General features: G+C 44.0%; 1 protein-coding gene across 1 annotated transcript; it reads left to right on the top strand.

Moving 5' to 3' along the window:
* Window positions 1-43763: 43763 nt before the first annotated feature.
* fam171a2b (family with sequence similarity 171 member A2b) lies at window positions 43764-64744 on the top strand. The gene is made up of 8 exons (XM_084322825.1): window positions 43764-43942; window positions 47951-48178; window positions 51136-51228; window positions 54391-54549; window positions 58608-58787; window positions 59523-59636; window positions 60241-60367; window positions 60588-64744. The coding sequence occupies exons 1-8, from the start codon at window positions 43843-43845 to the stop codon at window positions 62089-62091; spliced, it is 2505 nt and encodes an 834-aa protein (XP_084178951.1). The 5' UTR covers window positions 43764-43842; the 3' UTR covers window positions 62092-64744.
* Window positions 64745-72089: the final 7345 nt, after the last annotated feature.

Genomic DNA, 72089 nt, shown 5'->3' with positions numbered 1-72089 from the left:
GGAAGGACAGCAAGCCCACCAGCACGAACCTACTTTGGACCAGGAGGTCCAGTACAGCCCCGACCCCAGCCCCGAGTCACTGCGTTACAAACCCCCGACCCAACACATGGGTGAGTTTGATGCACAGTCAGCACCGAGGAGCAGCACCTGGGGGCCCGGCCTCTGGTACCCACCCAGCACTAACCCACGACCACCCGTACGGGGAGACTCGCCCAGGAGGCCTCTCCCCCTACGCTCATCGGTGTCCCAGCCATCCATGGCATCTTACCTTGGAACACCGACATTCCCAGACTTTACGCGCGAGGACAGAGCACAGTACACAGAATTACGCATGTGTTTAGAGACTATAATGTCCGATGTTCACGACGAGTCTTATAAATATGCCATCCTCCTCAAGCATCTCAAAGTGCCCAGAGCGCATAACATAGCGCTGGCATATTCGAACTCAAGAACCCCCTACTCAGATGCTCTGGTGGCCCTCGACGCGCGCTATGGACGCATATGGGATTACGTGATCCAAGAAATACGAGATATCGACCGCCTCCCCCCAGCCAAAGACAATAGAGCACTAGATGACCTCTCTATCAAGGTACAATCCCTCGTGGGGATGCTGGGGTCACAAAAGGAGAAGGGGAGATATGAACTATATGCAAATTCCAACGTGGAGCGGATACTGGAGAAGCTCCCTCCAGCCCGTCAAGAGCGTTTTCGGCGGCAGAAAGACCACCGTGACCCACACGGCCCAGAACCATCCCTCCTAGACCTGGCTGATTTCCTCGCCAGGGAGGTCAGCAGTCTACGATTAGACACGTTCGTGTGGGGTGGCTCTGACCCTAAAGATGGACCGAGAAGGTTCAACGACAACCGCCGGTCTGTGACCGTGATGCACCAAGCCGAGGCTGTGTCACGGCAGACGAGCCACAACCCCCACAAGGAGAAGTGGAAGGCTGTCTGTCAGTACTGTGACAGTGAACACCAGCTGTCACAGTGCGACGCCTTCAAAGACCTAACCACAGCCGAAATAGGTCAGTGGCTTAAGGACAAGCGCTGCTGCTTCCGCTGCGCGCGCGGCCACATGGCAGCCGAGTGCCGCCTGAAGAAAAGATGCGACAAGTGTGACGGCGCCCATCTAGAAGTCCTGCATGAGAGCAACAAGCGTCCGTCAGGAAACCAAAGTAGGCCCGTCATGGTGATGTACCAGGCCGAGGCGGTGTCACCACAAACCAGTCCTGAAACCACCCCCTGGTGCCCGGACTGTTGCAGCAGACACTGGGAGTCACGGTGCCACCCGTACTACCACTAGTCGGCGCCACCACCGACGAGTTACAACTCCCCCGCCAAAGAGGAATGGGAGATCACATGTACTTACTGCAACGGCGGACACTGGCTGGCACAGTGCGACGAATCAGTGGCGTAAGGCGTACACGGCGGGCGCCGCTCACCGCGCATCACTGTGCGGGGCTCAAAAGCGAAGATTAGCCCGACAAGGCAACCGACCAACAGGAGTGCTCCACATAGACCCCAAGTATAGCGGGAGCCCCCGAGTGCTCATGAAAGTGGTCAGAGTGCTCCTGAGCTACGAGGACAAGGTCCTGGACACTTACGCCGTCCTCGACGATGGGTCTGAAAAGACTCTCCTCCTCGCTTCCGCCGCAGTCCAGTTGGGCCTGCGGGGTACCAAAGAAACAATGACAATCCGTACTATTCAGCGAGACCTAAAGACCATAAAGGGCGAAAACGTCTCATTCACAATAGCAGCGGTCGAGCAGCCCGAGAAGCGGTACAGCATCACTAAGGCATTTACAAGCCATGACATAGGTCTGTCAAGCTACAACTACCCCATCCCACAGCTGATGGCGAAGTACGCGCACCTACGCAGACTACCTATACCGCTCATCGACGGCGCCACACCGACCCTGCTCCTAGGCTCCGACCATGCGGACCTCATTGTCCCAATCGAGGCGGCCCACGTCGGACCCAAAGGATGCCCAGTCGCGGTCAAGACCCGCCTGGGCTGGACGCTCCAAGGCCCGCTCTCCGGGCCTTCCAGCCAACCAACGTCCACACGCTGCCTGTACACAAAGGTGAGCGACACAGGCCACTCTCTCGTACAGCCCGTTGAGAGGCTATTGACATTAGACGAGAAGCCTGTGAGAGAACCGTGAGCTCAAGAAGAGGGAGTTCTGAACTCCACCCCCCCTCAGCTGCGCTCCAAGCGATGTAGCTGACCTCGAACCCAGCACCCCAAACTACCTCTTGATGGGGCGGCCGGAACCGGCCCCTCCTCAGACGGTGTACAGACCCAACAAGAGGAACGGACGGAGGAGGTGGAGACACAACCAAGCACAGATCAAGCAGTCTTGGGCCCGCTTCCTCCTAAGCTACCTACCATCCCGTCAAGCCCGTCAGAAGTGGGTAAAGGACAGGGACAACCTGAAGGTGGACGCAGTCGTTATGATCATAGACCAGTCACTACCCCGAGCTACGTGGCCGGCCGGCCGCGTAAGCAAAGTGATTACTGGTGCCGATGGGAAGGTCAGAGCGGCAGAAGTCATAGTCCAAGGGCGGACCTACACCCGACCCGTGGCGAAGCTGATAGAGTTGCCAGAGCTCCCTGACTCCCCTGATGACGACCATGACCCACTGACTTTGTAGATTGCCCTACTCCTCACAACAAATATTGAGCAGTTGACTGGACTATTAATCTGTCTCCCTTAACTAATTAGGTGCAGACTAATTAGGAGGCGGCTGTTGTGAAGGGCCAGATTAAAGCTGAGAATCTACATTTATTGTTTTATATACCTTGTATATTATTTATATATACACGTTATATCCCTTTAAGCCTGCGTTTGAATCCTAGTAATATTCGCTTTCCTTATGGATAATGCCCCCTGACAGCAGCGCCAGGCAGTCTCGCACTCAGACAGGTTCAAGGGCGAGTCTGGGCATGTCAGGACATGCCCTTGGCAGCGCATTGATTCCGGGCAAGTGGTTAGGTTTGGCACTAGATAGCCACTTAAGTATATATATGGCGGCAGGTGCGAACAGTAGCTGTTCGTTCATCCAGTCATGTAGTGAGAAGCAGTTCGTCTAACAGAGCGTTGAGAACCACGTGCGAAGTGAATAGTAAAAGTGTCAGATTTAATGCAGTAACGTCAAGTTCGACTTAGCTTAATGTGAAGTAAAGAGTCGTTAATTATTGTGTATCGTGCCAACAGCAGTTCGTTCGTGTGCAGCATTACCCAGCAGTTCGTTCGTTTAGCTAGTGGACCTTAGCCAGGGTGCGTGGACTAAATACATTGGTGCCAGCACACGAGGAGGCCTAGTCGGAGAACCTACTGGACATGTGCACATTGGAACCGACGGCGGCGATTGCAGAACCAGTATTGGTTGGATTATATTGATTGCGGAACGTACCCTTGAAGAAGAGCATCGTTAATCTCCACTGTCGTTTGGATTTAACCACCTTGAGGATCTACATTCGGGCTGGCCTCATGGACCGAGGCTAGCTGGCTATCATCATTGCTATCGTGCAATTGGATTACAGTTATTGCTTTGATGCTGAGCTTTGGATTACAAGGACTGGATTTTGTACGTGAACCCCCTTCTTCTTCAATTGATCAGACTGAGTATCCGAACATTCCTCTCTCCTCCAGAGCTTACAACTCTGGGAGGAACCCATTGTCTCCAGCGGTACCAGCGTTTCTCCTTCTAATTGCCATCCTACGCCAGGCGGCGTTAGCCTAGTACCCCATCGTAGGAATTATTCTATTCCCATTGACTTCTGCTACTGACTGACTTATGCATATTCTTCGCCATACAAGCGCGACCCTAATTCTCATATCTGTACATTTACTGCATAATAATAAATACCCTCAATGATATTTCTTTGTCCCGTGCCGTGTTATTATGAGTGTCTGCCATATTTAGATGTACTGCCTGGCCAGTAATACTAAGTACATAACTAGCAGTGGTTTAATCTATCACAATCTTTAATACAGTCAGGGTTTTGTAACCCCTCAGTTACACATACAATTGTTAAGGGGATGCAGACCAGAGAAAGACTTTCGTCTTGTTTACATCAGGGTCCCCCATTTTCAATTCATCATAAGGACCCTGATGTAAACAAGACGAAAGTCTTTTTCTGGTCTGCATCCTCTTAGCAGTTGTTTGTATTGAGGCGGACTGTATTGTACCCATTCTGCAATCTGTTAATAAAGTTGTCCATCAATCAATCAATCAATCAATCAATCAATCAATCAATCAATCAAGGTTTCATAAAAATAAACACTCAGCAACCAAGAAATGCGATCATTCTTCTGCCAAGCAATCAAGGATGTTTACAAACAATGTACTGTAGTTCTTCAAACATTTACTGTAGCAGAATGGTTTCCAAGCAACACACAGATGCAGTGGAAAGCATTGGAAGCAGTGGAAAGGCTAATGTTGTGCTAGCAGGTCACTCCTGAATGGAAGCGGATACGGACCAGCTAGCGTAGCTGTTGAGCAAAAACACCTCTCCCGCAGTTTTAAGCTATCTGATCCGTATCCACTTCCATTTATTTGTGCTAAACTAAGCTAGCTTGCAGCCGGATTGCTTTCTACTGAATGCACAGAGGAATTGGTATCTATCTCCTTGCCTGACTCTGCAGAAGATGGTAAGCACATTTCCCATAATTATTGCATGTTCCTTTATTAATTCTTCGCCAGGCTTATGTACATCATTATACCATCCTCTGCCAGCTCTATTTGTCTATGGAGAAGTTCCCCTTCTTTGCAGGGCTATAACTTTTTAAATTGTATTGCTAAATTGACATTACTATGGCCCATTCAACGTCAATTATCTATCGTTCAGGACGTAGGAACGTTATACTTTTTCATTCACATATTCATACAAAAATACTGTCTAAAGTATAAATATGTTTTTATCGTTTTCTGCAGCATTCTCCAGAACGTGATTTATAGCCCTATGCATTATATTGATGATCAAATACAGTTTGATAGCAATCTGCGCGAGATAAAACATTTCAAATGGACGTGCTTCTAGAAGTTACTACTTATCATCTGATGTTGACCGGATGGGGGGGGGGGTCGTTTATAATTCCGTGGCCGACGTTAGATGATTCATCTAGTGTGGGTGATATGATCATTAGAGCAGTTTGTATCGAACACGGTAAAAAAAAACGCTGAAACTCACCGCAGCTTCCTCGTAGCGTTGGGCGATGAGCGTGGAGCAAAAATATTCCTATTATGGGATGTAGAAATATGCGATCCATCTCCAGGTTGTATAATAGTATATACGTCCAAATCATGTTGTTTATCGAGTTATTGGTAACGGATCACTATCCATTGTGTCGCGCTCGAGTCCCGGCACCTATAGCGAGTGATCGGACCGAATTTGGATGAGCACCAGTTTCCGTTTCCGGTTTGGGCGATCCGCCGATCGGCCACCAGATGGCGCTCTTGAACCGTTGGAGAGTTGAGAGGGGATCAACAGTAGATCTCAAGTCTCCGGGGGAGAAATATGATTGCGATCACAGATTTTTGAAATATTGGTCTCAATGACGTGTTACAGCATCATTGGCAGAATTAGCATGGTGGGGAATGACGAGTTTAGGCGTCCTTGGCAGAGAAAGTGTTAACACACACAATTGTGTAGCTTCATGTCATCATATATAGGCCTACATGTAATTGAATGTTGAATGGGACGATAAAGATATGCTGAAATGATCTGAATGAATGATGAATGATCTTAATTATTGTCAATGTCACAAGAATGGTACAACAAAATAAAAAATGCAGCCCTAGGTGCTAACAGTCACACAGTCCTAGATAATAACAACACAGTCCTAAAATAATAAAGACAAGAGTGAGACATAATAGACATTAACAGGGGGGGTATAAAAGAGAATTGCACTATCCCCTTGGTGTTGTGTGTGTGTGTGCGTGTGTGTGTGTGGGGGGGGGGGGGGGGGTGCAGGGGAGATTGTTGCTTTAAATGTTTGCTGAGTTTAGTGCACTTATGGCCCATGGGATAAAAACTGAACTTGCGGTAAAACAGCGGTAAAAGGACACAAGCAGGTCTTGTCTGAGGTGGTATTTTCTGAGTATTGTGCCTTCTTCACGATCGCCTTGGTGTTGGTTCTCCAGGTCAGGTCATCCTCCAGGTGGACGCCCAGGAATTTGATGACTGATACTCTCTCCATGCATCCCCCGTCGATGTACAGGGGCTGTATGTCGGTCTTCTTCCTCCTGTAGTCCGTGATCATCTCCTGGGTTTTTAGCTTATTCAGCTGCAGGTTGTTATTTTTGCACAGGGCTGACAGCTGCTCTACCTCATTGCGGTACAGCGGTCTCGTCACCTTTTGAGATACAGCCCACCACGGTGGTGTCGTCAGCGAACTTGATGATGGCGTTGCTGCGGTGAAGTCGTGGGTGTAAATGGAGTAAGATAAGGGACTCAGCACGCAGCCCTGGGGGGATCCGGTGCTGAGGCTGATGGCTGTGGAGGTGTGGGGGCCTATCCTGACCCTCTGGGGGCGGTCAGACAGGAAGTCCTTGGACCACCGGCAGAGGGGGTGGTTTAGTCCAAGATCTAAGAGTTTGGGCACTAGTCTATCAGGCAGGATGGTATTGAATGCCGAGCTGAAGTCCACGAAGAGAAGCCGTGCGTAGCCCCCCTCTCTCCAGATGGGACAGGGTAGAGTGGAGGGTTGTGGCGATGGCATCCTCTGTGGACCTGTTGGCTCTGTAGGCGAACTGGTGGGGGTCTAGTCCGGGTGGGAGGCTAGAGATGATGTGGGGCTTGAGTGTCTTTTCAAAGACCTTCATGGGTAGGGAGGTGAGTGCGACTGGACGGTAGTCGTTCAGGCAGCTGATGGAGTTCTTCTTCAGGACCGGGATGATTATGGAGGTTTTCAGGCAGGGTGGGACGATGGCCTGGGACAGGGACTGGTTGAAGATCTTAGTGAAGACCCCCGTCAGCTGGTCGGTGCAGTCTTTCAGCACCCATCCCACGACACCGTCCGGCCCCGCTGCTTTCCTCGGGTTCACTCCCTTCAGTGTGCGTCTCACCTCATGCTCCGTGAGGATGATGCTGCTGAGGGCTGGTGAGTGTGGTGAGGCTGCTTCTGTCGGCACCACCTCAGGGGTGGCGTTGATGTGCAGTGTGGCAGTGTGGCTGTTTCCGTCGGCCTCGCCTCGAATCGTGCAAAGGAGTTCAGCTCCTCCGCCAGCTGAGGGTCACCCTCGTTGGCTGAGGAGTGGCTGGGTTTGTAGTTGGTCATCTGTTGGACCCCCTGCAATACCTGTCTGGTGTCGTTGCTCTGGAAGCAGTCCTCAATCTTCCCCTTGTAGTCGGCCTTGGACCTCTTGATACCTCGCTTCAGGATGGCTCTGGCAGTGCTGTATAGCTCCTTATCACCAGACCTGAAGCTTCAATGTGCGTTTCTATTCTTCCAAAGCCTGACTCAACTTAAAAGTAGAATGTCACGTAGCGAGGTAAATAGAAGGGGAGCGGGGGGTGTGATCTCACCTAGGTTCATGTTGTTAGGGGCCCCAAGAAGAGCCACTCCATATAGTGCAGTAGCTACAGAATAAAACGGCTGCACGAATCCGCTTCAAGGCCCTCGACCTAGCATACCGTGCGGCAAAGGGAACCGCTCCCGCCTACCTCCGGTCAATGGTCTCTAACTACACACCCTCAAGACCCCTACGCTCTGCATCTTCTGGCCGCCTCAGACCTACTCCTATCCGAGCTCCGGGAGGGTCATCAAAGAGAAGTCGCCTATTCTCAGTCCTTGCCCCACAATGGTGGAATGAACTACCCACCCCAGTTAGGACAGCCGAAACACGTCCAATCTTTTGCCGTCGACTAAAGACGCACTTCAACCATTATCTGAATAAAAAAAAAGAAAAAAAAATATCTAACCCTAACTAACCGTACTGTCATGCACTTATCCTAATAAACTAACCTACACTGTAGCACTCAACACTTTGATGAACATTGTTGCTCAGCTGATAGAGTTGTGCCCTTCCTGATGGCTTGTCGTACAGAACTTGTAAGTCGCTTTGGATAAAAGCGTCAGCTAAATGACTAAATGTAAATGTAAATGTATTAACAGTATCGACCCATGAAAACAACTGCGCCAGGTTGAGCCTGACCTGATTAGAGAGACACGTCCCCTGGACTTTGCTAAATGTCAGACTCTGTTATAATATAATCTAGGCCGCTGTCTACTGAGGCCGGAATGAAAGTAAAATTAATCAAATGGGGCTCCGGTGTAGGCCTAATGCTGTTTTACTCAGCACCGACATTCTCCATAATGAGGACACAGGAGACACGGGAACCAGGTTACTGTAGCTCCTGATATCCTACCTGACTACCTCACGGTGCACTGGACAACCATATGTGGGTCTACTGTATGCCACACCACACAAATGGAACACTTACATTTCAAACCTTTATCTATTATTTATTTTATTTTTTATCCACTTTTTCTCCTCCATTTTTTTTTTCTCCCATCCCAATTTAGCCATGCCAATTCTCCCCTCCCCTGTCTTGATCGCTGCTCGCATGTTCCCCCCACTGGCCGGTCGTAGGGAGGATAGAAGCCCGTCACATGTCCCCTCCGATACATGTGGAGGCAGCCAGTCACATCTTTTCACCTGCCAGCGCGGACTCTCATTGGCGAGGAGTAACGTGTAGGAGGCTCACACTGCCCCCGCCATCTTCCTGTCTTTGCTGTGCAGGCGCCCTGACCGACCTGTAGGAGTCGCTGTTTACAACGTCCAGATTACCACCCATCGACTCCCCTCCCGCTAACTCTGCCAATTGAGTCAGTATGACGGCCGGCCCAAGCCGAAGGCAACGCTGACAGCCGGATTCGATACCGGTGTCTCTTGCGTTGGTGACGAGCGCAATGTCCGCTGGAGACACTGGTATCGAATCCGGCTGTCAGCGTTGCCTCCGGCTTGGCCGGCCGTCATACTGGCTCAATTGGCAGAGTCAGCGGGAGGGAAGCCGGTGGGTGGGTCCGGGTCGTTGTAAACAGCGACTCCTACAATTCAGTCGGGGCGCCTGCACAGCGAGGGAAGGATCTTGGAGAGGTAGTGTGACCTTCCACACGTTACACTCTCCCAGTGAGAGTCCGCACTTCCAGGTGAAAAGAAGTGGTGGGCTGGGTACACATGTGTCGGAGGAAGCATGTGATAGTCTCCGCCCTCCCAGACCGACGGTAGGGGGTAGAGTGCGCAACGACCAGGAAGGGGATTGGGAATTGGCATAACGACTAACATTGGGAGGGGAGAAAAACGGAAAAAGAAGGGGGGAAAAGATAATAAAAAAATAAATAAAAAAACCTGAAACATCTCAGAAGACAAACAGAAACAGTGTAAATAATCTAGAAAAATTATAAATTCAAACGTAATCGATTAAAATAATCAGTTAAAGCATTTACATTCTGGCAATGGGAAGGCTTGAGACCACATTTCTAAAATGGCCTACGGCATATCAGAAACAACTCAAAGCAGTCCTTCCATGTTCAGAATTAACACGAGGAACCTGCAGCATATGCCAGTCATTAGAACGGGTTTGATTGGATCCAAAAGTCCATTCCAACATTGATATAGGTGGTAATTTTCCTGGACATTGCACATTGCAGATGAACAAATACTACTTACATTACATGTACTGTAGTGCTAGATGTATGGAGAGTAATAGTCTACTGTCCATTGCTTATTATGTTGCCCTGTGTGCTGTGAGGCCCTTGTTGTATCTGTATCAGTCATTGCTATGTCAGTACCGTTGCCACCAAGACAGAAGCCAGTAACTTACATTAATTCCCCCAAGCTGGATGAATGCCCAAATGCACAGACGAGGCACAACGACTTAAATAATGTTCCTAAAAAGTAGTTTAAGGTTACAAAGGTATGTTCAATGTTTGGGCTCTGAGTCCTTGAAAAGGTTGGTCGCTATCAGGAGATATAGATTCTACAGTATGATTGAACCCCCCTGGGAGGCCTTGGCAGACCTTGTGACATGTCAGAGAGGAGAGGGAGATAGGAGGAAGAAAAAGTAGTTCCCACAACAACAAAAAAGACAATTTGCCTCCATGTGGAAGCAGCTCGGAAGTGCATCCAACCAACTAACACATCCAACTGTGTGTTATTGGAATGATTGAGAGAAGTTGCCTCATGTGGAAGCACCTCGGAAGTGCATCCAACCAACTAACACATCCAACTGTGTGTTATTGGAATGATTGAGAGAAGTTGCCTCATGTGGAAGCAGCTCGGAAGTGCATCCAACGGATCCAACAAACTAACACATCCAACTGTGTGTTATTGGAATGATTGATTGAACATTTTATTACCAGATGCAGAATGGGTACAATACAGTATGGCTCAATACACACAATTGTAAACCTAAGTAATAAAATTAGCAATCAACCAATCAATCAATTCAATAGACCATGCTCACTTAAAACAGCGCAGCACTCAGCTGCTTCTACAGTCTGCCGTTGCAGACAGGAGTGTGTGTGTGTGTGTGTGTGTGTGTGTGTGTGTGTGTGTGTGTGTGTGTGTGTGTGTGTGTGTGTGTGTGTGTGTGTGTGTGTGTGTGTGTGTTTGTGTGGGGGTGGGTGGGTACGCCAGCGTCGGACAGTGTGAGAGTGAGCGCTGCAGTCGCGCTGCAGTCAGGGGGAAGGAAGAAATTTAAAATAAAATTGCAAATAATCAATCAATCAATCCGCGATTTTTCTTTTGTTCTAAAATGACTCATGACCCATCAATTACATCATCCAACATTGTTTAAAGGACTAAGACATTCGCCGTGACAGAATCGCTTTATATTTAGTCGTTATGACGCTATCAACATATCCATTTGTTAAAGATTATTGTCCGCCATCTTGCTTTCTCCGAAGAATCCGCACGGCGGAGACGCGGAGTGATGTGATTCGGTTGTGGGCGGGTCTTGGGACCAGGAGCGTGGAATGGTCCCTATACATACGTGTAAATGGACTGTTTCAGCCAATCAGAATAGAGAAATTTGCATGCCGTTGTATAATTTTCACTAAATCTGGTTATTTTGAACTGAACATTTAGGAAATGTAGAATTTCTTACCGAGAAATTAGACCAATAACAGTCACTTAAAGCCCTGGCAAGAATATTACAGACAGAAGTCATTGTTTTCCCATGGATGACACAGTGTTCACCATCATGAAGATAATTATGTGTGTGGGAAGATGAACAGGAAGCTCCACTCTAGTTGATTTTTTCTAGGTTTGTGGAGCAGGGTCCGGGAGCTGTGGAATCGTAAGCAAATCCTCCTCAGATTGTATAGAACCCAGTACATATAACAGTGCTGTAGTTGTAATGAATAATGACACTGTCTCACAGTGATCAATAAGGTGGTAACAGTGCTAATGGAGGAGGACAAGTGTGTTGAAGAAGCCTCACAGTAAGGGTGGCTAGGTGGTGCAGTGGGCAAGGCGCTCTCCTCCAATGCTGGAGACTCTGGGTTCGAGCCCAGCTCTCCACATTGCTTTCAGTTTGGCTGGTCGTTCGTACTAATACATTTGGCAGTATTAGGGGGTGGGAAACTGATGGGTGGGGATCGGACGTTGTGGACAGCGACTCCTCAAGTTTCAAGTTTCTTTAATAGTTGTCATACTGTTACACTCCAGAGACTGTGCAAGACAAGATAAGTATGAAATAAAATAACATAGTATAGCATGTAAATTAGAAGTAAAAAATGAGGTCACAGTGTTCAGTATAGACATATGTACAATGTTCGATGCAGAATAAACGTAACTGAGTTACCATATAATATACAATATACTATGCAGTGTACTAATATACAATACTATATAGTGCAAGGCAGAAATGGGATGAGGTGCAATTTAGGTACAATTTACAGTAGGTGTACGAGTTGTAGTGCAAATCCTTTATCAATAAATATAAAGTGTGTTTGTGTGATCTAAAGTGTGGAGAGTGGGTGCTGCAGTGTGTTGTTTGTTTAAGTGAGTGTGTGCGTGTGGGTGTGTGTGCTGTGTGCATTTGATGGTTGTTGCATAGTGTTTATTGTTCGTTTAGCAGCCTGATGGCCTGGGGATAGAAGCTTCTTCTGAGTCTTTCTCTGCTCGCCTTAAGACTCCGGTATCGCTTGCCTGACCGCAGCAGTTCAAAGAGGCAGTTGTTCGGGTGGCTGGAGTCCTTGATGATTCTCTTAGCCTTCCCCCTGCACCGCTTGTTGTAAATGTTCTGGAGGGTGGGAAGCCCCCCTCCAATTGTGCGTTCGGCTGAACATGTCACTCTTTGTAGTCTGCTACGGTCTTGTGCAGTGCTATTCCCAAACCAGGAGGTGATGTTGCCAGTCAGGATGCTCTCTATTGTACATGAGTAGAAGTTCCTAAGGATCTTCTGACTGACTTGGAACTTCCTTAGGCGCCTGAGGAAGTAGAGGCGTTGTCGTGCCTTCTTCACAACACTGTCAATGTGTGTGGTCCATGTCAAGTCCTCGGATATGTGGGCTCCGAGGTACTTGAAACTGTTCACTCTCTCAACCGGTGCCCCGTCGATGCTGAGGGGGCTGTAGTCCTTGACCCCCGACCTCCTGAAGTCCACAATCATCTCTTTTGTTTTGCTGACGTTCAGGGAGAGGCAGTTCTCCTGACACCACTGTGACAGATTCTCTACCTCTTCCAGGTAGGCCCTCTTGTCGTTGGCAGAGATCAGGCCCACCACTACTGTGTCATCAGCAAATTTGATGATTGTGTTGTTGTTCCGCTGTGCCACGCAGTCATGTGTGTACAGGGAGTAGAGGAGGGGGCTCAGAACACAGCCCTGGGGGGCCCCTATGTTGAGCGTGATGGATGAGGAGGTGCAGTTGCCTGCTCTTACCACCTGGGGTCTGCCCGTCAGGAAGTCCAAGACCCACTGGCAGAGGTCATAGTTCAAGCCCAGGTCCCTGAGCTTGGCTATGAGTTTGGAGGGGACTATGGTATTGAATGCTGAGCTGTAGTCGATGAACAGCATTCTCACATAGTTCCCCTGCCTCTTGTCCAGGTGTGATGCTGCTGTGTGCAGCACATGGGCTATGGCGTCCTCCGTGGACCTGTTGGGGCGATATGCAAATTGCAGGGGGTCCAGGTTGATGGGGAGGGAGGAACAGATGTAGCCCTTCACTAGCACTTCATGGCTATGGAGGTGAGGGCTACAGGGCGGTAGTCGTTGAGGCAAGCGGGCGTAGATTTTTTGGGTACAGGGATGATGGTGGACTTCTTCAGACAGGTGGGGATGACAGCCTGTTCCAAGGACAGGTTAAAGATGTCAGTGAATACCGGGGCCAGTTGGTCGGCACAGACTTTTAGGACGCGGCCGGGGATGCCGTCTGGTCCTGCTGCCTTCCTGATATTCACTTTTTTAAAGGTCCGCCTCACCTCATGCTCTGTTACCCTGAACACTGAGTCTCCATCAGCAGACCCCCCCCCCCCCCCCCCCCATTGCCGTGGTTTGTAGGCTGGTGTTGTTATTCACAGCCTCAAACCTCGCATAGAAGGAATTGAGATCATTTGCTAAGGAGATGTCACTGTTCAGTTTGAGGGAGGTGCCTTTGTAGTCTGTCATTGTTCTGAGGCCTTGCCACATACCTCTAGAGTCAGCCTGTTCAAACTGAAGTTCAACTTTATCCCTGTAACGCCGCTTTTCCTCTATTACTGCTCTCCTGACGTTGTATCTTGCCGTGTTCTTCCATGTTGCCTGTCACCAGCCCGGTGTTGTAGGCTGATGTGCGCACTTTCAGAGCCTCACGGACAGATTTATCTACCCAGGGCTTTTGATTTGGGTATATTCTAATTGTGGTAGAGGGGATTGTTTCTTCTACCAGAGTACAGACAAAGTCAAGCACCGTTTCAGTGTATTCGTTAATATTGGCTGTGTTATCACGGAATACACTCCAGTCTGTGCATTCAAGCGCAGCTTGGAGTGTCTCCTCTGACGTCACGGTCCAACGCTTAACCTCTCGCGATACTACCGGCGTTCGCTTGAGACTTTGTCTATACTTTGGCAAAAGAAAGATGGCGGCGTGATCGGACTTACCGAATGGACTAAGAGCCTGTGACTTGTACCCATTCTTAAATTGCGAGTATTAGGGATGGGTACCGAATTCGGTACTTTTGAGGTACCGAACCGAAACACGTCGGTACTACCGAGTATCGAATCAAGTGAGAAACAAACAAAAAATAAAAAATAAACTTCTTTTATAAATTTTTTTTTTTTACTTTTTTTCTTTTTTTACTTTTTTCTTTTCATGTCAACGTTCACACGCACAATATATGCTTACCTAGGATTTGACTTGATTCAACAACAAAGCAGTCAAAGCAATGACAAGCCGAAAACTGGCGAAATTGTAGTTATTTGAAGTTTGGATTTTTTTTTTACGACTGAGGTAGGTAAATTAAATTTCTTGAGACTAAAGTACCGAAAAAAGGTACCGTTGGGTACCGGTATCGATTCACAGGTACCGGTACCGGTACCGGTATCGGTTCAAATGTGAAAGGTACCCATCCCTAGCGAGTATACATGGTCTAATATGTTCTCGCCTCTGGTGGGACAGGTCACATGCTGATAGAAATTCGGCAACACCTTTTTAAGACGCGCGCTGTTGAAATCGCCCAGAACCAAAATGGCAGCGTCAACGCTAGCTATCTGTAGTTTGTTTACCTCGTCGTGTAACTTTGAAAGTGCGGCCCCAGTGTTCGCGTGTGGTGGGATGTATACTCCGATGAGGATGATGGACGTTAACTCCCTCGGGAGAAAGAAGGGTCGACATTTGATCGTGATAAACTCCAGGTCTGGGGAGCAGTGGTTAGACAATTCCTTTGCGTTGCCTAAATCGCACCACTCCTTGTTTATCATGAAGGCAATGCCGCCTCCTTTCGTCTTTTGTGACTCTTCTGCCGTCCGGTCCTTGCGGAGAACGAAGAAGTGGTCTGCCGGTTCTATTGCATGATTCGGGACTTCTGGAGACAGCCAAGTTTCTGTGAAACAGAGGACGTTGCAGTCCCGAATGTCCCTCTGGAATTGGATCCGTGCTCTGATGTCGTTCAGTTTATTTCCTATCGATTGCACATTGGTCAACAATATGCTGGGCAATGTGGTTCTGTGTCGTTTGGACCTCAATCTGTTTCGGACCCCGGCTCTTCTTCCACGTCGTCGCGCCTTCTCCTTGCCTCGGCCACAACAAAGGATTTCGGCGGGCCACTGCTGCTGTTCAGCAATCCGATCCAGAGAGCAATCCAATCGGTAAGTTTTCCTTAATCCAATGTCAATGATTGACTGACGGTCATACACATATAATGCACCAACAGTTGGTGCAAATAAAACTTAAAGCTATAAAAATTTACAAAAGTAAGCACAGTCTCGACGGAGCGATCAGAAAGGCAGCCGGTCGGGGCAGCGCCATCATTGGTCCTACAGGTCGGTTGGTGCGCCTGCGCAGTAGAATCAGGAAGCGACGGGGGCGGCGTCCCTCCAAAGCGCAGACCCCTGACGCTGAAAGATCGCGCTGTGCAGGTGAAAATATGCGACAGCTGCTACCTCGAGTACCGGAGCGGACTGGTGCAATGTATGGCTTACACGTCCACATTACAGCCGGCTTGTGGGAGGCATGAAACAACGTTCGAGATAGGGGAGGGTTGAATTGGACGATACGAAATTGGGATGGGAGAAAAAGTGGATAAAAAAAAGAAGCCTCACAGTAATTGGATCACCCAGAATATTATCACAAACACAAATCCATTTGAACAACACACAGCAGACATTAAGAGACATTTTGTCCACAGCAAAGGAGGCAGGGTGGATTACTAAACAGGAGCATGGCTTCTTGTGGTGTCCCCATAGGATACCCACTTTCTACATGCTTCCCAAGGTCCATAAACATCTTGAATCTAATTAGGGGCGGCCTACATATATCATCATGTAGACATTTACCATCATACATCCAGGACACTAATGTTTTGAAGGTCCTACATAAAATAAGAGTTCCTGTTGACTGTCTCTTAGTAACTTTGGATGTGAAGTCCTAATATTGATCGCGATGATGGATTGAAATCTTTGCAACATTTCGGACATACCAGGCCTACAGATTAGCTAGCTTAGAATAGTCAAGGACTCTAGCCACCCAAACAACTGCCTCTTTGCACTGCTGCGGTCAGGCAAGCACTACCGGAGTCTCATGGCCAGTACCGATATGCCCTACTTTGTTTACTTGTTTTATTGCACAATGTCGTTCTATTGGATTCTATTATATATTACTATTGTATTATGCACATCGTTGCGGGCAAAACCCCCCGCATTTCATTGTATACTTGTATGCCGTGACAAATAAAACTCTTGACTTGACTTGACTAGATACCAAGAATATGCAAATCGCCTTGTAGAAGTGGAGCAATATTCCATTTACCTAGGTATATATTTTAGGCAAAGATATTCCACGGGTGGAACAGGTTAACACTCACTTAGACACTTTAAACACTTTAACACTACACCATATTTGATGTATTTATTAAAAAAGAGATGTGCACTACATCCATACCTCGTTTTTGCATCTTGCATTTATTTTATTTGTTTAAAGTTTGCATTTTTTTACCCAATTGTCTGCATTTTTACTTCATTGTACTTTCATTGTACTTAGGTTGTACTTTAGTTTGTATATTGTATATTTGTACAGTGTTGGGACTTTATTCCTCTTTTACTTTTTTTACTGTATGAAGCTCTCTCTCTCTCTCTCTCTCTCTCTCTCTCTCTCTCTCTCTCTCTCTCTCTCTCTCTCTCTCTCTCTTTCTCTTGTTAAGTCAGGTGGAGAGTGCAGATATGCCGCTGCAAGCGGAGCAGCTGATTGACGGCAGAGAGAATAGGGATGCACATTCTGTCAGACCATATATGGGAAGTTTGATTGATTGTAGCCACGCCCCTTTTGAGATGATTTATGACCCCCCCCCCTACGTCCCGCCCCCTTCTCTGATTGGTCGATGATTCAAGGAGGCGGGGCTTACGGAGGGGAGGCACACCCGGTTTCGGAAGAGGATGAGTTATAGGGGGAGGGACTTTCGGGTTCAGATATTTTTTTTCAAAATAAACGTTTTTTTTTTTTTTAATAAACGTTTTTTTTTTTTGTAGTTTTAGATTGTATGTGTGTAGGGGAATTAAGAAAAATACAATGTGTATGTGTGTGTGTGTGTGCGTGTGTGTGTGTGTGTGTGTATGTGTGTAGAGGATTTAAGGAAAATACAATGTGTCTATCTTCAGAATAAAGTTTCAGAATAAGTGTGTGTGTGTGTGTGTGTGATTTAAAGGGGAACTATTTTACTATTTCTTTCACTATTTGGGCACTTTTACACAATTCCTGTGAGTCTATGGAACACCTCTGTAATATATATATTTTTTTTATTCATTGTTTTGTATTTCTAATCAAGTCCTCAAAAACAGCATTTTTCTACCTCAAGATCTCGAGCTGTTTTGAGCCTGGCTCCTAAACCACGGCACCGTGCCGGCCCCCCTGAACATTAACATGCAGCAGTGACTATATGACATCACATATAGGCACATTTTCAAACGACTCAGTTCAGTGAGGGTGAATATTGTGAGAGGAGAATTGGAAGAATGCGCCAATATGAGAATTTTGAGACATAGATCATATTAATATAAGTTCACATAGCTAGGAAACAATGCTAAACACTCAAAAAGGCCATTTATAAGATAGTTCCCCTTTAAGAATATTTCAGAAAATGGATTCTTGGAGAATGGTTTCTTCCATGTGGCATGCATGGATGTGTTTGTTTAAGCAGAAAATGCCCAAGTGCCATGCATCTCCCCCGCTGTTTCTGTCTCCCTCTCTGTCACATTCAGAAACACTAGACTGTTTCTCAGTAGACTGGTTCTGAAATGATAATTCTCCAACGCTATGACACCCCCCTTCGCTGTCATAGAAGAGGGTGTATGTGGATAACGAATTATGCAGCTCCTGTCAGACCCCCTGGTGAGTATTTATGACTTTAGAAGACACCCCCTTTTTTTCAGGGGTATGCAGCTCCTGTCAGATTCTTGGTGAGTATTTATGACTAAGTAAGACTTCCTCTTTTTCAGGGGTATGCAGTTTCTATCACAGGGCAATAGATTTATGACCATCTACATCTCCCCCTTTCTGCATGAAAAGCTTACGGCCCCCTAGGTGTGTGCGTGCGTGTGTGTGTGTGATTCTAGGGTTTCCCCTTAGTTATCAGAGGTGTCAAAGCGTGCCATGCTTGGTGATCCATAATGTTTTTACAGAAGGGTTATAGGCCTGACTGTAGCGTTGATACGACATTCTGTTAAAGTGATAAAGACATTCAGAGGTGTGAGCACCCCCGGATAATCATCCTTGCGAATATCTCTCATGACACATCCTTAAAGTGGAGATGAAGCAGTGCGATAAATACATATTCATAGCATCACATTAGTATTTAGATAAGCCACAGAAGAAATCACGTTATAAAAATAAGCAGTTTCTAAGAAAAAACGATTTGTTGTGTGCATTTCTGAAGCATTTAGCATTATGGGCGCGGCCATTTTGTTGCTGACGTCATGCCACTGGTTGGGTGTATGCACTGCTGGTACACTGCCTATAGTGAATGGGTCAGTCAGTAAATAAAATGTTGCCTACAAAACAACGGGACCGCGGTGGTTCTGTTTGTATTGCTCCTGGCTGTTCAAACTAATTTTACCATGTGAGAGAGAGGAAAGTTGGTTAATTTCCACAAACTACCAGTGAAAAAAACAGTGTTGTTGGCATGTTGGCTCGGGCTGGCTGCACTCAGGCGGCGCGACCAGCCTGTTGGACAGGGAAGGAGGATCTGCAGAGAACACTTCATTGCCTCGGATTATGTTGTTGGGGTGGGATGTTTGTCCAGAAGACCACTAATCAGCTGAAGCCGGACGCGGTTCCCTCGGTCTTTGACAGACAGACCGGCGTTAGCTCTCGGGAGCGATCGCTAGCTAGTTGGCACCAGCCGGGGACCGGCGTTAGCTCTCGGGAGCGATGGCTAGCTAGTTAGCACCAGCCGGCGACCGGCGTTAGCAACCGGAGCGTCGCGGAGCATTCAGCCTGCTGGCTACCTAGACCCACTTCAACCAGCGTCGCGGAGCATTCAGCCTGCTGGCTACACAGCTTGTCGGTGTGCTGGAGCCTCTGCAAGCTAACGGTAGCTGGCTACACAGCTTGTCGGTGTGCTGGAGCCTCTGCAAGCTAACGGTAGCTGGCTACACAGCTTGTCGGTGTGCTGGAGCCTCTGCAAGCTAACGGTAGCTGGCTACACAGCTTGTCGGTGTGCTGGAGCCTCTGCAAGCTAACGGTAGCTGGCTCCAGGCTCCAGCACACCGACAAGCTGAGTAGCCAGCAGGCTGAATGCTCCGCGACGCTGGTTGAAGTGGGTCTAGGTAGCCAGCAGGCTGAATGCTCCGCGACGCTCCGGTTGCTAACGCCGGTCGCCGGCTGGTGCTAACTAGCTAGCCATCGCTCCCGAGAGCTAACGCCGGTCCCCGGCTGGTGCCAACTAGCTAGCGATCGCTCCCGAGAGCTAACGCCGGTCTGTCTGTCGAAGACCGAGGGAACCGCGTCCGGCTTCAGCTGATTAGTGGTCTTCTGGACAAACATCCCACCCCAACAACATAATCTGAGGCAATGAAGTGTTCTCTGCAGATCCTCCTTCCCTGTCCAACAGGCTGGTCGCGCCGCCTGAGTGCAGCCAGCCCGAGCCAACATGCCAACAACACTGTTTTTTTCACTGGTAGTTTGTGGAAATTAACCAACTTTCCTCTCTCTCACATGGTAAAATTAGTTTGAACAGCCAGGAGCAATACAAACAGAACCACCGCGGTCCCGTTGTTTTGTAGGCAACATTTTATTTACTGATTGACCCATTCACTATAGGCAGTGTATACACCCAACCAGTGGCATGACGTCAGCCATGACGTCAGCAACAAAATGGCGGCGCCCATGTTGAAAACAGGGATATTATATTTGATTTTTCAGACAAATAAGATAGATTTCACATTTGATTATAGAACCCTGTCTTACACAAGGTACACAACAAACAAACTAGGATCACATTGCTCACTGCTTCATTTCCACTATCTTAGTTATAAAAAGAGGAAGTATATGAACACTAGGTGAATGGTTACAACTTGTAACACATAAAGTAGGAGTAGCCCTTATTTGTTTAGATCATTCTCCCTGTTATAAATACACCCCCATATGTATAACGGTGTTTTATCTGTAACGTTGCAGTTCAGACATCAAGAATGGCTTACGAGAATGGTATACATGGCGCAATGTGTTTTTAAAGCAATACATTTACAAAACTCTAGAATGTATTTACAACCAATTTAATCTCCCTATGTTATAGATTCCTATCCTCAGCACTGGGATGACACATTGCTGCCCTATGGTAAGTACGAATTAACGAATACAAGTCTATTTTAAAAGAGTTAAATCCTATTCAATGTATGTTGATGTTTATAACACAGTGTCTTTTTTTTCATTCTTTCTAAAAGCAGGAACGGCCTTTCAGACGGGGCTTGAAACGGTTCACTGGTTAGATGGTATTGCATACGGTACGTTTTTAATACATAGAAAATATGATTTCTGAGTTAATATAATGTCTGAAGATTTTTACAATGTATTTTTTTCTTAAAAAATATTCCCCTAAACATGCATTTATCTTAAAACTCAAGTCAAGTCAAGTCAAGTCAAGTCAAGTCAAGAGTTTTATTTGTCACGGCATACAAGTATACAATGAAATGCGGGTGGTCTTGCCCGCGACGATGTGCAATACAGTGGTACAACATATAATAGAATCCAATAAAAAAACAACATTGTGCAATAAACAGGTAACAGGTAACATGGTGTGACATCTCGGTATCTGTACATAGTTATTTACAGAGCATATAGGACATGCTAGGTAGCTTTAGTAGTGCAATACACTGTTCCTGTTGTTATACTAATTTAAAGTGGCCTTTCCTCTTGGCCATAAGTGTGCGTGTGTGCGGCATGAGTGTGTGCCCGCTCTTGTTAAAGTGTTAAAGTGGCTGCTAGTGTGTGAGTGTGCACAGCGTGCGTGTCGTGTGTGTGCTCATGTGTGCTTGTGTGTGGATAGTTCAGTGTTCTGTGGCACTCAATGTTCATTGTTCAAGGCTCTGATGGCCTGGGGGAAGAAGCTGAGCCTAAGCCTCTCCGTCCTAGTAGCTGGGGTTCGCAGGCGTCTGCCTGACCTCAGCAGCTGGAACAGGCTGTTATTGGGGTGGTGGGGGTCTTTCATTATCCTGCAGGCTCTGGATTTGCACCTCTTGTTGTATAGAGCCTGCAGGGGAGGTAGCGCAATACCCGTGGTACGCTCGGCTGAGCGCACCACTCTCTGTAGGGCCTTCTTGTCCTGTGCCGTGCTGTTTCCATACCAGGCAGTGATGTTTCCGGTCAAGATGCTCTCTACAGCTCCTGAGTAGAAGGACTGGAGTATCTTCCCCGATACTCTGAACTTCCTTAACTGTCTCAGGTGGTAGAGGCGCTGCTTCGCTTTCTTTACTACTGTGTCTATGTGTGTTTACCATGTCAGATCCTCTGAGATGTGGACCCCCAGGTACTTAAAGCTGCTCACCCTGTCCACGGTAGCCCCGTTAATCATCAGTGGTGTGTGTGTCTCCTGCTGTCTTCTCCTATAATCCACAATCAGCTCCTTGGTTTTACCAATGTTCAGGGGCAGGCTGTTTTCCTGGCACCAGCGTTCCAGTACCTCAACCTCCTCCCGGTAGGCCTTCTCGTCGTTGTCCGAGATCAGCCCCACCACCACCGTGTCGTCTGCGAACTTCACTATGGAGTTGGAGCTGAACTTGGCCACACAATCGTGTGTGTAGAGTGAGTACAGCAGGGGGCTTAGAACACAGCCCTGGGGGGACCCGATGCTCAGGGTGATGGTGTTGGAGGTCTGACCCGCCACCCTGACCGCCTGGGGTCTTTCACTCAGAAAGTCCAGTACCCAGGCGCTCAGGGCGGAGCTCAGACCCAGCTCGATCAGCTTGTCCACCAGTCTGGTGGGGACTATGGTGTTGAACGCTGAGCTGTAGTCAATGAACAACAGTCTCACATAGCCCCCCTTCTGACGGTCAAGGTGGGAGAGAGTGCTGTGCAGTACCTGGGAGACCGCGTCGTCAGTAGACCTGTTTGTCCTGTATGCAAATTGCATAGGGTCCATATCACTGGGGAGGGAGGCACAAATGTGGTCCTTGACCAGCCTCTCGAAACATTTCATGACCACAGAGGTGAGTGCCACCGGTCTGTAGTCATTTGGACATGTTGGGGAGGGTTTCTTCAGTACAGGGATGATGGTAGACATCTTGGAGCAGGCAGGGACCACTGACTCCGCCAGGGATTGATTAAATATGGCGGTGAACACCGGGGCAAGCTGGTTGGCACAGGACTTAAGTATGCGTCCTGTTATACCATCTGGGCCAGCAGCCTTCCTGGTGTTCACCTGCATAAACATTCTTCTCACACTGTGTTCCGACAACGAGAGAGCGTCCCCGCCCCCCCGCGGTTGCCCCCCCCCTCCACAACAGCCGGCGCGCCAGTGACGTCACTAGCCGGCGAGCCAGCAGCGCCACTGTCTACACCAAACCGAGCGTAGAAGGAGTTGAGTTTGTCCGCGAGAGAGGCGTCGTCGCTCCCCATTGAGGGGGCGCTGACTATGTAGTCAGTTATTGTCTTCAGTCCCCGCCACAAGCCTCTTGTGTCGTTTTGTGTATGTTCCAGGCTGCGATTAAAAAAATTTATCTGAGAGAGCTCTGGTCAGCGAAGCCGGCGCCGTTCGCAACCTCCATGTTTTGGGGCTATTCATCAGAAAACTCGGATCCGCGATTCGGCTCCCATCCGTCGGGCAAGACCTGGCGATTTTCAGCCTCTCTCTCTGGAGCTTAACGGAGTTTCGAGTTTGGGATTCACCGTGTTGAATGGGGCGTCTGAACTAAGCGAGGACCTCATGCGCATGCGCGGCGAAGAATGCGGAAGAGCTCTTGCACTCTTCCGCTGGCATTATGCTACACGCGGCCCCACCCCTGCTTATGAAGGTAAGCGGATGGGGGTGTGGTCAGATGAATGCTGGCATGTAAAGGTACATGGTGGAATTTTTTATTCAGTTTATATACGCTGAAGCGAGATATATGCAACTAGATGCTGAGCGCACCATAACTCACAGAACTGGGTTATATACATAACCTTACGGTATGTGGATATGTTATTTCTGCCAGACCTACTAGCCATTCTCCTTTTAAATGTAGGGCTTTAGCCAGATTAATATTGAAACTGGAGCACTTATTCTTGGGGAAAACACTCATGCATGCGTTGGAAGGGAGCGTGACGTAAAACCCTTCCATTATGATAATATGATGAATTATGAATTCCTCCTTCAAAGTCTAGGATTATATAAGGACCTTATTCATACAGCTGTGATAGTACTCTTTAAGATATAAGAATTACATTTCGCCGGCCACCCTCTCCATTTCACCAGAGTGAATATTTTACCATTTAGCTTCTTATCTCCCAGACACTCCTCTATCATGTAGGTCTTGTTCTTTGACTCTACAATCTTCTGTAACTCTAATTCATAGAATGTCCCGCTTATAGTATCACCATCCTGATCTTTCAGGACATACACCACAGGGACGCGGGGTAAACGTTTCTCTATAATAAACGTCTCGTGCATATTATGTTTGTTCATAGCGCTTGTCGAAGACAGCCCTGTATCTAGATAGGCGTACAACCGTACCGATATCAAACTTAAATCTAGGTTTTTTTTTATTAGTTAGAGCTGATGATCCGTACAGGTTCTGAAATACCTGTAGTAGGTTATTTTTAGAAACCTCTATCGGTTTAATTTTAATACTGGAATGATACGAATTATTATAACTCTGTACCATATCCGGCAACATATCAATATAATGAAAACTATTTTTAGCTGTAAAAAATCTCCACATCCGGTCCTTCAATGTGCGGTTCAGTCGTTCGATAACGCTCGCTTTCAATTCGCTTCCGGCTGCAAAGTGATGGATGTTATGTTTTTGTAACAGCTCTTTAAAATGTTTATTAAAAAATTCTTTGCCTTCATCTGTTTGTATTTTTACCGGCGCATTACTTTCGTCTAAAACTTTAGCGAAGGCCTTTTTTTTTTTTTCTTTTTTTTCTCCATTTTCCTCCGATTTTCTCCCATCCCAATGTTAGTCGTATGCCAATTCCCAGTCCCTTCCTGGTCGCTGCGCACTTACCCCCCACAGTCAGATCATCTGGGAGAGTGGAGGCTACCACGTGCTTCCTCCGACACACGTCCAGCCAATCACCGCTTCTTTTCACCTGGCAGCGCGGATTCTCATTGAGAGGGCGTAGCGTGTGGGAGGACCACACTATCCCCCTCACGTCCAATCCGCGCTTAGCAGGCGCCCCGACCGAACTGTAGGAGTCGCTGTTTACAACGACCCGGACCCACCCCGCCAGCTTCTCCCACCCTCTGATACAGCCAATTGTATCAGTGCAGACGGCCAGCCAAGCTGGTGACAACCCCGGAGCTGTGAGCTGGATTCGAACAGGCAAATCCAGCTCAGCTCCGGGGCTGGTGACGAACGCAATCTCCGCTCGGCCACCTAACCGCCTTAGCGAAGGCCTTTGTAACAGCTAAACCCGCTTTATTTTTTAACGGTTTGACATATACCATCTTTGAGAATACATCAATTACAGTCATCAGATATTTAAAACCATCGTTATATTGCGCCAAGCTTTGCATATCGCATAAATCAATTTGAAATTGATATAGAGGTCTCTGAACGAATACTCTATTTCTATTAAAATGTATTCTAGCAGGTTTATGTAGACTCTAGAGTATAACTATCTTGTTTTGATAGCCATGTTTTGACAACTCTGCTTCTAACTTTACCTCCTGTAGAGAGTTCCACAGCCTTTCGCAGGCGTTCTACACCCTCATACGAGCCGGGGTTTGATGGGTCATAATATATTTTAGCTAATATTATACCATCCATATTTTCTAGCACATCTCCCCTAGGAATATAATACAGGAGTGAATAAGTATACAGGAAACATTTCTTTTTTAAAAACACACCTTTTTATTGTTTGTACGGAAGCATAAAACATTTCATTCTCTATACACTTTTGCCAGTTTTGGCACAGTGGACATGAATACAAGTACAGAGTCGTAGACTGCATCATTGTCGATCTCTGGGTAATTTAAATGTATATTCTTAATCACTTCTTTCAGACATTCGCTATTCTTAAATGACTGAAACTCGAAGAGCAATCCTTCACAGATCCCTTGCATTCGTAGAGGGGACGGGATGGGTAGACTCAGACGTCCGAGAAGGGCGCTGATTGTCGGGGTCAGCTCACCACTCCATAACATCGCCAACAAGGCCGCTTCATTGACAACGTAATACAGCGATGGCATTCGTGCTGCTTCTGACTGGGATGTTGTATGCTACAGCCATAGCATTGTTCGATGAGATGTTGATCGATACAGCACTTCACGGGTCTCTCGTCAATCACTACCGGTAGTACTGTAAGTCTTCTCCTCTCAGCGACAGGCATTTCTTGCTGAAAACATGATTCTGGGGTGTGTGAACGCCATAGGCTATTTGGGGGTGTGTAGCCAGCCGTTGCATTGACGATGGACTCTTGTGATGACAGATCTGGTGTTTCGCTGGTATTCATCGTTACCCCGCTCCAGATAATTGAAGACGTGTCATCCTGAGATGTTGATGGCTCCGCGATTCTGTATAGGCAGGCTGGTATCTGGACCCCGGGGGAGGCCTTACTGGTTAGAGGAATGTAGAGTAGCGGTGAGCTGGATTCATCAGAGTCCAGTTCGTATCCAGTGTAGAGTTCGTACGGTGAGTAGGTCATGATTACTGTCTAAAAGTACATATGCGCTGTAACTCTTTTAAGAGGGTGCTTTATGGATAACACGCCCCTTCTTTAGCACCTTTGCTCGGACAGTTACACTCCAGTTCCCCTAATTCGATGTCCGGAAAGAGTCGTCTCCTTATTTGGTCCATATCTGATCGTACCTTTAGCATCTCGCTCGTGACAGCTCCACAGGTGTGAAGACATTCTAACCATGTGTTTGGAACACGAAATAGTATGCTCTCGGGCCCCATCGCATACCTTTTGAAGATAGTCATATCCCCTACCCCACTAACTCCGGGGGTGGTATGTATAGAAATACGAGCTGTGTAATAGATGAAGTAGCCATCTATATCACTCGACCCCGATAGCAGATTGATTAGCTGGCTATCCTTGAGTCTTCTAGCTACTAGACCATCCAAAGACTCAAAGGAAGCTTTTTTTAGTTGCCAGAACTCTCTCTCACTTAAATAGATTTCTGGTCTTCTTCCAACGCCCTGGAAGTCCGATAAAGCCATTTTATATATCGCAACTCTGTCTAATCGTCCATCATACTCTAGACTTAATAAACCATCGGATACCGGCCACACTTCATTATAAATATCTTGTCCATATCTGCATGGTGCCAGCAGCAATGCTTTAATACGAGCAAGTCTGTCTGATGTGTGTATAATGGGTGTAGACATATTGTCAGCCATTATGTTCTAGGGTTTCTCTAAGAGGGGATTTTCTAAATATATAGTTTTTTATACAACGCCCACATCTATGTCACGTGTAATATCACACACCCTCCATAAACACAGACATATACCTATAACACTGCCTATACAGACGCCCACAAAACCTACCCGCATCAGTAACTTATTAGCGGTATCTAAGGAGATGATACTACTTTGATCACATTCTGAGAGATCAACCGTAGTCATGTCTTCTCTGGTCTCTGTAAGCTGCAGTGTTGTTGACATATTAACCTTGATTTATAACTAAGATATTAAGGATGTGTCGTGAGAGATATTCGCAAGGATGATTATCCGGGGGTGCTCACACCTCTGAATGTCTTTATCACTTTAACAGAATGTCGTATCAACGCTACAGTCAGGCCTATAACCCTTCTTTAAAAACATTATGGATCACCAAGCATGGCACGCTTTGACACCTCTGATCACTAAGGGGAAACCCTAGAATCACACACACACACACGCACGCACACACCTAGGGGGCCGTAAGCTTTTCATGCAGAAAGGGGGAGATGTAGATGGTCATAAATCTATTGCCCTGTGATAGAAACTGCATACCCCTGAAAAAGAGGAAGTCTTACTTAGTCATAAATACTCACCAAGAATCTGACAGGAGCTGCATACCCCTGAAAAAAAAGGGGGTGTCTTATAAAGTCATAAATACTCACCAGGGGGTCTGACAGGAGCTGCATAATTCGTTATCCACATACACCCTCTTCTATGACAGCGAAGGGGGGTGTCATAGCATTGGAGGATTGTCATTTCAGAACCAGTCTACTGAGAAACAGTCTAGTGTTTCTGAATGTGACAGAGAGGGAGACAGAAACAGTGGGGGAGATGTATGGCACTTGGGCATTTTCTGCTTAAACAAACACATTTCATAAAAGTCAGTCAAAGCTTACCAAAAGCACGAGCAGTGAACTCCAAGCCCACGTGACTGAACTCAAACTAGAAAGAAACAGACTAAGAAATGACGTAAACTCCATGATAAAAACTGCAAAAAAAAATTTCATCAATGACAAAACTGAGGAAAACAAAAATAAACCACGTGAACTTTGGAAATTACTCAATAATCAACTAGGCTGCAGTAAAAAACTTAAAACCAGGTTCTCAAACATAAACATAAAGACGGACAACACGCTCATCACAGACAAACTGGATGTAGCCAATTACTTAAACACTTTCTTCACAAACATAGCCACAACACTGGTAAACAAACTACCCTCCCACTCAGGGCAGTATGGGGTAGAACACATAGTAGCATACTACAAGAACCTAGGCGTCCACAAAGACGATTTCAAACTGGAAATGGTAACTACAGATGAGGTACTCAATAAACTGAGCGCCCTCCAACCGAACAAGGCCACTGGCCATGACAACATCCCCTCCAAATTCCTCAGAGACTCAGCAGCCGCCATCACCCCAGTCATCACACACATAATAAACCTCTCCATAAAACAGGGACACGTCCCTAAGGACTTCAAAATAGCGAGAGTAACACCCCTGCACAAAAAGGGCAGCAAATTAGACCCAGGCAACTACCGCCCTGTTTCTATCCTTACATCCATCTCGAAAGTCATGGAAAAAATAGTATACGAACAGGTCGAAAAGTACCTTACGGATAAAAATCTAATCTACGAATTCCAATCTGGCTTCAGAACATCCCACTCCACTGACACATGCCTTCTCTATTTGAACGACCACATCAAGCAAGAGGTGGACGCGGGCAAATACTGCGGCATGGTCATGCTAGACCTACAAAAGGCCTTCGACACTGTCAATCACACCATTCTGATTGACAAGCTAAAAGCAATTGGTTTTGATAGTTTATCAGTGAGCTGGATACAATCCTACCTGGAGGGGAGAGAACAGATGGTGGAGGTAAACGGTACCCTATCCCCCCCCCTCACAGTGAACTGTGGTGTTCCACAAGGAAGCATACTAGGACCACTACTGTTCCTAATTTATGCAAATGACATGTCGTCAGCTTGTGACTGCAACTTGTTCCTGTTTGCGGACGACTCAGCCCTGCTGGTCTCTGACAAGAACAAATTACAGGTTGAAAAAACCCTCAGCTCGGAACTAGGCAAAATCTGCATATGGCTCGCCGACAACAAACTATCATTACACATGGGCAAAACAGAGTCCATTCTCTTCGGTTCAAATAACAAACTCAGCAAAACAGACGGCTTCTCAGTTACAGTGGGTGACAATATTGTCACAAGGAAAGATGAAATTACCTACCTGGGTTCCATCCTAGAGGCTAATCTTTCCTGTGACAAAATGGCATCCAATGTAATAAAAAAAGTCAATCAACGAACTCGATTCTTGTACCGGATCTCCTCCCTGGTAAACAAGAATACCCTGAAGACTCTGGCAGGAGCACTCATTCAAGGGTACTACGACTATGCTTGCACCTCATGGTACCAAAGCACCTCAAAGGCACTAAAAACCAAATTACAAACATCTCAAAACAAACTAGTCTGACTACTGCTTGACCTGACTCCTAGAACCCACCTCACCCCTGCACACTTTGCCAACCTAGGATGGCTTAGAGTAGACGACAGAGTACAGCAACTTGCAATGGGCCTGGTCTACAAGATACACTACACGACCAAGGTACCCATGTACATGTCAAAATACTTCCCAAAGGTCAGTGAATACCACGATCACAACACCAGAGGGAGCTCCACAAATCATGTAAAACCCAGATTCGGCACAAACAAGGGACTAAACACGTTTCGCAATTATGCCACAACAATGTGGAACGCCCTACCCAAAGCTGTAAAGGAATGTAAATAACTACCCACCTTCAAAAACAGTCTCAAAGAACACCTACGGGAGACTGCAATTCAAAACTGGCCCCTACAAATGTCCTAACCCAGTTGTACAATAAAGACCAAGCATGGCTTTGTCAGTATTCCAATGTACAGCCCCACCCAACCCAACACCTACCCAACCTCCTCCAATGTACAGTTTCCATGTCAAATGTATGTCAGTATTCCAATGTACAGTGTGTGTCCCCCCTACCCAACCCCCCCCCCCCCCCCCCCCCCCCCCCACCTCCAATGTACAGCCCCACCCCACCTACCCAACCTCCCCCAATGCACAGTTTCTATGTCAAATGTATATACTCTTCTTCTGGATTTTTTTAGTATCACAAACAGTACTGTATTTGAAAATCTGGTATGTCATAAATGTATAGATGTAGCAGTACTGTCTATCTGTATGTCATGTGTGTCATATGATGAATTGAAAATGGGGGACCCTGATGGAAACAAGACGAAAGTCTTTCTCAGGTCTGCATCCTCTTAACAATTGTATGTATTGAGCTGTACTGTACTGTACCCATTCTGCAATCTGTTAATAAACTTTTCAATCAATCAATCAATCAATCCATGCATGCCACATGGAAGAAACCATTCTCCAAGAATCCATTTTCTGAAATATTCTTAAATCACACACACACACACACACACACACACACTTATTCTGAAACTTTATTCTGAAGATAGACACATTGTATTTTTCTTAAATCCTCTACACACATCATAGCTGTCAACATAGGCAGGAGACAAAACGTATACATTTTAGCCCCGCCCCTTCCCCCGGCCCCGCCCCTCGTTCCCGCCCCCTCCCACTCGGCCCCGCCCCCTCCAAATGGAGCTGCCTCGTCGCTTGCCATCTGCTGGTCAAAACCTGTATGTACCCAGCCATACAGGAAATGCACTGTATTATTTTACAGATTACTTTTGTGTTCCTACTTTAAGTGTAAATGCTATAAAAATACAGTAAATTACATTTTATCAAAATATTAACCATTAAATAAAGGTTGTAATCTGTAAATGTATTTGATTTTACTGTAAATGTTATGAATTGAAAATGGGGGAAGAAGTCCTTCTCTGGTCTGCATCCCCTTAACAATTGTGTATTGTGCCATACTGTATTGTGCCCATTCTGCAATCTGTTAAAATTAGCAATCAATCAATGTATTACCATAGTGTCTTTATACCTTCATCACTGTAGGCTACATATTAATACTACAACTCGTTAAAGCTATAAAAAATACCTATGGTCATTAATTTAGCAGTGGGAATATCATTTTTGGAACAGTGTGTGTGTCTGTACAGTTTCTACGTCAAATGTATATACACTCTTTTTCTGGACACTTTTGTATCACAAACAGTACTGTATTTGCAAATCTGATATGTCATAAATGTATAGATGTAGCAGTACTGTCTATCTGTATGTCATGTATGTCATATATGTTATGATGAATTGAAAATGGGGGACCCTGATGTAAACAAGACGAAAGTCTTTCTCTGGTCTGCATCCCCTTAACAATTGTATGTATTGAGCTGTACTGTACTGTACCCATTCTGCAATCTGTTAATACACTTTTCAATCAATCAATTCAATCAATCAATCAATCTACAGAGAAAAGTGAGATAGAAAAAAAGCCAATGCGATTTTGTGTTTTTCCTCAATATCTCTGCAATGCCTGCGAGTTACCAGTAACTGTATTTGTCATACCATGACAATTCACGACAACTTTTAAAACGGATCAATTTATATTTATAAATCGCATTCAGGAAATTGGGCCAGTGAAGGCATGCTCTCCGTGGAGGAATGGGAGGAGGGGACGCGTGAACCTTAGGGGACGACAGGGGAGGCGCAGAGCAAACGGCTGTTCACCAACACATTTACACATTCCTGCATCACATACAGTAACTTTGTATTGTTTTATCCACAGAAGATTTGCAAACCCTTTGTTCCAGAGACAAAAGCCACAGAGTGGGCAATCAAGAGACACTGGCTAAGTTGATTTGACACCCTCGGTGCATCAGTCTCTCCCCTGAGCTCTGAGAAAATCCGCTCGCTGTTCTTATTCTTCTTCGGGTCGCAACCGTCTCCCGGTCTGACTTCCTGTGATAACGTTCTAATCTACACTGCTGCCACCTGTCGTCACGGAGGGGAATTGCAGCCATTTTGTAAAAATTAATAAGTACAAAATACGTGCCAATACGTGAACCGTGAACAGGGTGTGAAGAAGGTTGAAAAAACAGGAGAATCCCGGAAAAAAATGGTAGGGTTGACAGCTATGACACACATACACACACACACGCACACACACACACACACACACACACATACACATTGTATTTGTCTTAATTCCCCTACACACATACAATCTGAAACTACAAAAAAAAAAAAAAAAAAATTTAACTTAAATTTTTATTAACAGTTATAGACAAACAGCACTTACAAAAAGAAAAAATAGAAAACTAACATCACAATAAAAACAAAACAAAAAAAACAGTGCACATAAATGGTTACATGAGTATCATGGTTAGTTGTCTGGTTCCCCTCCAGTTGTTTTCCAGGTACTTAATACAAAGGCTGATTGTGTATCTCCCTTAAACAGGTATAAAAATGTAATTCCTACTCAAAGGTGTTAAATACTGACTAAGGCATGTATGTGTGATCTGGGTCCAGAGACCCACCTTGAGCTTCTTTCTTCCCTTATCCTTCGTCCTTTTTTTTGTTTTTTTTTTGTTTGTTTTTTATTAACTTTCACTCTGCCTTTTGATTCACCCATACACAAACCACATCATCCCTGAATATTAATATAACACCGTTAAACAGACATAAATAATAAAGTATAAAAACATAAAGCAATTGTAATACCCCAAAAAAAAAAAATGAAAATACTAACTAAAGCATAGTTGTGTGACATGGGTTCAGAGACCCTCCTTGAACTTCTTTCCTCCTTTACCCTTCGCCCTCTTGTGTTGCATTTGGTTCTTCCTCTGTGATGTCGTTTTCGTTCCCTTTATAATCCTCCCACTTTTCCCATCTTTCCCCAAATTTCTCTTCCTGTAACCTCAGCATGTGTGTTATCCTCTCCATATCCTGTATTTCTTCCACTATTCCTACCCATTGTGCTATTGTCGGTGGGTCTTCCTTGTACCACAGTCTCGTTATTGCTTTTCTGGCCGCTATCAACATTATCTTTATTAAATATTTGTCCCCCCCTTGTATTCCCTTGTGTGTCAGGTCTCCTAAGTAAAGCACCAGTCCTGTTTGTGGTAACCCGTATCCTAATATTCTGATCATTGCTTCCCCTATCTCCTCCCAATACCCCTTCAGCTTCTGACATCCCCAGAATATGTGCGTGTGATTTGCCCCCTCCTTCCCACACATCCTCCAGCATGCTCTTTGTGTTGGTGTATATTTTCCCTTCAGCTCTGGGGTTATAAAGAATCTGATTATGTTTTTCCATCCAAATTCTTTCCATATCCTCGATCCTGTTGTTGAATGTTGTACCTTGCATATGTTCCCCCATTCCTTCCCTGTTATTCCTATCTCTAGTTCTCTCTCCCATTTCTCCCTTATATAATCGGTCGTGTGTCCCTTGCTGGTCATTATAGCCCGGTACAGTGCTGATATTACCCTTCCTTTCCCTCCTTCGTATGCCCTCACTATCATCCTAATTATTCCATTCTGTTCTTCTTCCTTGTCCCCTCTTATTTCTCTATTATAGTAATCTCTAATCTGTAGATATCTGAAGTGGTCCTTGTTTTCTAGTCCAAATTTCTCCTTTAATTTTTGTAGTGTTTGCATTTCCCCCTTCTCTATCATTTTGCATATCGCTGTTGCCCCCCCCCCCCCCCTCTCCCACCTTCTGAATCCATGGTCTAACCTCCCTGGTTTGAATCTCTTGTCATGTGTTACCCATCTCAGGACCCCTGACTGCTTCTCCAATTTGTGTGTTTTTACTACTCTGTTCCATATGGTCAAGGTGCATTTGGTGATTGGATCTAATAGTCACTCTTTTTCTTTAAATAGTTCCCTATCTCCCACCAGAGCTTGTACCTTGTATCCCTCCCCTTCTTTTTCAATGTCTTTCCATCTTGCCTCATATCTGTCGTTACACCAGCACGTCACTGCTCTCAGTTGTGCTGCATAGTAATAATCTTGTAGGCTGGGTACTGCCATCCCTCCCTCTTCCTTTGGTAGTTGTAGTGTTTTATATCTGACCCGTGGTCTTCTCCCCGCCCATATGAACCTCGATATCAGTCTGTCCCACTCCCTGAATTGATTCTGTGGTATTTGTATCGGTAGTGACTGGAATAGGTACAGTAACCTTGATAGTATGTTCATTTTAATGACCTCTATTCTTGAATTGAAGTCCAAGGGCATTACTGTCCATCTCTCTAAGTCTCTCTTGATGTTCTGATTTATCTGTGTATAGTTCGCCTCAAACAGTTTCTCCACCCCTCTCGTGATGTTCACCCCTAAGTATTTAATCTTGTCCATGTCCCATCTTATCCCGTACTGTTCTCTAATTTCCGTCGTTGGGATATAGTTCCATGCTAAGGTCTGTGTCTTTGTCACGTTTAGTTTGTATCCTGAGTAGTGGCCATATTCCTTCAGTAGATCCATCAGTGCCGGGAAGCTCTTGTCTGGTTGCCTCATGTATACTATCACGTCGTCTGCAAATAGGCCTAGTTTATATTCCGTTCCCTTTATCCTTACTCCCTTAATGTCCTCTGTCTGTCTGATCAGTTGTGCCAGTGGTTCTATGAAAACGGCGAAGAGCGTCGGTGAGAGACAACATCCCTGTCTGGTAGCCCTCTCTAATCTGATTCTATCCGTCAAGCTGCCATTCACCTTAACCCTCGCTGTCGGTTCTTGATATAGCGCCTTGATCATCTTCATCGCCCTCCCGTTCAGTCCGAACCTCATCAATGTTTTATATAAAAATTTCCAGCTCACACTGTCAAATGCTTTTTCTGCATCTAGGCTAATCAGTACCGCGCTACCCCCTTGTTTTTGTATCTCCTCTACTATGTGTAATGTCTTTCTCACGTTGTCCTGTGTCTGTCTCCCTTTAATAAATCCAGTTTGATCTTCATCTATAATGTCTGGCATAAACGTCTCAAATCTCTTTGATATTATCGATGTATACATCTTGTAATCCACGTTAAGTATGGACACAGGTCTGAAACTACTACATAATTCCCTATCCTTCCCTTCCTTCGGTATCGTGGTGATTATGGCTTCCTTCCACGAGGGGGGCATTTTTCCCTCTTCCATCGTATGTCTGAACGCCGCCCCTAACATGGGTGCTAATTCAGTTCTAAATGTCTTGTAGAATTCCGATGGGAATCCGTCGCTCCCCGGAGACTTGTTGTTTTTAGCTCTACTAATTGCCTCTTCCAGTTCTTGTTCCGTAATTATTTTATTTAATTCTTCATTCTGTTCTTTCCCTATCGATGGTAACTCTAGCTTCTCCAGATATGTTTCTATTTCCTCTTCTCCCGCAGCTTTTGGCTGTGTGTATAATTTCTCATAGTATTCTCTAAATGTCCTCTCTATTTCAGCTGGGTCCCTCAATATTTCATTAGTCTTTGTATCCCTTATTGTGTGTATCGTGTTCAACTTCTTTTGTGTCCTAATTCTCCTAGCCAACAGTCTGGTCGCTTTTGGTCCCCCTTCATAGTACGTTTGTTTCATGAACCTCGCTTTCTTTTCTATTTCCGTCAATAATTCCCTATTTATCCTGGCCTTTACTTCTTTGATTTCTCAGAGCGTTTCCTGTTCTTTTGATATCTGGTGTCTCCCCTCTAGCTTCTTCAGCTTCCCTATCAGATTGTGATATGTCTCCGTTCTGGCCTTCTTCAGCATTGCTGTTTTTTCCATCAATTTCCCCCTTATCACCACCTTCAGTGTGTCCCATAGAATGTTCGGGTCTACCGCCCCGTTGTCATTTTCTTCCTTATATCTGGCTATCTCCTCTTTGATCTGACTCACCACCCCCTTGTTATTTAATATTCCTACATTTAGTCTCCAAATCGTGTTCCTCCGTCTCCCTTCTAGATCTACTGTCAGATATATGGCACTGTGATCCGATATGTCCGCCACTCCTATACTGCTCTCCCGTGCCCTGTAACTGTCCCCCGTCGTCATCAAAAAGTAGTCTATTCTCGCATATGTCACGTGTGGGTGTGAGTAATGTGTGTATTCCCTGTCCATGGTGTGCATCCCCCTCCAAACATCTGTAATTCCCATTTCCGTCATCTGAATATTCATATATCTACTGATGGGTGCTCGTCCTTTTCTAGTACTCGTGGTGTCTAGGTCGTGATTCAGTACTACGTTAAAATCTCCCGTGCATATCAATATCCCTTCTAGTTCCATCACTATCATATCAAAAATGGTCTCATATAAATCCCTCTCACTCTCTGGGGGTGCATAAACATTCACTAACGTAACCATTTGGCCCTCCATTTTCCCCTTCACCAGAACAAACCTTCCCTCCTTGTCTCTTACTTCCTTGATCAATTCAAATTTGACTGTGTTTTTGATTAACGTGATTACTCCTCTCCTCGGGTTCTGTTTAAAGGAACTATAGTATGCATTTTCATATCCAAATCTCTTCAGTTTCTCATGATCCTGTGCTACCAAATGTGTCTCCTGCAGAAAAATCACTTCCATCTCACTTTTTTTACATTTCAACATCACTTTGTTCCTCTTTATCGCATTATTCATTCCATTAACATTTAACGACATCATTTTTATACCTTTAACCATTGTCATCTTTCTTCTTCTTTCGTCTGTCAGTCCCCCCCATGTCACATTCATTCCCCCCTCCGGTTGGAGCCTCCGCTCTCTTCACCGAATACATATAATGATTAACATAAATAAAAAACATAAACTTTACATAAAGTGCTCCCAAGGCGTTCGGGGGGTCCCTGTGTCCCCCCCTGTCCCCTGCTGGTGGGTGAGGGGTAATTGCTCTCCTAGCGAGAAGCCCCCTCCTGACGGCTTGGGGGTTTGAAACCCTTACCCCCAATCGCTCGTCATATTTGTCTATTTTACTGTTTTTTTTTGCTGTCGAGCTCCTGGTCAAAAGCGCTCTGTCCTTCCTTCTGACCAAAGACCCTCTTTTCCTAGGTCCCTCTCAATGTGACTCATATGTTTCAATGTCCCTCCTTCCTCCCATACCCGTGTGCGGTGTCTCCTGTGTACCCCTTTTTACTTTCTTTTCCTCCCCTCTATTTTCTATGTGATGTCCATTTATCCCCTTAATCCCTCCCAACTGTGTTACTCGCAGCGTGTGTCTGTATTTGTTTCAGTATGTTCTGTGTCTCGTCTATCAAACCTAGTTATATTTCCATTTATTTCCTCCATCAGCTTGTGTATTATGTGTCCATGTATACGTTATGTTCATTTCTATATCCTGCCTCTACCTGGGAATGTGTGTTTATGCATATGTTATTTCAGTTTCTATATTTTGTCTCTATTTGAATAGTTTTTTCAATCTCTTGTGCGTGTACTCATCCGTTCGCCTCCTCCCGCCTCCTCTCCCCTCCTTCTCCGTCTCTGGCCTCCTCGTCCGTCTCCGTCCTCGTTCTGTCACGTTTCACCTCGGCCTTCTCCTCTCTCCTCCCTCCTCTCCCTGGTTTCGGTCTCCTACTCTGGTCCATCTGCGTGCCCCCTCCAATCTCTGCTGCAGGCTCCGCGTCTGGTCCTCCTGTCTCCTTCCTTCTCCGTCCTCCGCCATCTGCATCCCCCGTCGTCTCATCTCCTGCGCCGCTTCTCGTGCCGTCGCATACGTCACCGTCCCTTCCTCCCAGTGAATCCTTAGCGAGGTCATGGGTGACTGGAATCTCATTCCGTTTTCTTTCAGAGTTTTCTTCAGTCCCGCGTAGGACCTGCGTGTTATTGCTACCGCTGTCGAGTAATCGTGATCAAACGATAGTCTTTTCCCTTCGATTTCAATCTTCTTGGTCCACGCGGTTCTGAGTATCAATTCCTTAATCTCAAATCTCAGAAAGTTAATAATCACCGCTCTCGGAGGTCTGTCCGGTTTCGGTCTCGGAGCCAACGCCCTGTGGGCCCTCTGAATCTCCATTTTTTCCAGTCCCGTCTCCTTCAATTGCTCCTTGATAAGCTTTTCTACATAATGGGTCACCGATTCCCCTTCGACTCCTTCTTTCAATCCCCATATTCTGATGTTATTTCTCTGTGACCTCCCCTCCATGTCCGACATCTTTGTCTCCATCTGTTCTTGTTTCTGAATCGCACATGTTAATACCTCGTGTATCTCTGTGTTCCATTCCTCCGCTTGTGCCGTCCTAGTCTGTAACTCGGTCACGTTTCTGTCCTGTTCCGCCATCTTCTCCTCCACCCTTTTGAGTTCTGTATTCATTTCACCTCTGAAGTCCTCCTGTTCCTTCCTCAATTCCTCCCGTAGCTTCCCAATATCATTCCTTATCTTGTCCGTGTTCAGTTTTATCGCCGCTGTTATGTTCTCCAGTATCCCGGCCTGCATGACCACGGCCCATCCTGGCATTCCTGTGTCTGCCTCAGCGGGACCTCCCCCTTCTTCCGCCTGTCTCTTCTCGGCTTCGCTTCGGGGACTTTGTTTCTTCAAATTCTCTTCTTCTCGTGTGTTCTCCATTTCTCTTTCCTTCACAATCGTTGTCTCTTCCTTACTTCTCGTGTGCATTTTCATTTTTAATCACTTTTCGGGTCCTTTTTTATCCGTTTTTTCGCTCATTTGACCAGGAGCTCTATCGCACGTGTGTTACCCGTCTGCTCTCATACCGGAAGTCCCAAAAAAAATTACTTTTATTTAAAAAGAAAAAAAAACCTTTATTTTGAAAAAAATTATCTGAACCCGGAAGTCCCTCCCCTATAACTCCTCCTCTTCCGAAACCGGATGTCCCTCCCCTCCGAAACCGGAGGTCCCGCCTCCTTGAATCCTCGACCAATCAGAGAAGGGGGCGGGACTTAGGGGGTCATAAATCATCTCAAAGGGGGCGTGGCTACAATCAATCAAACTTCCCATATATGGTCTGACAGAATGTGCATCCCTATTCTCTCTCCCTCAGCGGGACCTCCCCCTTCTTCCGCCTGTCTCTTCTCGGCTTCGCTTCGGGGACTTTGTTTCTTCAAATTCTCTTCTTCTCGTGTGTTCTCCATTTCTCTTTCCTTCACAATCGTTGTCTCTTCCTTACTTCTCGTGTGCATTTTCATTTTTAATCACTTTTCGGGTCCTTTTTTATCCGTTTTTTCGCTCATTTGACCAGGAGCTCTATCGCACGTGTGTTACCTGTCTGCTCTCATACCGGAAGTCCCAAAAAAAATTACTTTTATTTAAAAAGAAAAAAAAACTTTTATTTTGAAAAAAATTATCTGAACCCGGAAGTCCCTCCCCTATAACTCCTCCTCTTCCGAAACCGGATGTCCCTCCCCTCCGAAACCGGAGGTCCCGCCTCCTTGAATCCTCGACCAATCAGAGAAGGGGGCGGGACTTAGGGGGTCATAAATCATCTCAAAGGGGGCGTGGCTACAATCAATCAAACTTCCCATATATGGTCTGACAGAATGTGCATCCCTATTCTCTCTCTGACGTCTGTGGGCCAATTACGTCAGTAATATAACCCCGCCCCAGATGTCATGAGGCTGCCAGATCGTAACTTAGTATTTCCCAGTTAGTCGTGTTATTCTGCTCTCTTGTATTGTTCTCTAGCCCATTGTTCTTTGACCGTGTCTAACCTTTGTTCTCATCCTTCCCCGCAGTCCTTCCTGGCTCTTCACCCTGTTTTCGACAAGACGTGCTCTGATCCCTGCCTGCCTGATAAACTCTCCTTGTCTTTTCCCAGAACGTATGAGGACCTGCACCCGTTTTGATCTCTGCCTGGCTGACTACCCTGTACCCGTTTTGACCCCTGTCTGGCTGACTATTCCGTACCCGTGTATCGACCCCTGCCTGTCTGACTCTCCTGCCCCTGCGCATGCCCCTGGACTGTATGAGTGCTCCCCCGTGTATCGACCCCTGCCTGAATACCTGACCATTATATTATATTATTAAATATACCCAAACTGGGTTTGAACAAGACCTGTCTATCTTTGCTCTGTATCTGCATATTGGGTTCAATACCCCGAGACGTACCAGTAATGTAATGTACTTTATACGTGACAAATAAAAACAAACTTGAAACTTCCTTCTGAGTTAATTCTTCAGCTTATAGAATGGACTCTTAAAAATAATGTATTTATTTTCTAAGACCAACTTTATACTCAGGGTTGGGGTACTGCTATGGGAACTTTCTTTGCTATGCTTTGTTATGCTTTGCTATGGGGACGTGTATCTTATTTTAGTTTAATGGGAACAATTTGTCATGAACCACGCAACAACTATAGTGACAAGATAAAATGGTGGGTACATTGGTATGTTGACGACATCCTACTGTTTTGGACTGTGGTTTTGAGGAACCTCTACTTTATCATGTTTTGAACACTAACAGAAACACAACATTGTGTATTGAGTATTCTAAAAGCAATATTAATTTCCCAGGTTTGACCATCTCTAAAGGTGAAGATGTCTAGCTTCACGCTACTAAATATAAGAAGGAAAAAGACAGAAATACTGTGTTGAAAGCAGATCGTTTCTGTCCTAATTGGTTCCAAGGATGACATACATTTTGGCCAATTTCAACATCTTCGATGCATTTGTGAAAAAGATCAAGAGGTTGAAAAGCAGGCTATAATCTTGTCAGACTACTTTGCTAAAAAAAACTAAAACTGGAATTGATATTCACCGCCAGCTATAAGAAGCATGCACACACATACACACACACATGCACGCCATGTACACACGCATGCATGCACGCGCACACACACACACACACACACACACACACACACACACACACACACACACACACACACACACACACACACACACACACACACACACACACACACACACACACACCACACAATATGATGTTGTAGATGACAATGTTTTCTGCATAATATTTAATACCATAATACAATTGGATGTTATATTACTAAATTTAAATAATGTAATCATCTAACTAACTTCCCATGTTGAATGAATGAATGAAGTTTTACTTAAACTTAATTCATTCATTCAACATTGGAAGTTAGTTAGAGGGAAAAGTATAGGTGGTAGAACTGGAACATTTGAAAACATGACTGATTATTCTGTAATGGGACTTTAATGTACTGAAGGAACAGTTTGGACACACGGGACCATAGGGCTGAATGAGCAATCTCATCTCTGAAGACAGAGTTCATAATGTGGGTCATATAACCCAAAATAAATTAATAATACAAATCTCTACTTTAATCGCAGCCTTCAGGAGAGACGTTCACTTTGGTCTTGCATTCATGCTACTTGGTTGCAATACTTTATCATGTGTTACTGTATATAAAACAACCTAACTTTCCACCAACAATTAAAAGTTGTATGTTTAGTTTTTTTCATCTAGCCTACAACAAATCAGTCTTTAGGATGGTCCTCTCTGTATCAAAGAAGACAATCACACATGTTGATTTTTATCCTGAAGTCATTGCTATAGGTAAGCTGCCCTTATATATCTCCACCAGACTTCTGTCCTTTTATACTTGCTTTTTTAATACCAGACGAGCAGCAAATGGGATGCTTTTAAATGTTCCTTTGATGAATGAATGAATGAATGAATGAATGAATGAATGAATGAATGAATGAATGAATGAATGAATGAAAGTTTTATTTAACAGATTGCAGCATGGGTACAATACAGTACGGCTCAATACACACAATTGTTAAGGGGATGCAGACCAGAGAAAGACGTTTGTCTTGTTTACATCAGGGTCCCCCATTTTCAATTCATAGTGACATTTATGACATACACAACATATATGACATCATGACATTTATGGCATAGGGACATACATGACATACAGGTATATTGTACTGTTACATTTGTGACATATATGATATGCAAATATACAGTACTGTTACCCATAGATCCTGACAGAGAGTATATACATATGATGGGGATGAGACTGTACATTAGGAGGGGGTGGGTGGGTGGGAGAGAAATATACACACGGTGGGGAGAGAATATATACATACGGTGGGGAGGAGACTGTACATTAGGAGGGGGTGGGCGGGTGGGAGAGAAATATACATACGGTGGGGAGAGAATATATACATACGGTGGGGAGGGGACTGTCTATTATGTGGGGGTGGGGGGGTTTGGACATTTACGGTGGCCAGTTTCTAATTGCAGCCTCCCGTAGGTGCTCTTTAAGAGCGGTTTTGAATGTGGGTAGGGATTCACATTCCTTTACAGCTTTGGGTAGGGCGTTCCACATTGTTGTGGCATAATTGCTAAACGTGTTTAGTCCCTTGCTTGAGCCGAATCTGGGTTCAACATGATTTGTTGAGCTTCCTCTGATGTTGTGGTCGTGGTATTCACTGACCTTTGGGAAGTATTTTGACATGTACATGGGTACCTTAGTCGTATAGTGTATCTTGTAGACAAGGCCCATTGCAAGTTGCTGTACTCTGTCATCTACTCTAAGCCATCCTAGGTAGTCAAAGTGGGCAGGGGTGAGGTGGGTTCTAGGAGTAAAATCAAGTAGTAGTCTGACCAGTTTGTTTTGTGATGTTTGTAATCTTGTTTTTAGCGCCTTTGAGATGCTTTGGTACCATGAGGTACAAGCATAGTCGTAGTACCCTTGAATGAGTGCTCCTGCCAGAGTCTTCAGGGTATTCTTGTTTACCAGAGAGGAGATCCGGTACAAGAATCTAGTTCGTTGGTTGACTTTTTTTATTACCTTGGATGCCATTTTGTCACAGATTTGCCTCTAGGATGGAACCTAGGTATGTAATTTCATCTTTCCTTGTGACAATATTGTCACCCACTGTAACTGAGAAGCCGTCGGTCTTGCCGAGTTTGTTATTTGATCCGAAGAGAATGGACTCTGTTTTACCCAGGTGTAATGATAGTTTGTTATCAGCGAGCCATGTGCAGATTCTGCCGAGTTCTGAGCTGAGGGTTTTTTCAACCTGTAACTTGTTCTTGTCAGCGACCAGCAGGGCTGAGTCATCCGCGAACAAGAACAAGTTGCAGTCACAAGCTGACGACATGTCATTTGCATAAATTAGGAACAGTAGCGGTCCTAGTATGCTTCCTTGTGGAACACCACAGCTCACTGTGTGGGGGGGGGGGGGGGATAGGGTACAGTTTACCTCCACCATCGGTTCCTTCCCCTCAAGGTAGGATCGCATCCAGCTCACTGATAGACTATCGAAACCAATTGCTTTTAGCTTGTCAATCAGAATGGAGTGATTGACAGTGTCGAAGGTCTTTTGTAGGTCCAGCATGACCATGCCCGCCGCAGTATTTGATGCAGTCAGAGCTTGGTAACGCTGCATTCTCCCACTATGCTCCCTTTTTATGGAATACGCTGCAAGTGAAACTTTGTCTAGAGGCACTTCCTACTGTGAATGCTTTTAAAGGAATGCCACGATTAGCCCTTCATGAAACATGTAACTGTTTTACCTGATGCTATTGCTGATCTGATTATGCTTCTTCCCACTGCACAAATGGCCTCCTGTATTTGTATTTGATTTGTATGTCATTGTTTTTTGTTTAATGCCCTTGTTTTTATGTTGAAACTTGTTGTGTGCCATGTTGGTCAGGACTCCCTGGAAGAAGAGATCTTGTATCTCAATGGGACATTCCTGGATAAATAAAGGATAAATAAATCAAATAAAAATGTTTAATTGAGCTATAATAAACTAGTCTCAAACTAAATAGATTTAATGATTAACTTGTAATTAATTATTTGTCATTTGTGTTTTTCCAGTATAATAGCAATATAAAACTCAGTCCAGAGACCAATAGTCAGCGCACCAACCGCCACCACAGCTCACAATGACCCACCAGCAGAAGAATATGCAATTAAATCAATTTTTTTTTTTTTTTTTTTTATATATATATTTCGTTTACAGAGACACTATCAACCTTAGCTGTATGTGAACACTGACTAAACTGTGCTGTCGGTCGGTGTCTCGCAGCTATACCGTTTGAGCCCAGTAGAGGGTAATGTAGGACAGGTTTGTTTCTCCACCCATAGACAATAAAAACAAGGCAAGCCTTCTGTCGGCAGTATCTCGGCAGCATTCTTATGTCAGCGGGTAGGCATCCGAGAAATCCCCGAATAGTCAGCAGCTCAGCAAACAACAGGGAGAAATATGGATACATGGCCTCCGCTTTTGGAATAGAGATGTAGTTGCAAGGATGCCACCCAACTACATCTCTCGTTTGCTCCTCTTCGTTTCCATCATCTGCACGGTTCGGGAGGCGCTCGCCAAATCTCTTCCAGACCAGGGAGCCGTTGGTAAGCTCGCCATATGGGGATGCAGCAGCACAATGAGAGGATGGGAGTGGTTGCATTTTATGGCTTTTGTTGACAACTGTGAATATATATGACGCCGCCGTCCAATTCTCGTGGATCATGTCTCGTCTGTTTTAACTGCATTGGAGATGCGTTGAATTTTTGATTATTAAAAAAAAATCATATTTTAGGCGCATCAGCTGAATATAATTGAAATAGTCGCTCCATGGATGTGGCCATATCAAACCCTTATTTGAATCGGTTGAATGATATTATTGGAGAGGCTGCACTGTGTTTTATGAGTTACTCCCCATGAATCATAAATCTATTGCTATTATTTCTCGATGCGCAGTGTTCCTGACGAGTCGCTTGAGAAGCTCCGACTGCCTAGGCCTCGTCTAGCCTTCTACACAACACAGCCTATTTCTCATGTCCTGCAAAATAACGCCAGGCCTAACCTTCTGTAGACGAGGCCTTCGCGTAATCTTCGCTCGTACATCAATGACAGTGTGTATTAGCCTGAGGTGCACTGGCATCATGAAAAATGCTGCTCCCATTCTATTGAATAGTTTTGCAGCAGGCGTACAATCTCCATTGTCTATTACATTTTGAAGAGCACACTGTACTGTTGGAATAAGTACCGTTGGCTTCCTGTCTTGGGGGGGGGGGGCTTCCTATCTTGGGGGGGTATAATAGGTTTGAACCTTATTACAGATTATTGTTTAGCCTGATCCTTTTTCTTTATCAAGACAGGTGGAGAGAGGAAGGCTGACAGAGTCAGGCTAGATTCAATGCTAGTCCACGCGGTCCCCGAGAGATGGTGGTTTGAGCCACTGACTACACCATCTCTGCATGGGCACCTTTTCATTATTATTTATTAATAGAGTGGAACCCATATTATCCAAATACATCATATAGGGCAGGGCCACCAACTGCTGCAAGGCCAAATCTGTCCCTCTCTAACATTATTTTTGGCCCTCCAAATGGTTCTAATCTAGAGTGATAATATTTTAAATTTGATCAACCACATTTTGATGCAGGTTGATAATATTTAAGAAGATATTTTTAAAGAACTTGCTTGTTACAAGGCGTATTTTAACGATAGCCAGCTTGAGTAACCCATTGTTATGTACTCGATACATTTGTAAATTAATCGATATCCAGGCATAGTTGAACATGGTGGCCCCGCCACCTAATGTTATGTTAGGCCCTGCACATCAAAACACTTAGAAGGAACATGAACACATTGAGCATGTCCTATATACCATTCATTAGACAGTCTTGGGTGCTTCCTCGGCTGATGCCAGCCTGAAGGTCTTTACTTCACTAATCACTGGTGTATGCATTCAGTTGCTGGGACCCCAGATGTTTGTCAAAATGATTGGCATTTGGCAAAACGTGTTTCTAATTTCTATTCACGACCAGCTACAGTATAAGAAGCCATTCCTTGTGAAAAAGTATTATAGTAGTATGATGGTAATTTCATTTTGTAATAATTCCTCCATGGTATAATCCAATGTGTGTATATACCACAGCAGTATATCCAAGTGGATGTCTTTATAAAGTCATTAACCTTCATCAAGTCTCTGAGTGATGAGTTGCCACCCATTTGCTTCGACGCCACTGGCACTCTCTCACATCAACACTGTTCTATCAACTGGACCATTTTAGCCAACAGGGCTTTAAGTGTTTCTGTCCAGATTGAGGAAGTCCTCTCGACACACACAAGGGAGCCTTTATTGAACCAATTATGGTAATGGAGGACAGCACCTACACGCACACACGCACATACACACACACATGCACACACACACGCACATACATGCAGTGTGCACATACACACTCACTCACACACTCTCACTCACACACGCAATGCTCGCACACACACACATCTCAATGCCTGAATGACCCATTTGCGAGGATACGTTGGTTGAAATGCCCTGTATATCGAGGGGCCAATAGCTTCTAGCGCCACAGGGGGAAAAATACTGTACATGGAAGCGCAACAAGGTTTTGGATTGTCTTCGTACCCATGGCAACATCCCCAGCATGACCCATATCTGCGCTCCCCATGGAGCAAGATGAGAAACAAAATGTTCCGGGCCGGAGACAACAAAACAAAGAGCTGAAGAAAAGAACTACTGTAAGATGACAGGGTACAAATAGCCATGTGACACGTCTGTTTTTCCAGCCATCTGCAAAAGGTGAATGAATGCATCGCATTGAGCTTTTCATTTAGAAATAAGTTGTGTTTTCCCCTTTAATGTCCAAAAAGAGACTTGACATATACAGTATATACTCTGCTCAGTGTCTTCATATGATTTGACACAGCTTGCTTTCTCAAGGTTTATTATTAGATGTTAAAAGAACGCGCCAACATTATGGTAAAATGCGGTAGGCCTGCACGATTTGGGGAAAATATCTAATTGCGATTTCTCTGACAGATATTGCGATTCAATTTGCGATATAATTATTTTTAAAGCAGCCCAACAGAGTTTTATTGTAAAATGCAGCTTGGATGAAATGATACTTGCATGAAACGTCCATTGGGTTGCTTTAAAGTCAAGCTTCAGTTTAATATTCATCTTGTAATAGATTTAAAACATGTGATGGAGCAATACTAACCTGACTACCGCCAGATGTTTTTTTTTTCACTCAACCATCTTAACATCTTCACACATAGGCGTTTCACAAGTTGTTGTTGTTGGGCGTATACCTAGCTACTTTGGGCTACTTCTGATTGGTGAGCAATGGCTGGTACACGTAGAGCACAGCACTTCTGATTGGTGAGCATGACTGACACGGAAGAAAAAACCTTGAATCAGACTCAATGTATCCCAAATCGCAGGCTTTGCGATTTGCTAATCGCATAATAAAAAAATCGTAATTTAAAAATCGATTAATCGTTCAGCCCTACGATGCGCGTACTGTCTTCTCCAGAGTCAGACGAGAAGATTGTGCATTCAGTAGAAAGCTATCCGGCTCCTTATAGGTTATTTTGGATTAGATCATTACAGAATTATGGATTTGAAGGACAGAAAAGAGTGCCTTGATATATTGTGCCACACTCAAAACAAGTGTATTACTGTTTTAATACTGTAATCAGACTTTACAAGACCTAGTAAATTTCTACTTTTGATTTAGTGAAAAGGATTCAAATACGTTTATCAATACAGTAAACCTGCATTATGCTCTTCCTGAGAAACATCTATTCTATTCTATTTCATGATGTTAGAAAAGCTATAGCACAATCAATATTTGTGACCAACATGAACAACTCTTTCCCAAAGCCAGTTAGTTAGCAAGGAACTCAAATTACAAACTCATGACGTCATGAGGTAAAAAGCCAATGGGAGACAGATTTTTCATGTCTGTATGATGTTTTCATACCCTCATGAATTTCATCCTACTGCGTGTTATCAGGTACAAACCAGTAAATATCCCCTTATCCCCAGAGAATCCCTGCAGGCGCGTTCACTCTATGGAGCTGCTGCAGACTTTATACCTGATGACGTCACTCAAGTATGAGTCTCAGCTTTCTGGTCACTGTGGCTTTGGGAGAGCGTTGTCATGTTCATAAATATTGATTGCACTGTCGGAAGCCATGGGAATAATATGGTTATTCCCTTAAAGGGCAACTTCATCCAACCTAATAAGAATGTGTATATATATATGTATACCTGTTAAATTGTATGTGTTATTCATTTAAATCAATAAACTATTCAATGAATATATATATTTATATGCTGTATGCATTCTTAAATTGAAGTGGTATAGTGAAAGGGTTAACCCTTTGTAGTGTAGTAGTGAAAGGGTTAACCTGTAGTGTGGTAGTGAAAGGGTTGACCCTTTGTAGTGAAAGGGTTAAGGGAATAAATATGTTAAGAAAGCCCCCTCCACAAAGAGAAGTCAAGATGGAGTCAAATTCACAAGGTCCACATTATACCCTTGAGACCACGGGGCAGAAGACTATGTGAAATGATAAGCTCGCCCTCTGTGTTTGTCTTCCAGAGGTCCAGATCAGAGTCCAGGTCTTCGACAACAGCGACCTCTCTCCTCTGGCCGAGGCTCGGGTGGAGGTCCACGGCAACCAGACTGTGTTGGCGTCCAGCCAGGCGGCCGGCGACGGCGTGCTGAGAGTCAGCTTCCCGTACCGCCCGGGGACATGGGTCATCATTACGGCGTCCAAGCAGGACTACGTCACCAACTCTGTGCCATGGCACTCCAGCCGCATCCCCTGTGAGTGTCACGGTCACAGTGACCCCTGGGGAGGGGGAGCAGCGTGTCTAGAGTGTTAGTTCTCCAAGAGTGGGGTCCTTAAAGGGGTTCCAAAATTAAGAATAGTTTAATGTCACCATAAGGAATGATGAATGAGTGTTGTGTTCATAGGCTTCACCCTCTCCTCTAATGATGTCCTCATCTACAGTATAGACATATAATTCTGTAATAAAATATATATGAAATCCAGAATCATATCAAATGGAGCTCTGTGGTTTAATTTGTGTCAGTTTAGGGGATCTTGATGTGAGAAAGTTTGAGAACCACTGGTCTAGAGAAAACTGCAGTATCTCCCCCCCCCCCCTTCTTTCTTTTTGTCTTCTGATGATCCTATTTGATGATCATGTTGTCCAATCAGCTTCCCGGCAGGATTGCTGCAGTAATTTCAGTTGGGAAGTGCTGCTACCGACGCACTCATGTCCTACACACCTCTCTGCATTGTTCTCACAATTGCCGTAGTGCCTGGTCTCTCAAACTATGGGTTGGGGACTCAAAATGTTGGCCTTCTTTCCCGTGGTGGGTCCCCACTTGATGACAGTAGTGATATATATATATATTGTATCCCATTTGGGCCCCTCCCTGACTTTAACATTTTAAAGGTCTGTACAGAAACGGTCATAAACCTCTAACGTAAATCCATCTCCTGATCGTGCTAACAAAGACGTAGCCTCTCGTCAAAGAAATCAATGTGCACACAGTGATGGGCAAGCTACTTGGAAAATGTAGCAAGCTACACTACAAGTTACTCTCGATTAAATATAGCTCAACTACAATGGAAGCTATCCCCAGAGAAATGTAGCAAGCTACACTACAAGAACATGGCAAAAATAGCTAGCTACATCGGCACTACTTTTTTTCTTTTTTTTACTTCGTGATCAAGTTTCCACCAAACAAATAGGCAGGCAAAAAAATCTCAGTTTGATTGTTTATTATAAAACTGAAACAAGCCCTCGGTCTGGCTTTTTGTGTCATCCTTTTAACATGAACTTGTATTATGTACAAAATCCAGGAAGGCAAGTTTAGCTGGGTGCAGCCTCTACAAAAGAAAAGAAAGAGACCATTTGGTTTTATCAGTTTTTATAGTATAGTTTGTTGATTACTTTTGATGCAGTAATGGTCTTTTTCTTTTCTATTCTATCTTTATGTATTATTTATCCCTAAACTCTGCATCTTCTGAAACCTGCCCACTTTATCAACCAAAAACACACTTCTTCAATATCTGAATTGTAACTGTTTTACTTCATTTTACTAGTATTATGCTACCATGTATATACTACTACCAACTATGCTAATATGTCTATACTACTACAGTATGTACTCAGAGTATAACACTCAAGCTTGACACTGACAAACAATACTACTTATCCTTGGCTGCTAGATATGTACCACTCCTCCTGACTTGTTGTACACAATTTGTAAGTTGCTTTGAATGAAAGTGTCAGCTAAATGACCAAATGTATTTAAATATGTAACTCACAAAACATTCCATGGCCCCAAAATCATGTGGGGACCCCCCCTGGGGGTCCTGTCCCACAGGTTGAGAACCACTGCTTTTCCCTCTTTTTTTTCTTTTCTCCACCCCATAATATTGTTCATTTTCTGCCTACAGTGAAACATCATCATGATAGCAGCTATCTGTTAGTTAAAGCTGTTGACAAAAAGTGTACTGACTTGTGTGCTGTTTGGGAACAGTTGATTTTCATCAGCTCACCTGAATGTGTTCTCAAGTTAGTGCTGGACGTGTAGGAAGTTGATAGCAGCATATGTTTTAGCCGTTTTTTCAGTCAAACTCATAAATGTGTCCCAGATAGGGCCATGGAGAGGCATTGTTGTTATTGACATCATCATCTTCATCAATGCCATCGAACCCCTCTGCCATTTAGCGCGGACTGGTTCATGTAATCCGTTAAATTGCATTCATTCAGTACGTCTGTGTTTTGATTTTCACTTCCTGATTTGCGGGTTGGAGTCCCGCCCTATCCTGCCTCTGATTGGCCTACCCGTAATGTTTTGGCCTACCATACCCAATCGTGAGTCATCATACTCATATCTAAACCAACCAACCAATCATAGTGGGTTTTTTACGGGGAGTTTTTTTTCTCCTCACAAATCTTTATAGTACTCTAGACTGTTTCTCCCGACAGTAGCGTGTAGCGTTTCCTTGTCGCTACGTCACTACTTTGTTCTATAAATAGCTCCGCTACAGAGACCGCTACCCTGGTTAAAAAGTAGCGATGCTACCATCACGCTACTGAGAATTGTAGTTAAGCTATGTAGCGTCGCTACTTGTAGCTAGCTACTGCCCATCACTGTGTGCACATTGGACCACAATGGCCCTACGGAAAGCAACACGTTTCTGGATGTAAACAAGGAAGTGTACAAACAGAGCAAAAGAGAGAGACAAACACATTTTCTTAGGAACTATGTTGCAAAATATACATGCATCAAACATTATAATGAGTTTCATAGTTTTCATAGCTTTGTGCCATCTTAAGTTTCCTTGTTACATGTGTCATTATAACTTTTGATATGATGTATGGTTTGCAACCATTTCCTCAGTAGAACATATGAGTAGAACATAGAGGTCCTATTTTGGAAAAAGACATGTATTTTGAATACTAAAACAATTGCCCATTGGATTGTATTGGAGCCTGTTGAGAGGATGCAGGCACATAAAGTGATCAATGAAATTATGGCCTGTGTAGACTAGTCAAAATATCTTGCCAGACAATGTTTAAATAAATAAAAAGTTAACCTGTCCTTGTTGAAAGGAAGTGTATACTTCATACTTAGAATTCAAAAGTTATATTGCAAATCATATTGCAATCACAATATCTGCCAGGATAATCACAATATGATATGTTGTCAATATCGTGCTAATGGGGTCTGTGTTAACCCTGGTTCCTCTCTTCTTCCAGTGTATGCATCAGTCAGCCTGTATCTCTTAGTAGAGAGGCCAGGCACCCTCATTCTGTATGATGACGCTCTCCAAGTCCTGTCAGGTTCACCAGGTAAGAAACCAAGCTGTTTTGATTATATATTAAAACATTATTATTCATTATTCATGACCTTTTCTTGTACTTATTTCACTACTTTTTCACTTGAAATTTTGTGTTAACTTCTGACATGAATATTCATAATTAACACTTTGACTGCCATGAAACGTCTTTTCACGTCATTGCTGGCCATGCTCAAGTTGCCGGGGGACGCTGTACAGCGTCCTTATATCAATATTTCAAAAATCTGCGATCGGATTCATATGTCCCCTCCGCTGGCCTGAGATCCACCAGCAGGACCCACTGAGCTCTCTGGCGGTTCAGGAGCTCCATCTGATGGCCGATCGGCGCAATCGCCAAACAGGATGTTGAATAGAGGTTGTCATGACGACCGTAGTACTTCCGGGCGCTCGCTATAGTTCATGGGACTCTGGCTCGTCACGCTACACGGTGATCGATTGGCAATAACTCGATAAACAACATGATTTGGACGTATATACCATTATACAAGCTGGAGATGGACCGGGTAAAAATATATCCCATAATGATAAGATTTCTACTCGTGTAACGTTACCGTCTTCGATACTAACTGCTATTATCAACATTTGACCCACATTAGATGATTGGTATAACGCTGCCCACGGAATTATAAACGCCCCCTCGCCCATCCGGTCAACATCAGATGACGTGTAGTAACTTCTAGAAGTACGTCTAGTTGGAATTTTTTATATCGCGCTGATTGCCATCAAACTGTATTTCATCATCAATATAATGCATTTGGGGCTATATATCACGTTCTGGAGAAAGCTGCAGAAAGAGATGAAAACATACTTATACATTAGACCATACTTTACTATGAATATGTGAATGAAAAAGTTTAACGTTGCTACACAATGAACAATACATATAGGACTTTGAATGGGCCCTAATAATGGCAATGTAGCAATAGAATTTAAAAAGTTATAGCCCTGCAAAGAAGGGGACTTTCTCCATAGACAAATAGCGCTGGCAATCTATGGTATATCATGAATTTAACCTTAGGCAACCAAAGTGTTAACCACCCATAATTCATAATTTCGATTTTATTTGTTTTTCATTCACATTTACACCATTGACTGATTGGCTGAGTTTAAAACATAATGTTACGACATCATCAGTGACGTCAGTTACATCACTGGATACACATTCCACACCTGCAGTACCACACAAGAGACAGGGGGCGCACTTCAATCACCAACATTTCTGTAATGAGTGGCAATTATGTCATCAAAGCTGTACCGGGTAGTTTACAATAATCTACAATAGCTATCTACAAATGCTTGAATATAGTTTATAATCTTGACACAAGTCCAAAAAACACCATATCATACTTTATGTATTCAATACTAAAGATATATCATACTTTATTTTAACTTTTCAGAGCTTAGCTTTTCCCCAAAAAACTACCCGTTGCACTTTTAAGTTGAGTTGAGTTACGTTTATTTGATATGGACATTACAGGAGCATTATAACTGTATTATACATGTAATATGGACATTACAGGAGCATTATAACTATTATACATGTAATATGGACATTACAGGAGCATTAGAACTTAATATGGAAATTACAGGAGCATTAGAACTGTATTATACATGTAATATGGACATTACAGGAGCATTATAACTGTATTAAACATGTAATATGGACATTACAGGAGCATTAGAACTGTATTATGTAATATGGATATTACAGGAGCATTAGAACTGTATTATACATGTAATATGGACATTACAGGAGCATTAGAACTGTATTAAACATGTAATATGGACATTACAGGAGCAGTAGAACTGTTGTACATTACACGAGCATTAGCATTCGAACTGTATTATACATGTATGTACAAAAGACCAGGTGAGTTTAGTGTTTGTAGGGAAATGCTCATTTACAACACCTGTCCACAGGGGACTTTTATAGAAAAGTTTAAATGATATACTAAAAATACACAAATACATAGCCTATAAACACAGATGTAGATACATACTAAGCAAATTAAATATCAATCAAAGTGAAATTCGTAAACATCCATCCAACTTAACCTTTTAACAATTATATTTATTTTATTTTGTGACTAAAAATAGTTTTTAGTCAGACTTGTTTTTCTTAGGTACCATTAGTACTATGGCTTCGATAACACGTTAGAAGGGTAATGAATTATGCTGTTTCATGGCAGTCCAGCACAAATAGTGCCCTCAAGAATTGGCACTCTAGGTAAATAAATAATTAATTGTTGTTTATCAGCTTTACCTTGAATATGAGAGAAATCAAACCTTTAATTGCATTGTTACAAATTTTTTTTTACCAATGAATACAGTTTCTTCCAAAAAAAACATGCAGCAGTTCCAAAGGTAAATTAGTTGTCTTGAATTAAATACAGCATGTGTGAGTCTTTCGCCTTTTACATACTGTATCTAGCATGGATTGATTGTTTAGATCGCTAGCATGGCTAACAAATACAAATAATTGTACTCTGCCCCATTGTCCTGACCAGGATTGTGTTCCTTTGTGCCTCCTTGATGTGGGCACACCGAGTCTGACGTGGATGAGAAACCTGTCTATAATATATATTCCAATCACAGCCCTTCTTAACAAAATCGAACAAAAGGAGAAGACGTCCACACACGAGTGGAAATGGAAACACACAAGATTCCCTTTCAGATAGCTTCATAAAAAAAATCTTTTTTAAGTGAGATTACTTAATTTTTTTTTATTATTTTCCGATAGATTTGCAAATAAGACAATACATCCTCGACCCTTAAAACTATGTTTTAAAACTACCCTATTTACCATTTTCCAAATCCATTTGTATCCACTTGACAGTGGAGATGCGTTCACTTCACACCACTTACCCCTGTCTGTCCCTGCTCTCCCAGGCCTCTAGACTGTTCACACAGCTCAACGTTTCAGTGACTCTTGTCATTTGCTGCTGCTGTTACCATAGCAATGACAACTGCAGCTACTAGTCTTTTACAAATTCACCTCACAAAGTCAACACTGTGCATACCCTAAGTCTTCCATGAATGTGAGTGCAAATAGCCATAGTTATACACCTTACTAAAAGAGTGTTGAGCGAAAATGGCAGAGGGCCCATTTAGTTTCCTACATCGCCACTGACAGGGGGGACTGTTGCCTCCACAGGTGCTCGGAACCAGCCGTTGGTTCAGCTCCAGAGGAAGTCCCTTCAGCTGCCAGCCAGTTCCAACTACACAGCCCTGTCTGCTGTGCTCACCACAGCCAGGAGCCAGTATGAGGTTGGCGGCTTCCCTTACCTGCTGGGCCAGGAGACCAATAGCTCAGGTGAGTGCCAAAAAAACCCAATGTTCACGAGGGAACAATTGTCAAAAAGTAGTATATAGCAGCTTAACATAGAATAATAATATATAAAAATATTGTATAATACTGTATACAAATATAGTGTAGTATAAATAGTGTGATTTAGTTATAGTATAATAATACAATGATATAGTATAATAGTATAGTACCGTATATAGAAGTATAATATAGAATAATACATTATATAGATACGTGTGTGTGTGTGTGTGTGTATAAATGAATGAACCTCAGTAAATATGCTATTTAACTGATAGATACACAAAATGTATTGAATTGTGTTGATGTTTCCATTTCTGCGAAATAAGTATGTACATTTTGTTTGGTTTGGTAAACATTGCACTATGAACAGTCTTATCATTGTACTGTATAGGGGCAGGTACAATACGAATGTTCTTCTTCCTGTTCCTTTCGGCCATGGAATTTAGTGGATCATATTAAGTGAACTATATGTACTGTTGGACTGTAACAATTCCATGTACGAAAAAAAAAATGAAATGAAAAATGACTTAAAATCGCCATATTCTATGCACCCCCCCCCCTTAATATAAAACATGGGGTGGTTAAAACATTGCAGAGATTTATTTCAGTCTGGGGTAAACACCTTAATCAATAATGCCACGGTAAAGGTTAAGGAACTTCATTTAAATGAAAGAGTTGTAACTTTTTTTAACTGTAAAATTCTGGTGTTTTGCCCCTTAATTTGACTTATTCTATGTACAATTCTACTTTATTATTAATTTACCTTTATTCTTATTCAATGAATATGGTTATTTTAAGGATAGAAATTAAAGGAATAGGCTGCGTTTTGGAACCATAGCCTTATTTCCTACTTACCAATGGTGTTGTTGATTGATAGAATCCGTAGAACAATCCATGCTATTCCTCATATCCGCAATCTGTTCTGCATGTTTTTCCATTGGGTTTATCTTACTGGGAGGGGAAACACTTGCAAGCACGGGGAGAACATGCAAACTCCACACAGAAAGGCTCAGGAGATACCCCACTTGGGTACCTGGCAACCTGGTCCCCAAGCGGGAATCGAACCCAGGACCTTCTAGCTGTGAGGCGACAGTGTTAACCACTACACCATAAGGAGGTTTTCAGAAGGTGAAGAAGGGAAAAAGAAAAAGTACAGCCAAAGGAGTCAGTAATTGAATAAGTAAGATTCTACTTAGCTGTGTAGAGTGATCTCTCAGGTTAATAACTAAGGATCTACTAGCTGTCTGTATGGTGATCTCTCAGGTTAATAAGGAAGGATCTACTAGCTGTCTGTAGGGTGATCTCTCAGGTTTATAAATAAGGATCTACTTACATGTAGCTGTTTGTAGGGAGATCTCTCAGGTTAATAACTAAGGATCTACCTAGCCATCTGTAGGGTGATCTCTCAGGTTTATAAATAAGGATATACTTAGCTGTCTGTAGGGTGATCTCTCATGTTGATAAGTAAGGATCTACTTAGCTGTTTGTAGGGTGATCTCTCAGGTTAATAAGTAAGGATCTACTTAGCTGTCTGTAGGGTGATCTCTCAGGTTAATAAGTAAGGATCTACTTAGCCGTCTGTAGGGTGATATCTCAGATCAGGTCGTACTTCCTCTGAGAACTCCTACAGGACAACTCCCTTGTCTTCGTTGCATCACTTATATCTAGCTCGTATTACTAATGGCAGACACCTGTGGTTAACTTCTGGAATTTGGGGGAGGGGGGCTGAATGACAGCAATCGAGACTGCAGTCAAAATACTAGTATACTGCTCAATGTAGCAGCAGTCCATATTCATATACTGTAAACTGAATATTAAGCGTGCAATATTATTACTCACGCTTTAGCTGCCCGTAGGATGTGACCTCAGCTGCCGCTCCGTTGAAACACAATGATTATTTACAACACAGGCTAGCTCTTATAACAGCTGTGGCCTGAGCCTGTCAGTTAGCACCCTTATTTAGCACAACGATGGCAGTACCGAAACCAGTTTAAATCACCCAACTATCAATTTAAAGTAACCAATTCAAACCAACTATCAGATTTAAACCAGTTAAAATCAACCAGCTATCGAGATTGCAATCAAATACTAGTATACTGCTCAATGTAGCGGCAGTACATTTTCATATACTGTAAACGGAACAATAATGCAATATTACTCGTGCTTCATCTGGATGTGACCTCAGTGGCCACTCAGTTGATACACACAAACTAATGCAAAGTCAGTGGTCAAGCTCCTGTGTGAACAGGCTGACCGAGGCGCACTTAAATCTACTCCACAGTGCACACAAAGTCGATTTTACAGACAGCAGCTTGACCCCATTGACTTTGCATTAGTTTGTGGCTAACTAGCCAGAGCTAGTATGATGAACAGTATGGACTGTGCTAAGAAAGGATTCATTGGTAAGTAGAACATAAGGCTAGGGTTCCAAAAACCAGAACCATAATTTTAAGGGACTATGTTCCCTAGTGGGTGTAGCAGACAAGGGAATTATAATAAATGTTGTGAGAAGGCATGATATTGTACTACAGTTCAGCTAAAAGTAGCAAGTATCCTCAGTATCTGTCTGAATGACACATAAGGAATACACTTTGAAACAGTGTTGCCTGTCCTGGAATATAGAGCACTGTTATGTACTGTAACTGATATCAAGGGCATATCTTACAGAAAGGCCATGTGATTTCGATATTATTACATGCATTTCCAATGTGTTTTTGGAACACGTCACACTAAATGTACACAATAAAAAAACGTAAGTATGCTTACACATGCTTACCATGTGTAATTTCTATGTTATCATATTATCACATGTAATAATCGTGATGCGTTCACATGATCTTCATGTGATTACAGGTGATATAATGTGAAAGGAAAAGTTTCACATGTGATATCATGTAAGCGCACTTGAAATCCCACGTGAGGTGTCCCAAAAACACTTTGGAAACTAGATTTTTATAAACCAAAAAACTGGTTTTTCACATTTAACACTTTAACTGCCGAAAACGCCGGAACTCGTCATTCCCCGCCATGCTCAAGTTGCCGCGGACGCCGTAACTCGTCTTTGATATCAATATTTCAAAAATCTGTGATCGGAATCATATTTCCCCTCTGCAGCCTTGACACACAGTTCTGATTGCCTCTCAATCCTCTAGCGGTTCAAGAGCGCCATCTGGTGGCCGATCGGCAGATCGAAACCGGATGTCAACCTTTAACCCGGCAGGACTCACTCCATATGTGGTCCGGGCACTCGCTAATGTTAGAGAGACTCAGTCTTCACACAGTGAACATCGATCGGTGGAAATAACTCGAAAAAACAACATGATTTGGACGTATATACTATTATACAACCTGGAAATAGATCGGGTATTTCGACATCCCATAATGGAAAACTGTCTACTCCACGCTGATCGCCCAACGGCCCGAGGAGACTGGGGTGAGTTTTAGCGTGTAGTATTACCGTGTTCGATATAAACTGCTATGATGAACATATGTCCCACATTAGATGAATGGTATAACGTTGCCCACGGAATTATAAACGCCCCCTCGCCCATTCGGTCAACATCAGATGACATGTAGTAACTTCCAGAACCACATCCAGTTGAAATTTATTATCTGGCACAGATCGCTATCAAACTGTATTTCATCATCAATATAATGCATTTGGGGCTATAAATCACGTTCTGGAGAAAGCTGCAGAAAGAGATGAAAACATACTTATACTTTAGACCATATTTTAGTATGAATATGTGAATGAAAAAGTTTAACGTTCATACACCCTGAACAATACATATAGGACATTGAATGGGCCCTAATAATGGCAATCTAGCAATATAATTTAAAAAGTTATAGCCCTGCAAAGAAGGGGAACTTCTCCATAGACAAATAGAGCTGGCAAGGGATGGTATATCATGAATTTAACCTCGGCAGTTAAAGTGTTAATAGTCATGTGTTGATACAACATGCAATGCCATGAAATGATGTAACATGATATGGATAAGTCATATCGCAGCAAATACAGGTAACAACATTCTCTTCTGTTTTAGGGGCAGAAATAGGATGGATGGACCTGACCGCCTTGGCAGTGGTCAGCATCCAGCTCTTTGACAGAGATGGCATTGCCATCCAGGTCTCGGACCCGATCCATGTGTCTGTACCCCTGCCCTCCGACACCCGCAACAGGATTGCCACAAGTGTACCTGCCTGGGTGTACCAGCCCAAGACAGGTGAGAACATGAGATGTCCTTTGTTGTTTTGTAGATGTACCCAATTTAGTATAAATTAATGATGGAATGGAACAGTTGTGATGTAGAATTATACATATATAATTGGTTATGATAATTGTTTAGCTCTATCTAGATCAGGGGTCTCAAACTTGCGGCCCGCGGGCCAATTGTGGCCCGCTGGATGATATTTTGTGGCCCCCTACTTGACATCAAAGTTATAAAAAAATATATATAAAAATTATGTTGTGGGACTTGTACAGCACTTTGTTCAACTTTGTCAGTGCTGTACAGTTTAAACCTTTTTACATCATAGACAAACAAAACACTTTGCTTTCATGAAATATTGTAAACCGTCATTTGAGGCTTTATAAAAGCAGCACAATGAACACAAATCTGTCAGTGCCGAGTCCGGCCTCATCTTAAATAACAAACAGCATTGCTTGTTGTATTTAACAAAGAGAGGCAGTTGATTTGGCAAAAAATAAATAAAAAATTATATATATTTGATGCGGCCCAGCCTCACCCAGACTCTACCTCCAGCGGCCCCCAGGTAAATTTAGTTTGAGACCCCTGATCTAGATAAAACATAATCCAGTAATTAGCAATGGAGTTAAAAGAAAAATACATATATTACACATATATATAACTTGATATTTTCCTTTGACTATATTCTGTGCCTTTGCTTTTATAGCTTTTACATAATGCAAGTGGCTTTTGGTTGTTGTTGTTTTCCAGGGTTGTGGGTCAGGAATGGAACCGGGTACATCAAAAAGGAAGGCACGCAATTCATCTGGAATGTAGTGGTTCCTCAGCTGGGCTACTGGTTGGCTGCCTTCCCCACATCCTCAGGTACTGATCTCCACTCAGCCGGCTCTCTGTAGTTTGTACTGTTTTCCCATCTCCAATGTCACTACTGGACCAGTAGGTGTCCAAAGGGAACTTGTGGTGTAATGTCTTCCTTTAGCATTGTCGCTCAGAGCTGAAATTCATAACGTTTTACTTTTATGATATCAGTTAGCACTACAGTAGGATTTCATATCTTATGTGGCGCTTTTCTCATAAAATGCTTGATTGCTTATTACTCAGCCACAACGCTGTGGTGCATTATTCATGTCTTTGTGATATTGGATGATGGCAATTGTCAGTGTTACATCAATTCCTCAATCCAATTGATCCAACATATTTTTCAACAATTTCTATGTCATCCCAAATTCTCCAGCTTCCCTTTCAGATTGTTGAGCTCTGGTTCATTCCCCTTCAGAGATCTGAGGGCACTAGACAGATGGAAGCAAAATGGCAGCAACTCGAACCAGCCATTGCTTCAACACATCTTCTTAGATCTTGCTGAAATGTATGAACCAAAGCAAAAACAAAAAAAAGGGAAGTGAACTTTCCCAACGGAAGGCAGGTTCTCGGGTTCTGAGTGAGCTCTGTGCCATGGTTTTCCTTCCAGGCATGGGTCTAGGCCACCCGGGCCTGAGGGACATCACCACCTACCACACCCTGTTCCTGCTCTCCATCCTGGCCTCGCTAGCCCTGCTGGTGCTCATCCTGCTCTGTGTGCTGCTCTACTACTGCAGGTGTGGGGAGCGTAGGCGCAGGTCTCACTTTTGGGCTTCTATCAACACAGCAATTATGAGAGGATTATGGCTATGATAATGATGGTGGTGATTACATTATGAATAGATATACAGTAGATGTCTGTCTCGTTCTGAGGTGCTTCCTGGGGGAACCCCGGGTAGTTAGTAGCTAAGGTTATGCTTTAATTTCTGACTTTCGTTCTCTGTTTGCCTTTTTTAGACGGAAGTGTCTGAAACCACGGCGACAGCAGGGCAAGCCCCTCTCTTCCAATTTGAATGGCTCCAAGAGAGACCAGGGCACATCCATGTCCCGCCTAAATCTGATCTGTGGAGGCCATGTTGAATCCGGGCCCTCCAATGATGCTGCCAAACCGGACTCGTCCCCATCTCGAGACTACCAGAGCTCCAAGGAGGACTTTGCCAAGCATGTCCCGGCCCACAAGTTGCGACACTCCAAGGGGAAAAATGCTACAGTTCCCCAGCGGGGTGAAAGTTTCCCCATGAAGGTCACCCGCGCCACAGAGACCAACAACCTGGACAACCCATTACTGCACGACGACTACAGCCGAAGCTACAGCCCCATGGAGGACAAGGAGTCTGAGTATCACCGGCACCACAACGCCAATGACAATCGCGGATACTCCTCCGATCCACCATCCCCGCCTCGCTTCCAAGGCTACATGCCAACCCAGTCTGACAAACCTCCAGATTATTCTGCATCAGCAGCAGATAACCTTGCCAGACCCACCTCTCTCAACACCCAGCCGGGCCAGATCATCTTCTGCAGTTCCATTGACCAGATGAAGGAGAATATGTATCGGAGCATGGTCCCAACTCTTGTCATCCCGGCCCACTACATGCGTTTTTCATCCGACTTCTCTGGTAAAGATAGCAAAGATCAAAAGGAACAGGACAAAGATGGTGCACAGATGGGAGGAGGCCAGCACCACCACCATCACTCCCAGAAGCCAGGACAGCCGCAGCAGCATGGCGGATCCCAAGGCGATGACTCTGAAGAACCGAGCTGGGCTTCTGACTCCTCCGGTGGACCTATGACAATCCCTGTCCTCTTCAACGACTCCACCATGGCCCAGATGAATGGAGAACTCCAGGCTATGACCGAGAAGAAACTTCTGGAACTTGGTGTGAAGCAGCACCCTCGGGCATGGTTCATCTCCCTGGATGGACGTGCCAATGCCCACGTGCGCCACTCCTACATTGATGTTGGCAACGACCTCAGCGGTGGCGGCGGTGGATTCGGAGGCGTAATCGGCAGCGCCATCCGAGACGCCCTCCGAGACGCCAACCTTGAACCGCCCTTGGAGGCCCACGAACGTATGGCTGCGGCGAACCGCAAGGGCAAGGACGAACGCTGGGGCACTGGGGGGCGCAAAGGACACGCCGTCGGCAGCAGCAGTGGGAAGACCTATTCCAAGCTAGCGTACCCAGACCACAGCGAGCCCAGCAGTAGTGAAGGACGTCCGGTATCACCTGAGGAGAACTCCCTCACTCCTCTACTGGACGAGGGCCCATCATCGCGAGGATCCACCATCCCCAGGAGAGGACGTAGTCGCGTCAACAGCAGCCGCAGCAGCAACAGCGAGAACCGACGCGACTCCATGACCAGTCCTGAAGACGATCCCGATGACAAGGATGAGAACAAGAAAAGCCCATGGCAGAAGATTGAAGACAGGCCTCTCATGGTCTTCCACCCCAAGAAGTAAAGCTTCCTGAGCACTATCACATAGAACGTTGGAACTTTAACAATCTTTCCAACGGGGAGGCCATTCAATCATTCAGCCCACTTCAAACACTGACGAGCAGAAAGAAGAGTGTTATTTAAGGAAAGGAGGATCACAATAAGCACAACCAGCTACACAGGCTGACGGGCTGCTTTTCCTTTGAGCGTTGTGCTTCTGGCCAGGTGCTTTTTGCACTTTCAGATCACTCTCCTAGTATCACTATCAATTGCTCCCATCGGTTTTCACTGAGATTGTGTGTTGTTCACTGAAACCCATCAAATTGAATATGAATCTTGTCACCTATACACCACCCATCCGATGTCTGAGCCTTTGCATAAACCGACTTTGGAAATAGCCATCTTACAGAGAAGAAGATAAGTTGAAAGAATAAAGCACTTAGCGATTGCGCGATGATGGACTGAATTAATCCAGTAACGGGAATAAAAATAAGAATTTTATATGGGGAAAGTTGGACACTTAGAAAATTGGAATTGGTGTTTCCTTCCCTGGACTTGTGCTTCACACAGACAAAAGCCCACCATTGAGATTTGTAGATGTGCACCTGTAATCCCTTGTTTCTTGTAGGAAAAGTTTTAAGGTTTCTCTAAAGGACACGCCCATAGTATTGCAAAGCCCCAAATGTGCTGACAAATTGTCATGTATGTGTTTTTTTCTTCTTCTTGAGAAGCTCAATGGTTTGATAGTGTGAAATGTTCTTTGATGCCCCCATCAAGGGGGTCACACATACTATGAAGTTCAACGTGAAACGTGCATTTTGCTCCTTCAGGGACGTAACTGATTTCCCCTACTTTCTGTACTGTGTTTATGTATTTGTGATTAATAATTCCGATAGTGCTAATTTTCAACGTTGGTCATCATGTTCACAATTCCTCTTGTCATCCTGGACTGGACCGGACTTTCTAGTCGTGATCTACAATTCTGCCAAAATAATGCATTTCTGCCTCTTCTCCTTTTGAGACTTTTTTTGCTGACAAACTTCTTTGTGATTTTTCTATGTAAATAGACTCCCTGGCATTTGAAAGACCACTTGATGTAGGAAGGTTGCATGCATATGAATGTATGAAAATTAGCAGAAGGCCCCCCCCCGAAACACTTGATAGACAAACCCTTATCCCGGAGAAATCTGTGACGATCTCTGCACGTACGGATCAGCAAAAGCAACATTGTACGTGTAGGCTTACGCCTGTGAAGATAATTTGAGATCTACAATAGCAAGGGGGTTGTTTCTAGACAGGGCCTTTACCACTTCGTTCCTGTAAGTGCCTTCTTTCACATAGAGTTGAGTGACAGGCATGCAGGTCATTTTTTTTTTTTTTTTAAATGCAGTTAGTGAATAACAGTCAAGTCACCTAAACGACCCTGTCAAAACCGACAGGGAACAATAAGCACACTGCATTTCAGTAATACCAGGCGCACATCACTCTGGAGAGCATGCCTGCCAAAATTGATGGAAGACACATTTTTCTTTTGCGGCTAATTATGTCCTTGTATTCATGATTCCTTGCATCAATCCTTTTTCACTGGACTCGTAAATGATATGAACTTCTTGAACTATATGAGATTTTCTGTGTATATATGATGCTGTATGTGCATGTGATATGTAGAAATAGGGTGTTTTTAAAAATGAAACTTTTTGCGAAACGATCCAGGATGTTGGCACAACGTGATGCACTGACGCATTGGAAATTATGTTGCCAAAACTGACTCTTGCCTAGATGAATATACACTGAGTCCCCCCCCCACACACACACGCTATTCAGTCCTAACCAGTTCACTTCCGGTCGTAAATGTTTACAACAATGACATACTGACCAACAGGCTCCTCCCACCATAGTTAGCATCACCACTGCCTATGATGCATATCGACTGTGAACTATTTGCTGTGTCATTATTATGAATTGATTCTCGATAGGTTGCCAACACAGAGTGCTAAAAAGTGAAAGACAATGTCTCACCAATCTCTGTGATTGTTTGTTTGTTTGTTTTCAGCTATCTGTAATGGAGAGTGATAATGTTCATTTTGGACTGAAAACGTTTGTAAATCTTTGCGACTGTACTGAGGTCATGCTGATATGTTGGTCCTTCTTTTCACGCTTGCTTGCTGTTCATAATGCTTGTATCCGTTCGCCTACAGTACAAAATGAAACGTGATGTAACTCAAAGTGGCAAGAGAGCAATGTGGTCGTGAAAGGATTCCTACTGAATTGTTCTGTCCTCTGCTGTAAAAAAAAAACCTAAAACAACTACTATGTTTTGGACTGGATATATGACATGAGTTGTGTAGCTTTCCTCGCTAGATTTAATTTTATAGGTCTCTGTTTTCACTAAATATTTGTTCCCCCCATTTGAGCAACATTGTGAACTTGTGAACCGCTTCACAGTGTACCGATCACAATTGATTTCCACATGAGGTTATGAGGCTTGGAGGTACTGAACCCCTATGCAGAGAGGATGCTACCTTGTGTGGGGGCTCTAGTAGTACAATATCCTCGTGGGTTGGGAGGTTTAAGCTACATTCTGTGTGGAAAGTCATTAGCTTCATAAACCTGGTCAGTTGTTTGTAAACTGTAAATGGATTCTTTCTGTACATGGGACAAGATAGAAATAAACTTGTTTCCACAGTCATTTCAATAGTTGTGCATTTATTCTGCGAAGGTAGAACTTGTAATGCCGTCAAACAGCGGCCTCCAGGAATAAGAGCCCCGCTTGGTATTGCACTTTGTTTACATTTTTTGTTTTGGTCTGATGTGTGGGTTGGAGTTGAGTGGGAATGGGGTATTGGTTGTTATTGTTGGCCACACCTCAGGCTCTGCCAAGAGAAGTCTGGAGAAATTCGCAGTATAGTAAGTTACTACATAGATACATTATATAATACATATCATATTATAACTATATAGTAACTTCTTATACTGTGCATTTCTCCAGACCTCTCTTGGCAGAGCCTGATGTGTGGCCAGCAATAGCAACCCCTCCTGATCGCTGATAACAAACTATCATTACACATGGGCAAAACAGAGTCCATTCTCTTTGGTTCAAATAACAAACTCAGCAAGACCGACGGCTTCTCAGTTACAGTGGGTGACAATATTGTCACAAGTAAAGATGAAATTACCTACCTGGGTTCCATCCTAGAGGCTAATCTCTCCTGTGACAAAATGGCATCCAATGTAATAAAAAAAGTCAACCAACGAACTCGATTCTTGTACCGGATCTCCTCTCTGGTAAACAAGAATACCCTGAACTCTGGCAGGAGAACTCATTCAAGGGTACTACGACTATGCTTGCACCTCATGGTACCAAAGGCGCTAAAAACAAAATTACAAACATCTCAAAACAAACTGGTCAGACTACTGCTTGACCTTACTCCTAGAACCCACCTCACCCCTGCCCACTTTGACAACCTAGGATGGCTTAGAGTAGACGACAGAGTACAGCAACTTGCAATGGGCCTGGTCTACAAGATACACTACACGACCAAGGTACCCATGTACATGTCAAAATACTTCCCAAAGGTCAGTGAATACCACGATCACAACACCAGAGGGAGCTCCACAAATCATGTCAAACCCAGATTCGGCTCAAACAAGGGACTAAACACGTTTCGCAATTATGCCACATCAATGTGGAACGCCCTACCCAAAGCTGTAAAGGAATGTGAATCACTACACACTTTCAAAACCACTCTCAAAGAACACCTACAGGAGACTGCAATTCGAAACTGGCCCCTGTAAATGTCCTAACCCAACCCCCTCCAATGTACAGTGGTTTTGTCAATATTCCAATGTACAGTTTTGCTTGTTTGTACAGTGTTTCCCCCCTCCAATGTACAGTAAATTACCTAGTATGGTTGTCAATATTCCAATGTACAGTTTTGCTTGTACAGTGTTTCCCTACCCAACCTCCTCCAATGTACAGTTTTTACGTCAAATGTATACCTTTTCTGGACTCTTTGTATCACAAACAGTACTGTATTTGCAAATCTGATATGTCATAAATGTATAGATGTAGCAGTACTGTCTATCTGTATGTCATGTATGTCATATATGTCCTGATGAATTGAAAATGGGGGACCCTGATGTAAACAAGACGAAAGTCTTTCTCTGGTCTGCATCCCCTTAACAATTGTGTGTATTGATTCTGCAATCTGTTAATAAAGTTTTCAATCAATCAATCAAACTCCCCTATTCCCACTCAAATCGAACCCACACATCAGATCAAAACAATACCAAAGATACAAAGGGTGCTATTTTTGGCTCTGCCAAGAGATATCTGGAGAAATTCACAGCATAATAAGTTACTATATAGCTATTTATTATATTATACCTATATATATATATAATAGCTACAGTAGACCAAAACAAAAAATTTAAATAGAATGCAGTACCAAGAAGGCTATTTTGCCTAGAGGTCACTTCCTTACAGCTTCTACTACCTTTAAATAGGATTGAGTGACACATATGTGTATACATAGCTTGCATTACACGACTAAATAGATCATCCAGTAATTTTTGTCATATTTACATACTTGTGTGAGTCTGAACATTAAACTAGGTAGTAATGTAGGCCAGATGTCCCCTAGGTGGCATGTTGATAAATCAAGATGTAAACGTTTCAGGTTGATGTAATGATGAGAGGAGGGTGGGGGGACTGTTGTGGCAGTCTATACACATAAATCCATGGTTTTCATTACAGTTTTTCTCAATTGCTTTGGTGCATTACTCTGAACAGATTACAAATTCTCATAACTGTTAGTTTAACCTCCACAACATTTAGTCATTTGTGCACATCATAGTAGCAGTTTCTCATTCCTTCCAACAAATTGCAAATGCTTTTGGACATGCATCAATTGTTTTATAACATTATCATTTGCTTATGTCATGTCAGTCAAAATTAACTATACTTATGACTGCTGAATAGTCATTCCCTATAAAACTAATAGTCCTCATTTCATTGCTTGAGTCATTACATATACACAAATGTTGAACTAGTTGTCAAAATCTGTCAAGAAAATCGTATACATTTCTTTATATTTATTTTCCTGAAAATGTCTACCAAATGTAACAATTGATCTCAGGTGAACCTCAGCTCAGATGAGGAAGAGTGTGTGAAGCATTAGTAACCAATGATAAGCCTCTTCTCCACAGTCACTCAGAGTTGAATCCCATGAACCCTCAATTGGCAAACATATAGAACCGAGCAGGACATAGTATTTCGACAATACTGTGACACAGATGGAAGGTCAGCATCGTGGAAGAGCGGGGAGGAAGGGGAAGGGGACAAAACAGGGGAAGAGGAAGAAGAGGCCAAGTACATAGGAAGATTCCTCATTACAGTTTTTCTCAGTCGCTTTGGTGCATTTCTCACATCACTATTTACATTTGCACAACAGTTAGTGCATTTCTCAAAACAATTAGTACAAACTGCAAAACCTAGTTGATACTGTAACCTGCAAAAGCATGTCACTTGCTCAAAATGGATTGTAGAGGAGCCAAAGCTATATATGTAGGTTATTGTATTATATGAATGTTTCTATGTGTAGCATCCTGAATATTCTGCTAAGTATTCAGAAGTGCTGACTAACTGTTACTTCCACTGTGTGTGTATAAAGTGTGATAAACAGTGTTCCTTTTGATATCTCGCCCGGACTACTAATGAGGCAAGGTGCTACTCTTCTCCGGCTTCGATATGGATCACTAACATAACATTGAAGCATCTTTCTCCCTTTCTGGAGTGGTCCTATAGTGGGATCAGTTGCGGTTGCCAGCAGGGGGCAGTGGTGGCAGGTGGAGCGGAGGAGAGAGGAGCAACGAGCAAGAGATGATTACCTGGAGGGCGGAGCACCAGGAAGCTCTCTTCGACAGTGAACTCGACCATGAACAGTCGCAACGGGCGTGTGCTCAGGAAGAGCCCCGTTGAAGGAGTGATGTTGAAGAGCCCCGTTGGAGAGCGACGGGTGATAAGGAGTACTTGCTAGTTGACGTGTTATCCTAGAAGTACCAGCGATAGTGTGTGAGTAAGCGATACGGAAAGAAGGACTAACGTCCATAGATAACGGGTTATAGTAGTAATGTGTGCGGTGTATTAGTATGCTGCTAACGGCTCCATTGACTCCAGTATACTACCGGGCGTGCAGCGCTGAAGACCGGTGGTGCATACAGCCATGTTGCGTTAGTAATACAGACGATAGCAGGAGGGTGCACTAAGACCCACAGTTTAGGGTAGCCAAACAGTATTAGAGCGCGCCAGCATCAAACAGCAGCCAGCAGTGGAACGTCTCCCCGACACCGCAGAGGACGCCTCGCCCCACCAGCATAGGTCTTCACAACACAGCACGCTCCTCCAGTTTCACCACTGCCCATGCTGTTCACCCCAGCCCGCTGGCTGTGCTCGCGGGATCGCCCGACGCCATCTTGTCACCCGGACGAGAGGTGATGAGAGTGGGTCCGCCATCTTGGCTAAGTACAACGGTACCTCGTGTGCCCACAGCAATATCCATTCAAGCGAACGCTACCGACCAGTGTCTAAGGGGTACCCCAAACATTATAAGCCGGCTTTAGAGTAGGTTTTATTTGGTAAAGTGGGCCCACAGTTAACTGGTTATTTTTGTATTATTGTGATGTTATTGAATTCCCAATGAACTACCTACTTTGTGCCTGGGTCTCCCCTAATCCAAGCGGGGTTATTATTAATGTATTGAGCATGCGGTGCCTATGATGGGAATAGTGTTCCCCTACAATACAAGTGAGAGCACCCGGTGCCGTTTATGAATACATGCTATATGAATCATCTGAAGTACAACTTGTAACTGATAACTGACCAGGCTTTTATATAAAGTAGACGTAATTGGGAGCACTGTGTGTGTGTCTGTTTCTGATCCTATGCTAACCTAACAACTGGGTAAATACTTGTGACTGGTATAATTATTTAACCCTTCCACCCCATTCACAGCATATTCAGTAAGGGTCTATACAGGTGGTCAAGGAAGGGTACTGCTTAAAGGGAAGCCCAATAATACTATTGAACTGACAGTCACCGGGTGTGGGAGGGCTGACGGAGGTACTGGGGGAAGTGAGAGTGTGTGGGGAGCTACTGCTGACCGCCTTGGAAGGCGAGGAAGACCAGAGTACCACCCCCCAGGTTAGTAAATCCTGGGCCCCATCCACTCCTGCTGCACGTCCTCCAGAACGACGTTCCGGGCCAAAGACGGGGGTACAGATAGATCCAACTCCATTGTATCCTGCTACCAGGTGGCTGTGTATCACTACTCCCATAAGCAGGGATAATCCACCCTTCTACATATGTTTATTTTTATAACCTTACATTGAAACGGCATTAGGAATATTGATTGGATTTAGATAAAGTCATTGAACCGTCTTTGTCATAATAGAACATTCTAGAACATTTGTGATGTCACAGAATGATGTCATAACCAAACATTCTAGAACATTTGTGTATATATATATATTCAACAATTCTCAGCCTCGGGTCAAAATCAAGGTGGATGGATATGGGTCTAGGAGCGATAGGGTGAAGATGTGTAGATTGAGGCTGGGACACTGGGTTGAACAGTACCTTGTGCATTGTGGGAAAACATCCAGATGGGCGGTGTGAATGTGGAGAGACTGAAACTGTCAGGCATGTTTTCCTAGAATGTGAAAGGTATAGGAAAGAGAGGGAAATCTTTTATAAAAGTTTGGTAGAGGGGGAGCTCCAGTAGCTCACCACGTACCGCGAGCGCTATTTCAGCGCCGGGGACAACCGTGCTCGTCACGGATCTGGGGTTTAGCGAGTTCGAATCCCGGACTGCAGCCGTGCCTTTCCCAGAGTGTCTTCCCCCCCATCTGAACCCTTTCAGCCTGTTTCTGTCGGTCATCCTTGACCAGAATAAATGCGATAAACGTATAAAAGAGCCAGGGGAATGGCCAAAGTTTAAAAAAAAAAAAAAAAGTTTGGTAGAGTTGGGAGTCTCTTCCTTCTCTCTTAAATCTTTCTTTGGCATGGATAATGAGAACCACCAGCTGATCATAGAGTCAGTGCTGACATTTCTGCACGCATCAGAGTTGTATCAGAGGATATAGCTTTATTAGTATTGGACAGGCAAGAGGAGCAGAGAAGAAGGAGATAGAGACGATAGTAATGTGTTTTGAAGATGAGAAGAAGAAGAGTGTAAACAATCAAAAGTTGATTTACCAGAGACCTAACTATGGAAACCAAACCACTAGCGGAGTATAAGAACTGAGGAGGGCAGTAATACGCCATGTTGCATCTACACTGCGGGAAATTCAAAAGAAGAAAGAAGAAGATGAGCTCATCAAAAGAACTGCGGAGGGCAGTAATACGCCACGATGCGTCTACACTGCCGGACATTCTAAAGAAGAAGAAGAGGTCAGTGTGCATCTTGAAACAGTGCTGAGCAGTACTGAACAGATAGACTAAACAACATAGATTGAAGCCTGCATTTCTAGACCAGGGTGCCTTGCCTACCGTTTTGCTGTGGAAAGAGCCGGCAAGTTGATAGTTGATTTACGGCTTTCAGGTGTGGAGGAATTTTGTCATGTGTCGAGTCGGTGGTGATTTTGGAGACTGGGAAAACACAGTTTTCTTACCTTGTATTAGTGACGTGAATATTTAGGAAAATAGCTTTAGGATCACTTCTGTAAAGAAAGTGTGGTATCCTTGACTGGTATTTCATAACAAATCCATGTATGTATAAATTAGTTGGAACAAACAGTAGCAGGCGTCAGTGTTGTGTGACATTCTGGGGAGCCTTCAGGCAAGCCCCCTCATGCTAAAACTGTTTGGGACATGTGGTATAATTCCATTCTCAAACTGTTATGAGGTATGGAATATTGTTGTGAGTCTTGATTTCCCAAAAGGTCAACAGCGACGGGGAGAAATTGAACTCTGTAAGGCCAGCGCACAACACATTAGATAGTCTCATATTGTTCTTATAGTGTTCTATTTTCCCCCTAAAAGAGATTATTATACATAGGTTCTAAGAATAACCACAAGTAAAGATAATATTAATTACATTATGTACTAAATGAATAGTCAGAAGGGTCTCTTCTGTAAACACAGGATGGGTGGCGGCAGGCCTGAGTGATTAGATTTAGCATTACAGTCTTAACAGTAAACACAGACTTTGTCTTCTCCCCCACGTTGGAACTTAGTAACATGATAGAATCTGAGTTTCTAGCCGGCTAAATTTAACATTTCAATAGATGGCTTTGTTGACGAAGCTGAATAGAACAATAGGTTACAGGAGATGACACCCAACTATTGAGTAGAAATCCCCCTCAAACCAGTTTGGGGGCCCTAGCACATGGTCTGACCTGATTAGGAGGCAAGCTGTGTGAAAAACCCAGTTTGCCTGACATAGAAGGCTGCCATTTGGTCTTTAATTATGTAATCACCACTAAAACCCTTTATTAATCCCATAAGGGAAACTAGCCTCAATAGTTATAACATAGAGTGTTGATTAAAATGAGACTAAACCAGACTCTTATCCACCTTTGCAAAGTATAATTAAGCCAGAAATATAGGTTAAAATAGAAGAGATGGTGGCAAAATATGTGTAAATACACTTAGAAAATGTATCTAACTTCAAAGATAATGTTAAATACAACAGGTTGTCTTAAAACCAAGTAGACTAAAATAGGTAATCATTTGAAGATCCTATAATCAAAATTATAGGTTCCTTTGTTCTTGGTAAAAACAACAATAGGGCTAAATACAGTTTCTAAACACTTATTAAACCCAGGAAAAGACTTACATTCATTGTTTGAATATAGGCATAACTAATCCTTAATCTGTTAGTCAGTCAAATTAAATACTGTACTGTTAAACGTTAAACCATAGAAATATAACTCATTCTCTTAAAGATCTTAGGGACTGCCCCTTTAAGGGAGCAAGATGGCTGCCGAACCTACTCAAAATGGCCGCTATGCACCTTAGCCAAT

Source organism: Notolepis coatsorum (assembly GCF_963971535.1).
Source record: "Notolepis coatsorum genome assembly, chromosome: 10".
Lineage (NCBI taxonomy): Eukaryota > Metazoa > Chordata > Actinopteri > Aulopiformes > Paralepididae > Notolepis > Notolepis coatsorum.
The sequence above is the reverse complement of the archived record's forward strand: the minus strand, read 5'-3'. Positions and strand labels throughout refer to the sequence as shown.

Coding starts and splice junctions, on each gene's coding strand:
- fam171a2b (XM_084322825.1), top strand. CDS start 43,843: ATGCCACCCAACTACATCTCTCGTTTGCTCCTCTTCGTTTCCATCATC. Junction 43,943..47,950: donor TCCAGACCAGGGAGCCGTTG/GTAAGCTCGCCA, acceptor TTTGTCTTCCAG/AGGTCCAGATCAGAGTCCAG. Junction 51,229..54,390: donor AGTCCTGTCAGGTTCACCAG/GTAAGAAACCAA, acceptor TTGCCTCCACAG/GTGCTCGGAACCAGCCGTTG.